Below are 72,089 nucleotides of genomic sequence, written 5' to 3'. Positions count from 1 at the left end.
GAAAATTCATTTTATACGAGCCTTAGGTGAGGGCAGAAAGGCCAGCACATGTGGCAAAGTTGTTATTCTAATTTTGAACAAAATGGGAGTGAGAGAAATTGAGACTTGTAAGTTGCATTTTGGATGATAAGATAATGGGTTGTGTGTCATTTTAGGGAGTTGAAATGGAATTGAAGAAGGCCAGAACTCGTGGAACTTGGGAGAGAGTGGAAAGAGAAGGAAGGGCAGATGGAACATTTCCATATTTGAGGCATCATGTGTGTGCATGTAAAATGTGTGTTGTTTGGTCATAAAAGGCAAGGAAGGAGGTATGGCATGCGTGTGAAAAGGCCATGTTGTAAGAAAATGATAACACAATGCACAAAACTAAAGATACTCATGATATTGGAAATTAATGATCATCCATGTTCAAGCCATCATAACTCCATGGTTTCTTGGCCAAGTGAAACAAAATTGAGCTTTTCAGAAAGAGGGAAGGGAGATGAACAAGTCTCATGTTAGAGAGAAATATTGATAAGGCCTAGAATTCCATTTAAAATGGCCACAAAAACAACAACTTGAAATTGCATGCATTCATGTAAATTATAGTTCATTTGGAAATTATGAGGACCCAACTTGGTAGCTCAATAACTTGCTCATTAAGCCACTAAATGAGAAACTTTATAAAGCTAAAATGGAGAGGGGGATGTGATCTACAACTTTCATGTTGAAGTCAAATTAAAATGAAACTTGCATCTAGGTGAAAAATTTCCATGAAGGGGGTTGCTTGAAACTGGTCAGACACTTAGGAAATTTTTACTAAGTATAAAATGAAATTACAAACTTAAAGTCATGACTTTAGAACGGTATAACTTGAGTTGTATCCAACCAAATGAGGAGTTATTGGAACCATTGGGAAGAGGAAACTTAGTACTATAATTTTCATGTTGAAATTATCTTGAAATGGAGCTTGAATCTGGGTGAAACATGGCCATGAAGTTGACTGAAATTATTTGTAAACTTGCTCAAAATAGTAACCTTCATTTGAAACCCTAATTTCCAATTTTTGTAACTTTCATAATTCTTGATTTTTGATGAATCTATTAACTTTTCTTGATCAAATTTCAACCATAGACAACATTTGACTTGTAGAACATAATTTTGACCAAAAAACCAAGAGTTGACTTTTTACACTGCTCAGTTGACTTTTCCCCCAATTGAATCAAACCATTGATCATTAGAGCAATTGAACTTCTTCTGATTAAAATTGATGGCCAATTTTCCATACATAGACACTTAGGGATACATAGAATACCATGGAATCAAGTCTTGCTTAAAAAATCAGAAATAAACTGATTTTATCACTAATCCTAATTATCAATCCAAAAAGATAGGAGATGAGTGCACAATTATATAACCTTGATTCTTCTGAGGAGAGTGAGGAAATTTTGAACAAAGATACATTGTATAATGATATGATGAAGATGATTCAAAATTTGGTTCATGGGTATGCCACACACTGAGATAATCAACACTCCTAGCTCGAGAAGTAAAAGATATGAGAGTGTGATCAACTTCCATTCTCTTGCAATTCCTAATCAACTGATGAAGTAATGGACCATTTGAGATGTCTTATGGAATAATAAAACCCTTGTAGCTTGAGTGGTCATAAAGTTGACGATATCTCTCCCTCCTTGCACTAATTGTCACCTCTCTCTCTCTCTCTCTCTCTCTCTCTCTCTCTCTCTCCTCTCTCTCTCTCTCTCTCTCTCTCTCTCTCTCTCTCTCTCTCTTCTAAACCTTGAAGAAGGTCATAAGAGAGATACCTTGATCCCATAACCATAGAACCAATGGATATGTATGAATGTATATGATGATAAAACCTAGGTCAATTAATGTTAAAAAGAAGAGGGTAAATTTTGGGTACACATATAATATTATATATATATATATATATATATATATATATATATATATATATATATATATATATATATATATATATATATATATATACATACATACATATATATATATATATATATATATATTATATATATATATATATATATATATATATATATTATATATATATATATATATATATAATATGAATGCTATGAGATGAAATGATACATGCTAAGAGTTTTTTTTAGAATGGATGCAATGTGATGGTATGTGTGTATTTGGAGGATATGGGTAATCGAGTGACAGACATCCTATATGGGGGTTCCTTATGATAAGTAAGGTTATAAGTGGTTTTTAAATAGTGAAACTCATGATGGATGGCTCTAGGGTTTTGGTAAGGTGCGCGGAGTCATAGATCCTATTTGAGACTATATCCACCAATAATGGATTACCCATTAAACAACAACATCCTTAAGAGGATATACTCTTGGTGAGGTCCTTGTGCAAACCAAGCGAGATATAGGTCTCAAAGACCAATACTATGCAATGTCTAAACTTAATAACACTTTAAGGTTGTACACAAGGTTCCAAGAGTCACTGGCCCTATTTAAGAGTATTGACATCAATAATGGATTACCCATTAGACAACAATACCCTCAAAAGGATCTAACATATGTGAGGTTTTCGTGCCAACCAAGCGAGATATACATCTCGAAGGGTAACACTATAGATCCTCACTCGGAAGTGTGCACACACGAAAACAAATAAAAATCCCAACAACATTCAATATAGATAAATACTTAATCCAAAATTTGGTTAACAAAAACAAATAACATAACAAAATCATAAAAATAAAGAAGATAAATAGAAGAAAGAATAAACTAGACTAACAAAGTTCGCATAACTAAATAAAGATGAGTTTGACTCTCTAACGCCCCTAGTGGAGTCGCCAGCTGTCACATCGTGAAAAATACCCGAGCGAGTAAACGCTCGAATGACAATGAAATTGTCACCGAAGTTTACTTTTAAAGGGAAAACGTCAATAAAACACTGAAAGAACAAAAATATGGTCATCACAATCAAATTTAGTTTTTGGAGTCGATTATGCATGGGAAAGGTATTAGCACCCTACGACATCCATTGTAAGCAACATTTACCTCTAATTAATTTTGCGAATAAAAGTATTAGCCTTAATATATTTGATTTCTCCTAACTATTATGATGTGTTTACAAGAAAGAGAAAAACTTTTTATTATTAGAGTGTTTGACAAGATGCGGATCTTACTCTTACGTATCTCCTGATGCGATGGAGAATTCAAAGCTATGTAGTTTTGAGTAGCAAAATCTCGTGTTTTGGTTGATTTTAATGAAATATGTTTTGATCGCATTCGAGCTTAAAAACTTTGTTGTTGGTCGTGCTAGGGAGGAATGAATCTACTTTGTAAATCGCGTTTAAAGTGGATAAAACATTGTTTACTGATTAAAAATAAAAAGATTTGTCCGTGCAATGGTGTAATGGAGCGTATTTTGCAAATCGCGTTTAGAGTGGATAAAACATTATTCGTTGATAAAAAATAAAAAGATTGGTTCGCACAATGGCGTAAAGAAAGTTCTTTGATTGATTATGATTGTTTTTAGAAGGAAGACGAGTATTAAAACTAACGAGCTATACAACTTGTGTCTCAATGCTCGGGATCAAAGTGGCATACAGACAACTGACCCCTTTTCAGACCCTTTTTCATCTGATTCTTGATTGCCAATTTATCCCAAAATGAGTCTTAGAATGATCGAACCATCAATGAACATATTTAATAAATTTAATGATAAAGGCTCATATTTAATTAACCAATCATTTTAAAGAAAATTATTTGTTGATTCTAATGTATTATATAAATGTCTAATCAATACTTCTAAGTCAAAGAATTAAGACTTATACCAAAAATATAATTAATCGAGTCTAAATGGATAGTACTAACAAACTCAATACAAATCCCAAAATTCAATATTAAAATTAAATAAAAACATAAAGCAACAAAATGGAAACAAAGGGGATTAGGGTCTGATCAATATGTAAAATCAGAACAAGTGATTGCAGAGATCCGTGCGGGAACATATACTTTTAATTTGAAAGAGAGGGTTCGAAAACATATTTATTCTGACTCAGGAGGGGAAATGCATTGGAGTACCGATGTGTACCATGCATCAGAATTTATGTATAGTAATGTACATATCTCACCAAAAACAAGTCATTTATGGATATTGTCAGGAATGTCGTGTCGGTCTAATACAATCCATTTTTTACTTCGCAAGGATCAAGATCAAATTACCATGGATTCACTTTCGAATGAAAAAACCAATATTTCAAATCTTTTAGAAAGGAATGATCAAGTAAAACATAAATTATTGTGTTTCAATACTTTTGGTATAGAAGAAAAGGGGATTAGCGATTATTTAATATTTAATCAAATCATATGTACGGATCATTCGTATCCTGCTATTTTTCACGATACTTTTTATTTCTTGGTGAAAAGGCGAAGAAATCGATTTCGTATTCCATTTCCATTCCAATCGATTCAAGAACGAAAGAACAAACGAATGTCCCCTTCCGGTGTCTCCATTGAAATACCTATCAATTGTATTTTTCATAGAAATAGTATTTTTGCTTATTTTGATGATCCTCAATATAGACAATATAGTTCAGGAATTACTAAATATATAACTATAGGAATTCATTCCATTTTTCAAAAAGAAGATTTCATTGAGTATCGAGGAATCAAAGAATTAAAGCCAAAATATCAAATTCAAGTAGATAGATTTTTTTTATTCCCGAAGAAGTGCATATTTTACCTAAATCTTCTTCCCTAATGGTACGGAATAATAGTCTTGTTGGAATAGAAACGCCAATCACTTTCAATATAAGAAGTCGAGTAGGCAGATTGGTCCGATTAGACAAGAAAGAAAAAACAGAATTAAAAATATTTTCTAGAAATATTCATTTTCCCTGAGAGATGGATAAGATATCCTGACACAATGTCATCTTGATACCACTTGGAACGGTAAAAAATGCAAGAAATAAAAAAAAAATGGATCTATGTCCAATGGATCGCAACTACCACAAAAAAGTATTTTGTTTTGGTTCGACCTGTCATTTTATATGAAATATCGGACAGTAACAATTTTGTAAAACTTTTTCCCCAAGATCTATTCCAGGAAAAGGATAATCTGGAACTAAAAGTTGTCAATTATATTTTTTATGGAAATGGAAAATCCATTCGGGGAATTTCAGACACAAGGATTCAATTAGTTCGGACTTGTTTAGTCTTCAATTGGGATGACGGCAAAAAAAGTTCTTCGGTTGAGGAGGCCCCGCTTCCTTTATTGAAGTACGTACAAATGGTTTGATTGAGTATTTTCTAAGAATTGACTTAGTATAATTCAATACTTCATATATCAGAAAAAGAAATGAACCATCTGGCTTAGGATTGATTGGGGATAATAAATCGGATCGAATCAATCCATTTTTTCTATTCATTCCAAGGGAAAAATTCAACAATCACTTAGCCAAAATCACATAACTATTGTATGTTGTTGAATAGAAATAAAGAATGTCGATCTTGGATAATTTTGTCATCATCTAATTATTTTTAAATGAGACCATTCAACAATATAAAATCTCACAATGGGATAAAAAAAGATCTTATAATTTCAATTAATGATAATGGCCTTTTTGGAATAGCCCTTTAAGTTACGAATTTTTATTCACTTTATCATTTAATAACTCATAATCAGATCTCAATAATTAAAAAATTTCAACTTGACAAATTAACAAAAAAAAATCAAGTAATTAAATATTATTTAATGGACGAAAATGAGAAAATTTGTAAACCCGATCTATACACTAATATCATTTTGAATCCATTCCATTTTAATTGGTTTTTTCTCCATCATTTTTATTGTGAAAAAACGTTTACAAGAATAAGTCTTGGACAATTTATTTGTGAAAATATATGTATAGCTCAAATGAAAAATATACTGCACCTAAAACTAAAATTGAGTCATGTTATAATAGTTCAAATGAATTCTGTAATAATAAGATCGACTAATCCTTATTTGGCGACTCCAGGAGAAACCATTCACGACCATCATGGGGAGATCCTTTCTCAAGGAGATATTTTAGTTACATTCATATATGAAAAAACGAGATTCAGTGATATAATGCAAGGTCTTCCAAAAAGTGGAACAGGTATTAGAAATATGTTTGATTGATTCAATATCTATGAATCTAGAAAAAACCTGATGCTTGGAACGAGTGTATAACAAAAATTCTTGGTATTCCTTGGGGATTCTTGATTGGTTCTGAGCTAACTATAGTGCAAAGTCGTATTTCTTTGGTTAATAAAATCCAAAAGGTTTATGGGGTGAATGAGTTAATGGGCATTACGTAAGGTGACAGACTGACCCACCTAAAATTGCATCTTGTTTCATATCTGATAGGAAAAATCAATGGAAAAAAACAAAATAGAAAGGGAAAAATGAACAATGAAAGTGGCGCGTGAGATTTTTGGCGGATCTCCAATCGCGTCCGCGGCGGTGGTCAGAGTTGTTTTGATTTGAACACAAGTTGTTGGTGGTGAAGCATTAGTGGCACGGAGGTGTTGAGGGGAGTCGAAACGATGCGTTTCTGGAAAAGGTGGTCCATTTCCGGTGGTTCTCGATTCTGCTTCGCGTCGATTTCGCGTGGTCGGAATCTTATGGTGGCATGGTGGAGTGTTGGTTCGTGCAGCGGTTCACGGCGACTGAAGGTGGTTGATATAGATTCGTGGTGGCTTGATGTTTTCCTCTCTTATTCTTTTTTCAGTTCTTTCTTTATTGTGTTTTTGTCATTTTGATAATTGTTGTTGTTAATAGTTGTTGATGTTATAAAAAAATATTAGTGTATTACATTATTGCTCTTTTTCTAATGTTGTTGCCTCCCCATTATAGGGTCAGTTTGTTTGAGCTTTAAAACAATGGATTTTTTCTTTGTATTTTTGAAAATGAATTTTACAAAAATATTTTTTAAAATATTGTAAGCTTTTTTAAATTTATTTTTTATAAATTAACAGACTAATTTTGATATACTATAACATAAACTTACATTATTGAAGATTATATATAATCAAAATCATAGTTTTTTCAAAAATTTATATTTCAAAAATGATTTTTATAAAAAGTTATTTGAAATAGCTTCGAAATTAAGTGATTTTTAAAATTTTTGATATCCAAAATTTTTTTCGATAAAATGATGAAATACTTAAAATAATATTTTAAAAATAATTATTCAAACCAAATTTTTATTTAAAACTTTTATGAAAAATTTATTTATAAAATATATTTACATCAAAATATATTACATTATAAAAATCATTTTGATAAAACGCCAAAACAAACTTACCCATAATTTATTCCTTACAAATATGTCTTTGTGTTACACAAAGATGGAAACAAATGAAGAGTCAATAAAGTAAAATTATGTAATGTTATCGATGACCACAAAAGTGTATGATTACTGCAGTTAATTTGTTTGATTGAACATTATTTTGTCAAAGGATGGTGATACAGTTTTTGGAAAGAACTAAAAGATGAGCGTTATTTTGACTATGCAAGGAGAGGATTATTTTCAATTTTTTCTATAGTAAATGATTTGTTTTAGATTTTTGTGATGTAAAATGAAGATCAAATTAAAACAACTTATTGTTTTAGAATTTATCTAAAGGAATAAAATGCAATAAAATTAAACATAACATTTATATTTTTTTTAAAAATAAAGATATACACAAATAAAATTTGGGTGCAACTGTGTTGTACATATTATTCAAGAAGTCGTTTGTGCCTTATATCTTGAGGTTGACTCATAACGGTTGGAAATTAAGAAATACATCTAATTTGTGAAATTGGAGGTGGTATCAGAGTTGTGATCGGATACACTAGAATAGATCCAAAGATCCGAGGAGTTTGGAGTAGATCTGTATGCAATGGAGTCTCCTCTACTTAAATAGCAACACCTTGCGGAGAAGGTGGTTGGTTGATCACTACATGAGCAGCAATGTCGGCGGCAGCGGCTTCGCGTGCTACGGTGGAACGAGTAGTCTTACACAATCATTGTTGTGAATTTTGGAGGTCAAGACCTGGAGATTCAGAAAATTGAAGTTGATACCCTAGTTGATTAAGTTGAACCCAGTGTATCCTTATGTTTGGTCTCAAGAACTCTCAATCCGATAAATTGAGAAGGTTACGACTCGATGAATCAAATAGCGAACTGAAGTTATTGGAAATATGGGAATCAAAAGTCATTTTCCACATACGGCGCCATTGTTCCATTACGGAACTAGAAATGGAGTAAGAATCGATGATTACGAAGGATTACGATGGATATGAGCTTCTAATGCGGTGGTGAAGAGGCTGATGACAAAGTTAACACTTTAACACTCAAGTCAGTATGTGAATGAGATGAGTGAATTCAAATCGAATTTGAAATTGTGTACCTGAAAGTGACGTCTTTCCTATTTATCATGGAGCAGTTTAAATAAGTTGTTATTTGTGAGGTGTGTCATACGGAGAACCGTTGGATGTATCTGAGACTTGGATCACCCTAATTCATCGGCAGGATAACTCTCATGTGTTGAGAAGGTTCTAGACAAATTGTCTCTCCTTCTGTGTGGTCAGTCGAGAACCTTTATGATCGGTGTGAAACCAAACTTTTACCAAGAGATAAGCTTTCAAAAGAACCAATTTAATCTTGTAGAATGAATTTTTTACTTTACGATTATTTTAATTTTTGAAATATGCATTAAAACTTTTAGTGATGAAGAGAAAAAAATATATTTCGAGAATGCAAAAATCAAAAAGCTGTAAAAAGGAGCTAGAACCACAGTTTAGGCGGTTAGGCAGAGGTAGCTGACGACAGTGGGAGAAGATCGTTGAAAATTAGAAATCGATGGTGTTAGGCGGCCAAGCGGTTTGGGTTTTCGATCGTCTTGTTCGGTTTTCTCAGTTTGTGTGTTGTAGACTTCTTCGTTACGGTCTGTGGATTCGTTCGTTGATGGATTGTGTTTTTGCCTTGTTATGAATATGTTGAGTTTCAATCGTTAAAAATATGTATACATTGTATTCTTGTAATTACAACCTTCAGAACTTTAGAGCTTTAGAGCTGAAGACATGAGAATGGTTTAAGAATCCTAATGGTAATCTTAGAGAGGAAAGGATAAAATTTTAAGAGTGTGTTTTTGAAATTTGTGAAACCCTTGAAGATATTAAAGGGGTTGAGAAATACTTCTAAACACCTTGGACATATGTGATTAATATTTAGAGAATTTGAGAGATTGAAATACACTTGGATATAACATAAAATTTGTTCTTCAGAACTTTAATGACTTTCCTTATAATTCATTTATATTATTTTGTAACAATTCTCGAAAATATAATGAATCTGAGAATTTTTCTGTCAAAAATTTGATTGAACTAGATAAATAAATTACTCTGTTTATTGTCTTTATTTTATCTTCTTCTACAAAATTGAATTGATGTCTTATTGGATAGAATGTTATTTTTGCTGAAACTATTTAATTTAGTTGTTATTGTTCTTTCTCCTCAGGCATAAATTCTTTTTTTAGTATAACTAAACCTTTCAATTTTAAAATATATATCATTTCTTGAGGATAGGCATTAAAGATGTTTTCTTTTCACGCCAAACATGTCATAGCAGAACCATCATGAGAGTTATAAAGGTAGAGAATAATTAGATAAAAGAAACGATTTTCTCAACATACTTCCAAAATATAAAACTTCACCCTCCAAATATATTATAGATAAAGTCATGTACACAACAACGGTTTGATCACTATCTATGTCTAAAGATGTTTTGATTTTAATCTTGACATGCTTGTATCAATTAAGTTAAACAAGTTTCCCTTCTATCCAGTTAACCAACATCTGAAGTGCAGCTTTTGGCTGATCCATAGGAACCAAATGTCCAGCACCATTCACCTATTACACAACACATAAATATAACTAACCAAAAATGACATCAACAATGTCAAAACCAAGTAAAAATACAAACTATAAACTAACCTTTAGAAAAGAGAGAGGTCCATAGCTATTCAATAATCCTGCTTGTCTACCATCAACCAAAAACTGAACTGTTTTGGATGCCACAAACTGTTTTTGACCTGACCACTTCATGCTATGAACCCATTGTGAATTCCCTGTCATATCATAGCAAATTAGCATAACAATGTGTGGCATAAAATGTCCTATAATTCTATGATATATCACTCACCAAGCCAATTGCAAATAAAATCGAATTCTCCGGCATATATAAGAACCTTGATTCCATCTTCAAGAAGTGAAGGAATATCCACTTCAAGGTTTCTCATCCAATCTTGCAGCATAGCATTGTATACTACTTTGCTGCATGAAACAAACTCTATATTTCCAACACCTAAAGCATCCCTAACTGTCTTCTTGTTTAAAAGAGTCTCTAGATTTGAAAAGTCGTAACACAATGGTCCGTCGCATGTCTTTCTGATGTCATAGTACTGCGATTTACAAGATTTTAATTAAATTAACATAGAAAAAAATATTTAAAACAATAAGTTTTGTTTACTTACATTAATGTTGCCAGCAATGGTCAAGATGTTACTTGTTATCTGTTCGCATTGATTTAAGGCCGTTAAGCAACTTTCTCCACCTTCACTCTCTGACAAATCAAACACATAGAAAGTTGTAATAACTTTCTTATGCAACTAAATATAAAGAAATATAAGTCAAAGAAAGATGATATAAATGTAATAAGAGTTTTGTACCACAAGTTTTGGTGGCATCCAAACACGATGGAATCAGCGAGTTTATATCAGTTTGATCTTCTTTTGTAATCAATTTGTTATCAAATGCAAACTGAGTGTATGCTGGGTACTGAATTCCAGGGTTGGTTAAGCCATTACCAATAGCAAATCCCTATTATTATACATGTATCAAAACATGAAGAAAAAATCGAGATCATGAATTCATAATATGAATAGAATATTGTAAGACCTTGAGGTTTATAATAATCCCTTTGTTGTCTTTGTTTCCTCGGTGAACCCGGGATGCGAGTGCCGGAACATAGTGCCCCGCGTAAGATTCGCCAGTAATATAAAAGTCATTCTTAACATACTCAGGGTGCTGCTTGAAAAACTCCTGCAGTAATTATATGAAAAAAATACTTATATTATAGATATTCTGAATTTCTATAATTGTGAAAATGATATTGTATATACCTGCAAGAAATCATACAAATCATTACTAACTCCAGTTTCATCATGAGGAATATCATTATCATTAGAACTGTAGCTGAAACCTGTCCCAATGGGTTGGTCAACAAAAATAATATTTGATCCCTACAATATGAAAAAGAAAAACATTAGTCAAATAAGAAAACACATTTGGTGTAACAACTTGATTCTACTAGTTAACCAATGTCTTTGGTATGACTCTTATGTATAAATGTTACTATATTATTACCTTGTCCCAACCATAGTCATTCCAGGAAAGAGACAAATCATTGTTAATTTTAAAAGGTCCATTCTCATAAAACAAAGCTAGTTCACTGCTACAACCTGGTCCTCCTGTCAACCATATCACAACTGGTGCATCCTTAGTACCATTTCTTGATTCAAAGAAAAAATAGAACATCCTGAAATACAATAAACAAAAAAAAAATGAGCACATGCTTTCATGATATAATGATTATATGTGCATGACGTATTAAGAGAATGTCAATGCTTGGTTCCTTAAGATCTGTTACTGTAGTGATGCACATTGAAAATATCACTAAGAAAATAAATAGATACAACAACCTTTTGACCTGGATCTCATCAACATAAACAATGCTTTTTGTTGCAAACTTGTTTAACTCACCATCACATGACATTTCATTTTATCAACCATTTAAAATAATATTCAAACTGTTTACATCCAATGACTTCAAGATAATTCAAATTATCCTTTTATTCTTAAGATAGAACAGTATACAAACTTAATAACAACAGAATACATTAGAGAAGCAATTGTACTATGTTTGTAAATAACATTAAAAATATATGGTATCTACACAAATATGAGAAGGTTATCAGTTTAGTTACCTTGCAGATTTGGAAAGGGAATAATATCCGGCATGGTGACCGAGATCATCAACAGAAGGTTCATCAGAATCACCAAAAAACGAGAACTTCTTCTCTACGATTTTTCCGGGGACAAAATGATCAACAAAAGAATAATCACCATGTATTATATTAACTGGTTCCTTTGGGAATAAGTTAAAGCTTTTTATAAGTTTTTCAGCTCGTTGATTTGGTGAAAACTTTGTTGTTGATGGAAATCGTTGTTGATGTGTGATGCGAGAAGTTGCATAAGATGAAGAAAATAAAATGAAGAACAAGAAAAGAGACAAAGAAGTTTCGGAGAATCCCATGTTTGTTTTGGAATTGTTTGTGAGAAAAGTGAAGCAATGACAGTGTTTTTATAGCATTCAGAGTTTTGAAACGGTTAAGCTTTCGGTCTTCATATACAACTCCAATGGATTAATTTGAATTTAATAGTGGTATAAGATTCATCAATAGTTGACTCCTAATTTCAGATTATTACTCTTCTAGAATAAAATATAAATAAATAAAGTAGTAGTTGATAAGTTGATATATAAACCACATACATCAATTTCTTGACTAGAGAGTATTATCATAAATAATAGATTAGAAGGAATATTTTTTTGTTACATCCTATTTTTAGATTTTAGTTGGTGTTTGTTATCTGAAAAATCTGGTATTGATAATGAATTTTTCAGTGACGTGTAACATTAAAATTAGAAGGATATTTGGTATAGTAGCTACGCTTGAATGAAAATTAGAATATTATAGGGAGTTGTACTATAAAGCAATCCATGTTGAATTTTGTACTAAGAATATAAGTCTATAGAATTCTGATTTTTCCGAATTTGAGTACCAAATTGATGTATGTGCAGTAAAAAAAACATATCAGAAGTAACTTATGTATTCTAGGAAATGATTGAAAATATGGGTCATTCAACTTCTTTAATAAAGGGCATAAGTTAATGGTTCTAGCTACAATATTGAAAAAATCAATATTTTAATTTTATAAAAAATTACCTAACTCTTAAATAAAATATTTATGTCTCACTTTGAACATGTAATGTAGGGGTGTATTGCATTGGGATTTGAAGAGATTATTTATTTAAAAAGTTTTGAAATTTGTAAAATTATATTGTCCTTCGATAAGGTGACACTTCTACACTGTGAATATTTTAGATGAATTATAACTCCTTCTGAATAGTCGGTAATGACCATTATAGTCGTCCCGAATCATATATTAAAATTTAAACTATAATAATATATAAATAAATATAGTATATACTATTATTTTAATATTAATCTACATAATATATAAATATATATTAGTACATGATATATTCTATACTTTTTATTTATAAAAAAAAAACTATTTTTGAAAAAACTGTAAATATATACTGTTTATATAATTTCTGTTATTAATTTACACTATAATTTTAAAACATATTTTAAAGATCGTTTATAAACTAACGTAAAAGTCCATAAACTAACATTATCCTAACAATATTTTTATCTGAAAATATTTAGCATAAAATCCACATACTAACATCATTCAAAAATATTTCTTTTTAAAACTAATACTAATATGCTAATAATTCATGAAATAAACTAAAAAAAGGGAGAAAAAAATGGTACCTTAATATTAGATCCACAAACTTGAACATTTAAACTTTAAATCACATTTTTGCATCAATAACAAATATGGAAAAAAAATATATTAAAAAAGCCTACTAGAATGGAGATATGAGAAAAAAGAGAGAATGAGAAGATTTAGAAGTAAGAAAGAACCGGAAGAAAAAAAAAGGAAACATGGTTAAATTAGTGGAGCAAAGATTGAGCGTGCTTTATATAATATTTTGTTAGGGGTCACCTCTAACAAACGCTGCAGATGTCAGTCAGGGGTTTAAACCCTTCACAATGTTAATGTTGCTGAGGTTACCCTTCACAAATGCAACAAATAATATTATGTTTGGGTTCACCCCTTTGCAAACGTTGCACATGTCAGCCATGGTTTAACCCCACACAAAGATGTTGGAGGTTACCCCTCACAGACGCAACAAATAACAATTTGTTGGGTGGCCATCCGTCGCAAATGTTGTATATATCATACAAGTCACATCCTTATCTTTAAAGGGATAACTACTCCTTGTCATTTGTTTTCTCAAATAAAATTAAATTGGCGCTATTGTTTTACGCATGGGGTTGACCCCTAACAATGCACAAATTCAAACCTTTTTTTCCCTCTTCCAGTGCTGCGAGGGGTCATTGGTGTGGCCACAAGTGCGTGACTTTGTCGATTTTAGTATAAGAGATGTCGAATCCCACCAGGACTGACTAACAAGTACCGTTATCCATTATTATTTTGTTTATCTTAGGCGGCGGTGCAATTGGGTTTGTTTGCGTATTTTAAAAATAAAGTTTTTTTTAAAATAAATTTATAATAACTAGAGACCGGAACGAGATTTTCGTCGACTGTCGGTATTCCTTAAATCGTATTTCATAATTATAATGAGGAAATGTTTTCTTGTAGAAATAAGATTAAGTTAAAGATATTGTCCACTTTCGCGTGATCGACACCGGATTTTGACTTTGTAATCTAATTGTTTGCTTTTGCGTGTATATGTTATAGTTTAAAATCTCGTTTGGAAAATAATAAATTCTTACTTTAAAAATTTATTTTTAATAGAAAAGTAATTTGAAGGTACCGTCTACTTTCGCGTGACCGGTACCAGACTTTAAATGTACAAACGTCTGCTTTCGTGTGTCCACTTATAAGCTTAAAATCACCTTTTTTGAAAATCACCTTTTTTGAAAATCAAATTTTCCTAAATTAATTAGAAAAACGTTTTTGCTGTATTTTAAAATCAAATTTTGAATTTTCTACAGTTATATACAGGTTTCACTCTTTAGATATGAGATCAATGTCGCCTTATTTCTACTTTCTCATTAAACTTTTAACATTAATATCAAAAAAAAAAATCAGACTTAAAAATATTCCTAGTTAGAATTATTATTTATACGACATATTAGAGTATTGTCGGTACGGCGGTCCTCACATTCCGAACTCAACTGATTTAAGCTGACATTTTTAAAACGGTAAAAATAAAGCATGTATCTATCTTGTTCACGTTGAAAATAGTAGACATTAAATAAAGCATATAAAAAGCAGTAAAGTAATATGGAAGAAAAAATATGGAACCTAGAAGCAATTAATTTGAATAAAATAAACTACTTCAATCAAAAACTTTTATTTTGGTACAGATAGCAGTAGCAAAATTAATAGCAACAAATGAATTCAATAACAATAACAATGAAAAGTAGCAGCTACACTTCCCAGAAAATAAATCTTCAAAAACCTAAAACTATGGTTGCAAGAACACCTAAATGCAAGATATAAGTGCTTTACAAGTAATTTCTGACTATGACAAAGCTTCGATGTTTACAAGTAAAGTAATATGGAAGAAAAAATATGAAACCTAGAAGCAATTAACTTGAATAAAATAAACGACTCCAATCAAAGACTTTTATTCCGGTACAGATAGCAGTAGTAAAATTAATAGCAACAAATGAATTCAATAACAATAACAATGAAAAGTAGCAGCTACACTTCGCAGAAAATAAATCTTTAAAAACTGAAAACTATGGTTGAAAGAGCACCTCAATGCAAGATGTAAGTGCTTTACAAGTAATTTCTGGCTATGACAAAGCTTTGATGTTTACAAGTAAAGTAATATGGAAGAAAAAATATGGAAACTAGAAGCAATTAACTTGAATAAAATAAACGACTCCAATCAAAGACTTTTATTCCGGTACAGATAGCAGTAGCAAAATTAATAGCAACAAATGAATTCAATAACAATAACAATGAAAAGTAGCAGCTACACTTTGCAAAAAATAAATCTCCAAAAACCTAAAACTATGGTTGCAAGAACACCTCAATGCAAGATGTAAATGCTTTACAAGTAAATTTCTGGCTATGACAAAGCTTTGATGTTTAAAATTGAGTTCTAAGGACCTATTTATAGGCTAAATCTCGTAGGAAAACTACTTGAAAAGTGCAAAATGAGTGGCAGAAAAATTGGGAAGTGGTGGAAGAAAATGAAGAATTTGGTGCAAAATATCAAGATGACGACGTCATGACGGGTGTCAGCAAGGCTGACGGTCTGCCTGTCATGACTCTTTCCATCATGGGCCATGACGAGCGTCAGTTGGGCTGATGGTCTTCCCAACATAGTTATTTTTCTTGCCTTCCTTGATCTGTTAGCTTTACTAGCTGACGGTTAACACCTCGGTGTCCATGACGCCCGTCACGACAGTCAGAACTTCAAATTTTCCATTTGTTTTTGTTGTTTTTCATCGTTTTACCGCACAAAGGCCTCCAACTGCTATATACCGAAAATAAAGACAAAATAGCAGCATAAAACTATAAAAGTATATAAAATTGATACTGTAAGACCCTAATTTTGACCCCTAAGATCCCTTATGCCATCTCATAACTTGGCATTAGCATTGGGATCACATTTTGGTTTCCTCTTCACCCCTCATTCATTGGGTTTACATCAGGAGAGATCACCAAGCATATGTGATTGTATCGTACTTTATTTTTTCTTTTTTTACTAACCAAAATACCAAAAATATGTCTAGTGTGGCTTTGTTTTTCTTTTGTAGGTAGTGTGTATGCCCACTTGTGCCTCATCAAGCTCACAACTAGGGTTTGAGACCCTCGGTGCAAGGAATCAAGCAATCAATGGTCTACTTGAGTTCTAAGCATCATATATGGATCTCCATGTTCCTTATTTTTTATTTTGATCAAGAATTCATCAAGAGTTTGAAGCTTGTTTGTTAAGGAAGCCCTAGTTCATTTAGGTATCTTGTGTGTCTTCCTCAGCAAGTTTCTTCAACAATTGATAAAATATATCATGGGACACTTCATTAAACATCATCTTAAGCATATATGATTCTCCATGAGCCCCAAAGAGCAAAATAACTTCAAGTTTGCAAGTTGGTTCAAGGAGGTTAACCAGAAAAGTCAACTGGTCAAATTTAGGGTTCCCTAGACCCTGTCTCCTTCAATATTTGTCATATGAAAATTATTCCAAGAGAAAAGTTACTTTTATGATATTACAAACAACTTTCATGTTGGAATCAAGAGCTAATTTTGCTTGAAAAGTCACTTTTTATGGTGAAAGATTATATGTCATTTTGTCTTTGCCCTAGATGAAATGTCAACTTCCAAGAACCATAAATTGCTCAATTTTTATGATATGAAGATTATCCAAGTTTCATGATTAATTTAAAGATATCTTCTCCAACTTTTCTTATTTTGTAAAGGTCAAATTCCACTTGCAATGGCAAGTTCCATAAGGAAACATTATAGGTCCATTTTGGCCATTATCATTGAACAAGCATGTTTCCTCAACTTCTAAAATCCATAACTCCATCATGCAAGATCCAAATTGTTTCAAATTTGTGACTAAATTAAATATAATTTAAAGAGATACAACTTTATAGAAGGAACCAAAGTCATTTAAAACTCATAGAAAAAGTTATTCAATATGGAAAAAGGGTTCATTTGACTTTTAACTTAGAAAATTTTCAAGTATGTTTGATTCCTCCAACTTCAACACCAGATTCATCAAGTTCCAAGCTTCAAATGGAAAATTTTCCAACATCAAAGTTGTTCCCATTCATGCTAGATTTTCAAATAGTCCAAGATCATTGCATTTGGATCAAAATTGAGGGACTTGCGCATGGTTCCTTTGTTTGGTTTGTTTTGACAACTTTTGCACTCAAATGTTAATTCCCTTTGCATTCTTCCATATTATGACTTCAATATCAATTGTGCACAAATTGGAAGTGAATCACATCATCATTTTGGCCTAAATGCATGCTCATTCACCCATGCACACAAGTTGCTATTTTTGGCCAATTTTTCAAATTGTGCGGAAATGAATTCAAGAGCCTATAAATACATTTTCATTGCCTCGGCATTGGAGGACCTTTGCCCAAGTTTTTCCCTGCAATTCCCCTAACCTCCATTGAAAGAACAACCTTGAAGATTTCTTTGAAATCGATTTTTAGTTCACCTTTTTGTTTTTGAGCTAAAACTCCAAGGGTTCACAATCTTCTTCATCTCAAACATCTCCTGCAAGCAAAAGGAAGCAAAGATAAGAAGAATTGCATCAAGATCAAGCCAAATCACTGCAACCCGAAGGTGACTTTTCCAGATTTTCAAGTCTTCGATTCTCTCTCATTTCTCCATAATTTTGCTTGATTTATGGTTGGTTGAAGTCTTACCAATGTAGGAAACAAGATTGAGTTTCTTTGAGGTTGAATCGAAGCAACTCAGTTTGCATACCTCGTTTTTCAATTCCATATATCTTCCTATATAGTGAGAATTGGAGAAATTGGAAGTCAAATTCGAGATCCTCATGATTTTCTCTTTAAAACCATATATGATCCATCCATTTTGGTGATGCTTTGGTCCTGGCAGTCCGGCGAGGGTGACCAGAGAAGATGACTGGAGTTAGGGCTCTGGTGGTGCGTTGGTGCAATCCAGGCCATCTGATCTGGTTTCCACGTTTTAATCATGTCCCTCCTTTCTGATTACCATCCATATGCACGTGTGGACTTTGGAACACCGTGGACATGACGCGTGTGGCCATCAGATCTGCCACCTCAATTAATGAGGGAGATCTGATGGCCTTCCTTTTTTCTGATTATTTGATTTTCCATTTTAATTTTTAAAATACTATTTTCTTATTAAATTCATTATAAATCCAATTTTAATCCAAAAAATATGGGATTTTCCCAAAAAAAAATCAAATAACTTCCTCTTCTATTTTCTGAATTAAAATTATTTTTTGGATTGGATATGATATTTTTAGTGAATTTAATGATTTTTGACTTGTTTTAATTGATTTTAAATACTTTTGACTTTCAAAAAATGCCAAAAAAAAATTAGTCTATGGTCATTTGACCTTGTTTCACCTATGATAAATCTCTTGGCCATTTATTTGATGATTTGAAGGGATTTGAGGCTTTTTCATCTTTTAAAATGCATTTTTATTCATTTAAAAATTGAAATTAATTTGTTTAATTGTTTAAATATTTTTTGAGCTATTTGATTGACTTTGTGTTGACTCATCTTCTGTTTGGCCTTGATCTTGGTTGAATTGGACTTCAATTTAATCAATACTATTGGATTTAGGGGGTTGATGAAGTATGGATTTCATCCCTCAAGATGAATGGATAGTATTGGTCAAATGAAGTTCATCCCTTGATCAATTTGGGATTCTTTTCAATCTATATTTTCATCTTCATCTCCTTCTTCCCCAATCCCTCATTGGCCAATGATTTCTCTAAAATTAAATGCTAGTTGATCCATCAATGACCTTGTGTCAGATGAATCAACATAAGCCTGATTTAGATAGTTCATTCCCTTTTATTTTTGTGTGTGGTATGATTTAGGAGCTTGGTCATTATACCTTGTCTCTAGCATGCATTAACACCAATACGTTTATTGCTCGGCCTCGGATAGTTGTGACTTCTACATAAGTCCAATTACAATTGCTTAACATAGAGCTAAATTTGTCCCAAAGGCATAGCATTTTTGTAAGTGAGATTGCAAGTCTCCCATTCCTCATCGTATTGTGTGAAGATTTAACCTTTTTCCATTTGTGAGAGCTAGTGACATACTTGTTGATTTATCCAAGTTGGAGCCCTTCTCATGGATGATGTCTTGGTTCATACCTTCATGCTTGTGAGTGGATGGTTGAGTGTTCTCCAAAAAATGACGTAAACCATTATCTTCTTCCACTAACATTGACTAACATATTTTGTATTGACTTTATTTTAATGGAATTTATTTCAATGCAATTTAAATTTATGCACTTTATCATCCATTTGTCATTTACATTTCATGCAACTTGTTTATGTTTCAGTCATTTTCACTTTGCTCACTTGGGCCATATTTTGTGTTTGTATTATATTATGCTTGTGATTTTGCCTTGTTTGTGGTCTTAGGACCTTAAAATACCTAATAAAAACAAAAAAAAACCTAAAAAATACATTGGTAGACTGTTGGACCTCTGTCTAAGACTTGATCTGAACTTTTGGACTTAGAGTAGGCAACGTCCCTATGCTTTGAAGGAGACTTGGCCAATGCCATTATCTAGAACCTTTCTTGGCAAACATCATTCATCTGATACAAGCCTTGAGAGCAACTCTTTGATTTATCTTGTATACTTTGTCTATGTGCTTCAGCTATTATTTTTTATCTTATTAATATTATCTGGTGCTTGTCTCTGTGAGAATGTTTCAAGGGATATTTATCTGGTACATTTGAAGGGGACTGAAGACTGCTTGCCTTTGGAATGTTGGCTTGGATGTTTTTGTTATCTTTATTTGATACCATTGGTCTTCTTATTAATTGTTTGGATGATTATGTTTGTTGCTTGCTAAAAAGTCCAAAGGAAATAGGTTTCTATCTGACATTCTTGTCTTGTGGATGCTTCCCAATCGTTAGATCTTTTCAATCCTAAACTTTTAAATCTTATCTAGGATAGTCCCTTCATCTCCTCCTACTTCTTAAATTTCAAAATCTCTCCCTCATTTTTTTAAAAACTTTCTTTGCTTGTTATTTTCAACTTAACTTGTTTTGATGAGTAGAAACTTTTGCCTTATGCCATTGATTTTCAAAATATTTTCTTAATCAAACTTGTAAGTGAACTTAATCATATTGACTTTAATTTCAAAAAGACAAAAAGAACTAACAACCTCATCTAAACCTTTTGGCCATCTTGTGCCTTTTTATTTTAAACTTTTCAAAAGAGAGCATTTAGATTTGAGTTATCTTTGGTTGAGATATAACTCTCCCATTCCATGATATTTTGATTATAAGTCTTTCCATTTATTAGGGGTTAGTGGCATACTTGTTGATTGAATGCAAGTTGGAGCCCTCCCTCTTAAATTTTGTAAAGCCATCATTATAGGTGGATGTTTGGTTGAGTACTCTCCCTTTGATAACAAAATATCTTTAAGCTTTTGTTAAAATTAATTCACCCTCTTTGAAATTTTTACCACGAACTACGAGGTTTTGATCCCTCATTTTTATGTTGGTATATAGGCATAAGACCGAAGGTCTTGTCAAACACAAAATTATAATTAATGAATTATTTTCTCATCCCCTCATTCTTTTTTTTATCAAACATCATTTTCAACTAAAACACTTACACACAAAAAGGGCTCCCTAGGAGTACCTAGGACACTTTGGATGATAATACCTTCCCTCTGTGTAACCAACCCCCTTACCTTTAATCTCTGACATTTTATTAGTTTTGATTTGAAAAATTCTTATCTTTGGGTTTTGTTCGTACTTTTCCCTTTTCCTTTGGAAACAATAAAAGCGCGGTGGTGACTCTAGGTTTATTGACGTTGAGCTAGCCAATAGCTCAGTGGTCATGAATTTACCGCTACAGATACTAAAACATGTGCAAATCGAATGAAATAATAGTGCATTTTACATGTCATCAAACTCTCCCACACTTTAATTGTTGTTTGTCCTCAAGTAACTTTGTTTGCATGTAAAAAACAGTAAAATGCATCAACATAGCAGAAAAAGGACTTAAGAAAGATAACATCATAAATAATCGTACTTGGTCACAAAGTCGGGTCAGCTAATAGTTAGTTTGATAGGTACTAAGATCGATACTACGAATATTATGATAACACAAACCGCATTTTGCAAATAAAAATCTCCCTCTATGCTAACTAGTTCAAATCATGTCTTTGTATCATAGTCTCACTCTCCTATTTATTTCACTCTCTTTCATTCGAGATAGTCACATAAAGGCACTTAATTATCTATAATAATGTCACACACATGATAGGAAAGCCAATTAGCGATTTTATTTCATATTTTCTTTTTATTTTCTCATTTTGAACAAAGATGCATTTTTCATTTGGTTTTTCAAGGTTCAACCATCATTGGCTATGTAAGCAGATAAGGGTTATCCAAATTAGTAGATGCAATTTTCCTTTTTTTTATGTTTCATTCTTTTTTTCTTATATTCATCGACTATCCTACTTAATGTGTGACTGTAAAATGAACCTGGTCGGATAAATAAACTTCTTAAGGATTACTATAAAACAGAAATTCGAGACTCTGACGCAACTGGTATTTAAATCGACATTAATATTCATGAGGCTTTAGGTGTTGGGACAATACCCATTTTTTCAAATGTTGCCAAGTGTCTTTAACCTTATCCTCTCTTCCTTTGTAACCTATATACTTTCAAATTGCGCTGCGAATCTTTAAAAAATTGTCTATTACAAAATTTAATATTGCAAAATGAGAATGGTCTATTATAATTGAAACAAATGAAATAATATAAATAAATAGATTAAACCAAACTAATAAGTAATATTAAAAAAAATAAGTATCATTTAATAATAAACAAACACAACATATCATACTAATAAAAAATATATACATGTGATTTGGTTCGATTTTAAAATTTCAATCTGAAATCCAATTTAAACTGAGTGGATTTTACAAAATAACATTCAAACACATTCAATAACATCCAAACCTAAGTGATGTCATATAAATACTTGAGTCATATGATTTGTATAGTAAAGTATCAACGAGAAAAGTACTATAGTGGAAATGGTGCAATGTCATAGAGAGGAGCGTCCACATGGTGTTGTATCACATAGAGAAGCACATCCACATTTGAAGTTTAGTTCAATATCATAGAGAAGTACTACAAATTGTAATGTCATAGAGAGAAACATGCAAGAGATTTCCAAAATATTAATTGAAAGTTTGTGTTTCTATAATTAATTACAAACAAATTTATCATATTGTGATTATATGGCCTAGTGGTCAAGTGTGCTTGTTTTATCATAACAGTGTTGGGTTTGATTCTGGAATATGGCACTTTTTGAATAAATTTTGTTTTACTAACAATAACAGAAGTTAAATTCAAAATGATATAGTGCAAAGTTGAACTCACGACCTTCGACTATGGGATGCACACCTCTATCACTGAATCGCTGCATTGCTTATGAAATTAATTGAACGTTAAAGAATATAATGAAACATTACTCAGATGCAGAATTAAATTTAGGGTAAAATAATACTTGTGGTCCTCTTAAATATCTCAAAACTTGTTTTTAGTCTTTCAAAATATTTCCTTTAAATAATGGTTCTCCTAAAATTTTGCATCCATGTTTTTGGTCTCTTCTGTAACTTAACGACGATTTTTAGAACTTAGTGACGATTTTAGCGATGGTTTATTATTTAGCGACTGAATTAGTGACAGTTTTCGACGGTTTTAGTATTAGGGATTAAAGTTGTGGATGAAAAAATTTAGTAGGACCATTCTTTGAAGGAAATATTTTAAGGGACTAAAAACGAAATTTGAGATATTTAGGAGGACCACAAACATATTTAACCCTTAAATTTAAAACCTGATTATCTTTTACCAAGTGACATCATTTTCTCAATGAATAGAGATACTTGAAAAGTAGAAAAGAAACACTAAATTAAAAATATACATATCCGTTTTCTCTACTATTTTAATTGTTTTAAATCATCATTTACTTGTAGAAAATATTTTTCTTGAACTTATTGTTAATAGATAAGTTTAGTGTATTTGTGTAATTCTCATTAAGATATTTAAAGTTTCATGTAGGGAATCTTATTGCATCCAATATATAATAATTGGTGAGGGTGAATAAAACCTAACTTTAGCGTGAATTCACACTGCTTTGAATTTTCTAAGGGCAATCTTTATCAATACCTTGTTTATTTCAGTGTTGTTAAATATTTCTAACAACCACAAATATTCAACAAAGCACACCCATACTTGAATTGTAGATCCATAATACATTATTAATTAAACAAGTTATTCATACTATAATGATATCAAAGAAAGAGAAAGAAATTTAGAATCTAAGACTATGTATATCATTGTTTGAATTGTAATTTAACATTGATTATCGCGATTGATATCAATGTTTTATATTGATTGTTTTATATTAAGGTTGCCTTGTTATAATAATGTTTAATTTCTTTAATTTTTTTCTCATATTATTATTTTAAAATAATTCGTAAAATTTAACAAAAATATTTATAAAAAAATTAACGAACTATGTTAACTTATATTCTTTAATTTGTGTGAAAGGACCGACACTTGATATAATTTATGATGGTATGGTGTGTAAATCAATATAAGGCACATGTGTAGCATGTGTGTACCAAAGTAATTAACATATCTATCATATATGTCATCATGTATAAAACATTACAGATGTTGACTAATAAATTGAAGGGAAATGCTCATTACACAGGTGTATATTCCATACTTCAGAAAATTCGAAAATATATTTCATTTGTTTTGAGATTTATCTTCGAATGTATTTAAGATCACATCAGATTTCGTTTTTTGAGATCTACTTCATTTTGATCAAAATATGATTTGAATATGCATCTATGAATGTTATTTGGGTGTGCCCGGAGATGCACATCTGAAATGTCCGATGAAATTCTTTAAAAGGTGTTGGAAGTGTGTTAGTGGAAAGAGAGAATTATTTTGGAGATGCATCTCCGAAACCCCCTAAATTATTTTAGAGAAGCACTATTATCCAACATTGTAACTTTTTGATGTCAAGTTATATTAAAATAAAATCAAAGTAAAATCAAGTTTATATTAAAGTTAAATGAAAGTAAAAAAGTTATACATTAATTCAAAAAGTCAAGACAATACATAACATAAACTACCGGGTATGTCTAACCCTCTGCCTTCTCTTCCTCCGCATGTACTGCACGACACTATGTAACTCGACAATCATGCTCCCCACGAGGGCCAACTGGAGACTGTCATACCTCTATGTTTGCTCTACCCATCTCTGTAACACGCTAACATATCGTTGACATGTCCTCGTTGTGGTCATCCCTAGCCTCAAGTACCTCCTGATTAGCTGTCGTAGGTGATCTTCCAAGAGCGCCTGATGTCATAATAAGGTGTGACATACTATAGAACCATATCATATAGTTGTCATCATAAGACCATTATACAGGACCTGGCATCCCGGGATACTCCTGTGGTATCAGATGACTCTCAAAATCGTCAAGTATAACATCGAGATCTCTACGGCGGACTGACATCCTGGGATACTTCTTTGGTATCGTATAACTCTTGAAATCGTCAAATATGGCATTGAGATCTCTACGGCAGACGGTGGGAGGAGCGGACTCATAAGGGGGTCTCGAAATTATTGCAGATAGCCAAATTGTAATTAATTTTTTGACATAATGGTGTTTTCGGAGATGCTATCTCTAAACGTACCTTTTACACATACGTAAATGCATCTCTAGATTAAATTTTGATATAATACAATACCTCTTCAATTTATTCTAAAGATTAGCTTTAAAAAAAATGTGTCCGAAAATAAATATATGCATTGACAATTGTGACTTTTTATGGTGATTGGTTTAGGATTTCTTAAGCATGTATGTTATTTTGCTTTTGACCCAAACTCAAATGACGTGGAAACTTACATACTTAAGCCATCCTCGTGTGACTTTGATTGAATACCGAAGCCTTGTCAATTTTTTTGAATACAAGGTTTAAAAATTGATATATACATTTTTAATTTTACTTTTGTAAAAATGAAATAATAGCTATTTTTGAAATATTTTAATGGATTTTAAAATTTTAATAACATCTTTCATAAAGTCTTCTCTTCCCCTCAAAATCCCAACTCTCAAACAGTATATGTACCATTAACATATTGCAAATTTATGCATGGACTAATTTTGGTATGCTGTTTTGAAATGTTTAGAAAAATAAACTTAGTCCATCTTATAAACATGTCAAAAACTACTTCATAAAATAAACCATTTCAAACCCTCAAGACTCCTGGAGGTGGATTGTAATCTCTACCACAAATTCCGAATTTAAGTAAAATAAATCCTCAACCATGGATAAAGTTAGCATTGTCCTCAATAATATAAACTTGAAGCTTCAAATTGTTTATAATTTACATATGAACTATGTTGACATTGGTGATATATATTAGTCATATTTTCCAATACAAATGGGATGCAAAGATGTCAACATCTCTCTTAAAATATATATATCAAGGTACAATCTGGAGCATAAACTCGTTTATGACCTGACTTTAGCCAATCTGGCCCTAATTTCCTCCATTTCCTCTTCATCATCAACACCCTCAGCTATAGCCTCTTCCTGTAAATAATAACGCATTCCATAATTAGTTTAACTCAAAGACACTAAAAGAGTCTTATTACCAGCAAAATCGAATTGCACGTACCTCTGCAGCACTAACACTTTGACCAGGTTGCTTCACCTTTTGTTTCCTCGCAGCTTCAGGAAGTTGTGCGGCTGTCTCGCCAGCTATTGCGGTTAAGACTTTGTCAACTTCTTCTTCTATCTCATCTTCTATGTCCTCAGAATCTAATGCCGAGTCAACAGCATCGTTTACTATCTCTTCAATGACTCCTGCCTGAAACATAAGACATTACTAATAACTAACATGCAATTATGTTTTATAATTATAGAGGAGAGAGTTTATTGAATGCAGACCTTTGTCATTTCTTTGCTGAACTCTTGCATAGCCACAGCCATTTCAGGAGCCTTCATGAGGTTATTGACAAGCTTCATAACCTCAGCACTCTTGGATAGATGTCCCACAGTGCGAGAAATCGCTGCAAAAGCAACCCAAATCATGAAATTCCAGTGAACACAGTTCTAAACTCTAGTGATCATTTGTCATAGCAGAGTCATTGTATAAGACCAAATAAAAAATACTTCGAGATAAAACAGATGAACCAGAAAATGCCCGACTCAAACAGTAACCCCCATAAACCCTGTCACTTGACTTGCAAACATGTCAGTACAATTTTATCATGCACCACAAAGGGCATATATCAATTAAAATGAAGTTTTTTCTTTCATCATTTAACTGTGACTTTCATACAAAATTTATTTTTAGGCATTTTAATTAGTTATTTTAGGTAAGTAAAATATAAGTTGCAGATTTTATGCTTCCAAGTCTGGCACTATGGATTAAAAAAATCCTTGAAGATTGGTACAAACACCCAAAATCAAAAAAGACAAAGAAAGAAATATTCTTCTATTGGACGCAAGGAATCTTCCCATGGCGCAATGTGAGGTCCAGGAAACAAGAACACAAGCTAGAGATCCCAAGTCTCTCCCTAACTACACACTTTCAAACACTCCCATTTCCTCTCTATTCACTCCTATATACATTCTATCACTTCTTCTACCCTCATGTTAAATTTATTGCTATCTTGTTGATCTCAAATAGTTGTGTGTAACACTGGACCCCATAATTGCTACATGATGGTGTTAATATTGAGTATTTCACAGAGAGGAGAGGAAAGAACAGATGAAAGGAAACCAAAGAACGGGGGCAAAACAAACCCATAGAACGTCGCAGATGAAGTTGAACAAACCCATAGAACGTCGCAGATGAAGTTGCCATTGGCGGAAAAGCTGACACTGTCTCCAGAAACTAAGAGGAAAGATGCCTGCCTGTGCAGCGTCGTCCCATTGGTTCATCTTCTCACTTGAAACAAAGAGGAAGAACAAAGCTCGTGTATTTTGGCTTGAATGAGAGTGGGAAGAGTGGTAGTGATCAACATAACATTGCAAAATTACCAAACAACCCCTTGATAAACTTAAAACGAAACATATAAGGGGGAAAGCAAGGTATTGCGAACTGTTTAAAAAACACAGGGCATGGCAAACCCTTACACATAAGCGGTTGTGAAATGCCTTCTCTGCCACAACTTTTCCACAATTAGCAGCCACTTTCGTCGCTACTGCTGGCCGCGAGTAGCACTGTAATTGCGTCCCAGCAGACCCCAACTGCTCAGTGAAAACACTATATGCCTGATCACGGTGCTATTGACAGCATAGATTTGTCCTTTGGCTACAACTTCCCTGCCCCTTTGCTGACTTATAATCTTTAAAAAAAAGTTGTTTATTTGCTTTCTTACTTCTATGTAAACAATCCAAAAACCTCAAATAAGATCACATTAGCAGAACCTCTTTATCTTCTCTAATGGAAGAAAAAATAACTGAAAACCATCTAAAACAAAACAATTATGCCTGCGTACTAAACAATTTCTAAAGACTGCTTGCGTGTACTTAGAAATCAAAACACTGCTCAGAAGCCAAAGATCGTGTTACAACCCAGAAAGCGAATCAGAGACAATGTAAAAAACAGAAACAATCGGAGACTGTATAACTGGTGAATAATGAAGGAATTATATAGAGGAAGCTATGCTCCTATAGGAAGGTAAAGCTTCCTATTCATAACTAATTTCTCAATTCTCAGAATTAATCCCATATTCAACTCTATATATTCAGGAAATGGTTAACAGTCTCAACCTCTTACTGCCATGTCACTGTAATACTCACTTAATACTAGAAGTTCCCACTAACCCTTTCTAGAATATACCTTCCAAATCCTAGGCCCTCTATTGCCTTGATAGACCAATTGTTCATTTGGGTTTTACTCGCTCACAGACCTAACAATACGATGTACATCAACTACTTATGCTGAAAATATTTAATTAACAGAGTAACTCCCAAAAATATGATGCACAAATAGAAAGTAAAAAAAAAGAATTCCATCTATTCAGGAAAGCACCAGGGGGAACATTAGAAAAACCATGAAGGTGAGTAAGACAGAGTTTTGAAGGAGGGGAGAGTTTGAAACACAAACTAACATTTGTGGTTATGTGTTTTCAGCATCCACTGTCTCATGCTAATACTCAAATAAAGATTATGAAGAAAAACAAAAGATGGATGAGATGGAGTACACCTTACGGTACGCTAGGACAAACATGCACCTTCAAGATTTACAAACAACTTAACTTAAAAAATAAAAATGATAGACAAAAAGGGGCAAACGCGAATTGAGCACAGCTTCTGATCTGGTGTTATTTTTAGTGCATAAGCTCCATGAATGTGGTCGTGGCTGAGAGCCAAAATCCCACCATACCAGCCGCTTTACGGCGCCGTTATAGCGGATTATGGGGGGAAAATCCGCAATATCAGCCAATACTTACCATTGCGATGAGCCCAAAAACCACCATGTATAACACTGAGCTCCGTACAACTACTTGATAAGTTACTCTCTGTAGCTTATAAATAAAAATTGGCTATAAACAGCTTATTTTGTACTAGTGCATAAGCTCCATGAATGTGGTCGTGGCTGAGAGCCAAAATCCCACCATACCAGCCGCTTTACGGCGCCGTTATAGCGGATTATGGGGGGAAAATCCGCAATATCAGCCAATACTTACCATTGCGATGAGCCCAAAAACCACCATGTATAACACTGAGCTCCGTACAACTACTTGATAAGTTACTCTCTGTAGCTTATAAATAAAAATTGGCTATAAACAGCTTATGAGTCAATATAAGCTACTTTCATATCAACTCCAACCACTTGCATAAGCACCTATAGAGTAATATATAAGCGCATAAAAGATTCTGATAACCCAATCCAAACACACCCAAAATGCCTCACATGATGAAATAAAACCAGATCTCCCTTAAGCCCTTGCATGCCATATAGACATCACAGTCAGCTCTTTCCCCTAACTCAAAAAACTATAGATAGAATTGGCAGATAGTCTCAGCTGAATTTTCCCCATTGCAAAACATTTGATCATCAACAAATTCAATAATGTTGACAAATCGACTTATTCAACTTAAAACTAAAACAAATTAAGACAAATAAAACATGGCAAAACCTACCAACACTTTCACCAAGGTGCATTGATATTGAATTCAATTGCGCTTTATTTTCATGAAGCCGGTTCACTGTTTTCCTCGATCTCACAATTTCCGTAGCAAGTGCCTGTGATAAAATTGAGCAAATATCATAAATAAAAACTTACTTTTCTTCCAAAATACCAACTTTTACTTGACATCTAAAAAAAATGCTTCCTCAAATATCATAATCACAGATCTCAAAAATAAAAACAACCTTTGCAGAGCCAATGTCATTCCTCTTGGCAGCTTCTTTAATAGCCTTCTGCACAGTTTTTTCTTCTCTCTCAATATCTAAAATAAACCACGCAAACACAGAAATCAAACATAACCACAAACATAAACAATCAGAAAAAAAATCAATTAGGGTTTAAAGATAGAGAAAAAGGGGATTACCGCGAATTTGACGCTCAATGTTTCGACACTCTTGGCGAAGCCTGCGTTGCCAATCTCTCAATATTTGTTGAGGATTTGGCTTGGGTTTCAGAATGTTCATCACCTTCTCCATTTCACACTGATCCCAGAACCCAAAAATATATATACAAAGAAAAATTCGGGATCGGAAAAATTGAGAGTTACCCACAAAAACTATTGCTTGAAAATAAATTATTTAAGGTTAGATCCTAGTGAAGCAATATATTAGGAAGGATTATTCGATTTTGGTGATATGCGTACTAAAACCTTAGGAAGAACACACCCGCGGTTCAATAAGTTTCTTCGTTTTCACCTTTAGTTCCACGCGTATTCCACTGTGTGATTAGGGATTGAAAAATCCGTATCCATAACTTGGAATAATTACCGATAAAATTAATAATATTTAATCATTTGTTAATTTAAGGATATAAATATATATAGTTGAGGGACTAAATTATTTTGTTAAATTTAAAATTATTATTCATAATATTATTTTATTAAATATAAAATTATTATTATTATTATTATTATTATTTTAGAGATTTATTGTATTTTTTTATTAATTAATTTAATTTAAAGTTCTTTAGTCTCTCATATTTAATTCTTCAAAAATCATTTTGTTAGTCAATTTGATTATTTATGTTAAATTTTATTAAAAAATGTTAAATTGTGTATATGTTATAATCTACTTAACATTATATTATCTTATCTAATTTATTTATTTATTTTAATTTATTATTATTTGTCATTAAATACCTCAAACACCAGAACTCCAGTTTCATTTGATTTGGTTATCAATTTTGAAACATGAAGAATAGTTCCTTTGTCCTAAAAAATTTGTAGCTTCAAACTCAATCTTTCTTCTTCTTTTTCTTATAATAACAATAGATTTTGCTTCTCTAAAAATTGATGATAGAATAGTAAGATTATCTCTCGTCTTTGTTAAATCTCAACCAAACTTAACAACTTCACATGACACACAAAAGCTTCTCTCGTCAAGCATGCCCAAATAGAAAAATACCTTATTTGTTATGAAAGTTTTGATGTTTCAAAACCCAACATTACAAAAGAGCTTAAACTCTTTCTCATCTCTCATAAACTTCCTCTGGGTTGAGATTCAAAAACTAGAATCTCTGAAATGGTTTTATCTGTGGATAATTCATGTGAGAAATCTTTTGATTTGTGGCTATCGAATGTTTAAATGGTAAGAAATTGAATAGAGATTGCATTCACTACTTTGATTTAGTCAATGAATATGAAAATCAAGGATTTGTTAAGTCTATGAGTAAGAGTGATTTTCTTGTTTACGATGTTTTGGCGTTAGGAAATGGTGGAGTTAGAATAGATTTTGATATTGGAATTGGTTAAGGATCCTTTATGGTTGTTATGGCCGAAAGAAATGTTATTGTTGTTAGTAAGTGTTTCCATTATGGGCAACACTTTCCATTTTCAATTTTATTTATTTTTGTTGTTGCTTCAGTTACAGATTGGCTTGATGGTTATATTGCTCAGGTACTAAATTTGTTAAATAAATGAATATTCAAATGCTAGTTGGGTCGTAAAATGAGTAGATGTGAGCTTCTGTAACATGTTTGCTTACAATTGGTCCATAATTTAGGGGGTCCCATTGATGATGTTGCTCGCTACTTCAAGGATGCTCGTGACAGTGTATGATTAATACATTTCCTAAGAAGGCTGAGCGAACTAGAATAAAAATGTTGGGTGTGGTGTGGGGATAAAATCAATATATATCGAAATTAAATTTAAAATTAATTTTGTTTATGGGATTTATTGTTCATCTAACATGAGCTACATTATGTTTTTTCTTGTTACAAGGGCTTACACCTTATGAGTTTGTTGGAGGTATAAAGAAGAAGGGAATTTATGTGGCAGCATAGGACACATGTATTTTGTCTGTTCATTTTAAGTTATAATTATTCTGTTTATGTTGCTTCTTTTTGTTTATAAAGTTTATGTTACTATTGTTTCTATATCAAAAAACTAAACCTATAGTGCTTGGTTTTGCTTGCTAGACAAATGAATATCCAAGTGACTATAGATCACCCTTATGGGCAAACACGCCATTGTTATCCATACATGTAAGTCCAAGAAGATTAAATAGGGGCAGATGTCATATCCCAAAATTTACCATACCCTTCACATTGATCACCTAGGTCAATAACCCTAATCGTGTGCATATCTTCATGGTCAGTCACTTCATTTTCATAAGCATTAGTTTAATACAAGAGGACATGTATCTTAGATTCAAAGCATTGTTGCTTGTACCTGGTGGAAGTTAGGGTTTCTTAGAAACTTGAGGTTGTTCAGTCAACCAAAACCTTAATTGGTGGCACCTTTGGTCCTTGTGTGTGCTTAGTGTTGATGGTTCATATGTGGCTTCTTAGTGAATCAAAACCCTAATTGTGGCACTCTCTTCCTATAGATGCATCTAACCATAATTTCATCTAGGGCATCACCATTCATTTATGCATGGATCATTGGTTTGTTCAAACTTTATTCAAGGCCTTTTGTCATTGGTTCATCTGAGATTTCATTGGTTGGATTGGATCAATTTCAAGTCCCATCATTTCATCTGGTCATTGCCATTCTTGATGGTTCACCCATTGGTATTTGGTCAGGCAAGCATGCTTCATTACACCTTCATTGTTTTGGTTGTCTTGCTTATTGATCCATTCAAATACCTCATTTCACTCATATTTGTCCTTTTCATTACAAGTGTCCATGTACATTATAAAGATTACATTTTTTTGGCCAATTTTGCTACATTTGACTTTTGGTCAATAGTTGACTTTTTGGTCAACCAGTTAACCAAAGTCAACTGACCCTCCCTCCCCCCCCCCCCCCCCCCCCCCCCCCTCTAACCTATTTTTATCATTCTACCATGTTTCATCACTAAAATCATTGTTTTATTAGTTTTTGCATGATTATGGGGCTTGGTCCATTTCTAGGTTGGACCACATTTCGGATCGAGAAATCAGGTTCATTTCCTGGTCAGACCAACTTTTGGACCTCCATTTGGACCTACCTGATTTTTGCCATCTTTTTAGCTTTTTTCATTTCATTATTTATCCTTAAACCATTTTAAGCCAAATTCAATTCAACCAAGTGCGTTGATTCAATTACATACATTAATACCATTACATTCATCGTCAATTTTCCAAACACAAATTCATTCAATTTCCAAAAAACCTTTACAACCATTTCATACAAATTCATTCAATATCACAATACGTTTTACATAACCATGAATGCCATACAAATTGCAACATACATTTTTACATAAACCCTACATTACAACCAATTTACAACATGATTAAAACTCGTCCATATTCCAAGCAAATCCCAAATCCATTCTTTCATAGCTAATCCAATTCCAAGTGAATCCAAATCCCACAAGCAACCCAAGTCAGCTCCATTTCACTGGCCCATATCTTCAAAAGCATGATTCTAAGCCAAAGACTTCAAATCCATTAAAGCAGCTCTACATTACATTTCAGCAGCCAATGAGAAAAACTTCAAGCATACCTGTAAAAATGCTAGAAACTCAGCCTAACAGCATAACCTTCATTTTCACTTTTGACTGCAACTTCTAACCTCTATATTAACAAACTAACTCATAATTCACTAACCTTTCACTTCCAACTAACTCCCTGTAACTAACTTTCTAACCTTTATAACTGACATAACCAACTTGTAACAGAATTTAAAAAAAGCTCTAACAGAATTCACAAAAAACTATAACAAAATTTGAGAAGCATAACAGAATTTCAGGAACTATATAAACACTACAACTCACATTTCAGAGGCTTCAACTCTCACTTTTTTAGATTCTCACAATTCAACACCTTCAATCCTCATTTCTTTCACATTTTCGATTTCCTCAAATCACCCTCCACAAACCAAATTTCAGAAACTCATCATCAATCTTAATTCATCATCATCTTCTCCACTCATTCATCACCAAGCTTCCACAAACAATCACTTCAATCCTCAAAGATCAACCACACTCATTCATCACCAAACTCTCACAACAATTCTCGATTCGCAATTTGCAACGCACAGAAGAAGCAGAATCACATCACAGAGAAGAAGAAGAAGAATAAGAGAAAGAGGATAAGAAGAAAACTTCAAGTTGTATTTGACGTCGGTGTGTGCTTCGGTGAGACTTCAATCATCTTCTTTCTTTTTGAAATTTTGAGTTACCATTGCGTAGTCCTTCACGAGGGGAATCAAATCCCCAATGTGAGGTGGCTCGATCCCCCTCTGATGCTATTTAATTTCGAATTTTCGCATTAGGGTTCTTGAAGCTCTCTCTTCGATTTGCATAGTCCATGAAAAATCAAGGAAATCCGTTGGTGGATTCAGACTCATTGTGTGATTTCGGTTTGAATTTTGGTGTTTGACTTGATTTTGGAGAGCCTCTGCCACCGAGGACAGCCTCTGCCACCGAGGAAGAAACAGAACAGGACTGAGATGAGAGAGGATAAGAGATACGCGTTAATTCATTTGTTCCGAGTTTTACTTAACTTTGTTTTACACGTGCATTTTATTCATTTAATGACTCATTTTGTTTTAATGCTTCATTTACATGCGCGTTCATGGTTGATGCTTGTCCACATCACTACTCACTTGGCCACGCCGATTTTCAACCTTATTCGTTTTTCCATTTTGTGCCATATGTTGAATCCGAGTGGGCCTTGTGCTTGGGCTTATGGCCAACTTTGCTGAAACTGTGTATATTGTTGCATACTATTGCTAGTTCACCCCCTGCTTGCATGTGTAGAATTGGCATGGGCCATCCCTTTGGGCCCAGGTGCGCCAGAACTTTAATTGCACCCTATTTTGGATTCTAACCCCCACTTTATCTTGACTTTTTATTTTTATTTTTTAATGTGATTTGTTCTTGATAATCTTATACCATTTTTTATACTATAATCTTGTTGTTTGCTACCATGAAAAAATATATAATTTCGCATTATTTGTTAATTATCACTTAGAATTTTTGTTGATTTAAATCCATTTTGATTGAATATCTTCTCATTATGATTATTATAATTGTTTATTGTGGTATTTCTACGTATTTGATCTAATTTTCATGTGCATGTGTTAATTAGGGTAAAAGTATGATTTGTTCCATAATCCATGTTGATTTCCATTTGTCAATTTGATCCATAATTCATGTTAGATTGATTTTTGACCCTAGGTTTAATTCTATTTAATTGCCGATTGATTTTTGATTATCTTGTAAATTGAAAATGTTATTTCAATTTGATGGATGTGTGCCTTGTATAGATCACTTTCTTTCACCATGATCATGTGATTCATTTATGATTAATTGTCCATATTGATCCATTTCCATATGAATTGATTAAGGTTATTGAACATGTTTACATTTGATGCATTTTTCTCATTTGCTTTAATCCATACTAACTCCATTTCTCTGTGTGATTACATGAACCATTGAGACTTCAAGTTTTATCCAAGTTACTTTCCTATTATGATCATTAATCATCATTTGCCTTGTATTATTTGAGGACACCATGCCACTTGATTGTTTTAGGCATGGTGTTTGGGTTGTAGCTTGTATGGTTTCCATTTTGAACTTTTGTATATTTTGGTACTTGAAGGTAGAGAAAAACAAGAAAGGGGGTTTGAATTGTTTCCACAGGAATTAAAAGATTTTTGCAACACCACACACACAAAATAGATACTAACAACACAAATGATTTATCCTGGTTCGCTTGAAATTCAAAGTTACTCCACTCCACCCGGCCAAGGTGATTTCGCTTTCAATAAAGACTTAATCTACTAATCTCAACAGATTACAAAGCTCGTCTAAGAGTTTAACAACCTCTTATCCCTCTCAAGTCTACAGACATAAACAAGTCATTTGAGGAATCAAAAGTAATTACAAGAATTACAGAGTGTTTCACTAGATGCTTCTAGATAAGCAGTAGACACGATTTAAACAGTGAAGGACAACCATACAATATTGAGCAACAACCCATGTATGGAAACTATTTCTTACAAAAATAATGGTTAAGAATATTCAGAGTATGAGAATGTTGTTGTATCAAAGTTGTGTTTCAGCAAGTTGTGAGGAGGCCCTTATATAGCACTTGAGATGATACCGTTGGGGGGGAAATCAATAAAGATTTCGTGCCAGATATGGGAGATAAATGTAGTAAATTTCCTGTCCTTTCCATAGCAGTCTTGGAGCACAATCAATTATTTCCTTGAAAGGATTGTACTACAATTTGAATGCTTCCAGCTTAAGTTTCTGACCAGGTGACATCTGATGGCGTGTTTCTGAGCATGTGTCAGAGTGAGGTGAGCATGATCAGAGTCTTAGAGTTAGAGTCTTCAGATGTCTCTTGCAGAGTCTTTAGATAGAGTTCTTAGAATCAGATCATCAGAGCTTGAACTTCATAGTCAGATTCTTCAGGTAATTGTTCCTCAGATGCATTCTATTCAGAGTCAGATGTGATTTCTCTTTGTGTTGGGTCAACGCTTCTAGACTGATTCAGATGTCAAATATTCGTTTCTTAATCGTCAGAGGGTGACTTATCAGAGTCATTTTAACTTAGAATCCTACACACTTAAGGAAATTGTTAGGGTACCAAATTGTTTCATTCTTTGTTATCATCAAAACTTAGAGATATATTGCAGAATCAAAATCTTGTTCTAACAATCTCCCCCTTTTTTATGATGACAAAACTTAGGATTTTGATGAAACAGTAAGCACTTTCAGAGATACTAATTTGAAAAAGATCAGAGTCAGATAGAAAAGTGACTCCCCTTGAGATTAGCAATCTCCCCCTAAGTCTGATATTTAAAAAGTTTTAGAGATGTTTAGTATCAGATATGGGTTTCTGGGGTAGAGAATTTCTTAACAGATCTTCTTAGGTTTCTTGACTTGATTTAGTAGTTTCTCAGATGAAATTGTAATTTCCTTTGATTCAGATAGGTCCTAAGAATTGACTTAGAACTATGCAATAAATTAATGTCAGAATGTAAGCAGTGCATTTCAGAGATTTAGATAAAATAATTCATCAAAAGACTTTTATCTAATTCTCCCCCTTTTTGTAAGACTCAAAAATTAAATAATTCAGAAATTCATTGATGAGAAGAAAAACTTCAGAGATTACAACGAGAAAGGAGAAGAAACTAATCCTTGGAGTTAAAAACACTTAAAAAAAATTACAGATAAATCCTAAAGTGTTTAAGGTTGAGGTGGAGGAGGAATCCTCTGAAGTAGCTCAGCTAGCAGGCTCTGAATGCTGGTGTTGACCTGATCTTGTTTGTCGAGTATGGCTCTGACAAGTTGTTGCTCCTTCTGCAACTCTTCTAGAGTTTTGATGACCAGATGGGCAAGATCAGCTGTTGATAACTCTCCTTGAGTTAGAGAAACCTCAGTAGCTTTATTAGATGCAGCCTTCTGAGAAACTTTTACAGCCTCTTGCTCAGACTTCTCTTTGGCAACAGCTTCTGCAGTTGCTCTCTCAGTAGCCTCCTTGGCAGCTTTCTCTGTTGCTTCCCTTTCAGCCTTCTCAGCCGTTTCCTTCGCCAACCGTGCCTCTAGCTTTTCCTCAACACCTCTAATGAAGTCATTCCTGACTTATTCATAGAGTCCCTTCAGCTTGAAGATCTCAGAAGTTATCCATCAGATGAATCTGTTCCAGTTAGTCCTTATATCATAAGGACTATCACTGGTGTTGGATTCGTCAAAGAGCTTTATGAACCTGGAAGTTGAACTCTCTAAGAATTTGGCTAATGCCTCGTCAAAGGTGGGTAGTATGAGTTCAGGTTTAGAGGGTCCCGGAATCGGTTCAGAGGGCTCAGGTACAAAAGGAGTCTTTTCAGAATCAGTTGTGGCCTGAAGGTCTTCAAAGTTTAGGGAGGTTGGGTCAGGGTAATCTGAACCAGAATGTTTAGTGTTGGAGGTGAGGTCATAGTACGAAAGGGAGTTATGGGTGGTGGAAAAGGTTGGTGATAAGGGTTCGTTGAACATGAGGGCTTCAAAGTGTGAGATGGATGTTGTTTGGAGGTTGAAGAGGGGTAAAGGAGGAAAATGTGTGATGGTTTTGAGAGGGATAAGGTCAGAGGTTGTGGGTTCTGATAGAAAGGTTTGGTTAGATGGGTTTAGTTCAAAAAGAGTTGGTATGGATGATGTAAGTTCATATGAGGTAGGGAGTGAGGTTGTTGGTTGTTGAGATTTAGATTTTTCTGTGGGAGCGATAATATGTGTGGTAGGTGGAGTGAAGGAGGTTGTAATTGTGGTTGAGAGTGTAGGGGGTGGTAGAGGTAGTGATGAGGCAAGTTGCCTAGAGCCGGAGGAAGTCAGATATTCTAAGATAACGATCTTACCAGAAGATGCTGAAGAAGAGGTTAGAGGCATTGGCTTCTCCTTGGTTGCTGAAGACTCTCCCAGTTTGAGAATCTTCTTTTTCTAAACAATCGTCTTTTGAGAAGGTTCCCTCTTTCTCTTCAAGAAGTTAAGAGGATGATCAGGGATCCAATCCAAGCTGAAGCCAAAGATGTCGTAGCCTTGAGCTTCCAGATCTTGCAGATAACATGCTATAACTTATAGAGGATCAATCTTGGTGAAGAGATACATCTCATTCACTTTCTCTCTTTGGTCTTTCAGTACTTCCCATGAGGTGTTTCTGGTGGGTTTGACAAGGACCTTGTTAATCAATCCCATACTCTTCAGATTCCTCCCATTGAGAAGCTTCCCAACGTCCACTGTGATGTCTTCCATCAGATTCAACTGGATGAGATGATCCACCAGACCATTCTCAATCAGAACATCTGAAATCAACTTGCCCAGAGGGATGTAGTTCCTTGGCTTCATGTTATTTCTGGTATCTCTGACAGAGTCTCTTAAGTACTTCAAGAGAAGAGAAAGTAGGTCAAGCTTCATACCCTTGTGCAAACAGTAGAGGATGCACTTCTGATCTATGTTGACGTTGTCAGAAGAGCTGGATGATGGACGGTGGTGGATGCATCCCAGAATTATTTTGAGCCACACCCTCAGATTCTTGTGGAGCTCTTGATTCTTCGAGGAGGTTTGTCCTTCAGGGTTCTGAGAGAGGATGGTGGGGATGATTTCCTGGGACATGTACTTGTTGGTGTAAGCCCTAAAGGCCAATACTTTTGGTACTTGTATCAAATTGTTTATTAATAATAAAAGGCTTTTTCTTTATTATGTTTGTTTAATAAAGTCCCTATAATAGATAGTCCATTTAATGTATCAAGTGTGACTTAATAATGAGATCACATTAAACATAAGGACGCTATTCTTAAAGTATTCGTAGTCGATCTTTATTGTGAAGTGGGATAACATTAAAGCATTAAGACTATTATGTATATAGACTGATGATCACATCTCATGGATCATGGATAATGAGTTATAAAGTCTTAAACATAGGTATGAATATTAAGAGTAACATTTATACTGGATTGACCCGCTATGAGAATACTATATAGAATGTTATGCAAAGTGTCATAAGTTATTCTCATGGTGATAATGGTGTATACCAATCCTTCGACCTGAAACCACTATGGATCCTAGATGTAGAGTCGAGTGCCTTATTGCTGATCAAACGTTGTCCGTAATTGGATGACCATAAAGACAGTTGATGGGTACTCCAGGAAGCATGCTAAGGGACATGAGTGACCTAGATGGAATTTGCCCATCCTGCGTAACAGGATAAATGTCTATGGGCCCAATATTGAACTGGACAAGGATGACACGGTCTATGCCTTGTGTTCAATATAGACATAAGGGCAAAAGGGTAATTGTACACATAAGTATTATCACATAAGGATTTGTCGGATCACATGACATTTTCGTGTCTTGGGTAGCAGTGATGTGTTTCTAGATACCGCTCACTATTTATTATGTTAAATACGTGATTTAATATAATTACCAATGTCGCGAAAACCTATAGGGTCACACACAAAAGGACGGATTGATGAGAGATAGGGTAACTAAGGATTATCGTAACATACGGTGTCCTTAAGTGAATTGTAGAACATCGTAAGGTACAGTGTACTTAAACAGAATACGAAATATGGTAAGGTACCACGCGCTTAAGTGATTTTGGCATATCATAAGATATGGGCCACATACACTTGAGTGGGCTTTTTAGCTTGCAACCCACACAAGTGGTTCTATAAATAGAACCCTTGTGTAGAATCATTTGTGCAGTTGACATTTCGTTTCTCTCTCTCTCTCTCTCTCACTCAAAGCCTTCATTCGTACCAGCTAGTATTGAGATTGAAGGAATCCGTTCGTGTGGACTGAGTAGAGGCGTTGTCATTGTTCAATGTTCGTGATCGCTCCGTAGATCTGCATCAAAGGTTACAATCACCACAAGAGGTAACGATTCTATCACTAATCATGCCCATTCGTAAGGATCACTAAAGGAGAAATTTTAAATTCCGCTGCATTTTGGATCGCCCTTCTCCCTTCAGTGGTATCAGAGCCACTTACGAAACCATGCATCTGATAGCTGTTTATTTTCTGTATTTTCTGTATTAATACGATTAAAAGACAAAATAAATCAAAGAATAAACGAGTAATTAAATTGAGATCGATCAAGCTATATATATGATATAAGTAATCCTGATGCAAAATACGGTATATATGATATACTGTTTCTGTTTCATTCATTCAAACACTTAATGGTTGTTTTCCTTTGAGCGATCAATGGTCGTTTGCTTCTTGATCCGACATTAGTATGGTGAAGCAATGACGTGTTGATCAATCATACTGAATCAACAATCGAGGTGTGTTTGACGGTCTGGAATTGGTGCATTAGGGTTAATGACGACACAAGGGTTGTGTTGTCAAAGAGTTATACGATTAGGGTTGTGACTGCGCAAGAGTTGTGCCTTAAAGTATCAAGTGTTAATGCGAAAAACGATGTCGATTTCAAATGAATTATTTTAATTAATTAAAAGAATTAAAATCAATAATAATAATGTGTTTATTATTATTGTCTTGTGGTAATCGGTTATGGTCTTAGTTTTCCTTTATTTTGTTTTGGGTTTTTAAAATATGACCTGCGTGTCGTGCCTCTCTTTTAATCTCTTAATGTAACTTCTTTTCTCATCTCACTCCCTCGTATGTAAAATGAGTTTCTTTTATGTAATGTAATGTTATGAAGAAAGAGAAGAATTCAATATCAAAGGATGACAACCTTGAAGATCTTGCTTGGAGAAGCTTAGATCGTTATTAGGTTAACTTAGGTTCTCTCATTGGCTTGGGAGAACAATTGCGCTAGGGGCCATAACTATTTCATTATGTATGTTGATGCATGTGAGAGACGATTTATATGTTAAATAAGCCGATGAGATCAGAATAATTGCAAATTCCCTCAAATTAAATATTAAGTTTATGTTTTCCAAGCTTTAGCACTCATCAAGACTAGTATCGGATAATGTAGGTTTCGCCTACGCGAGGTGCATGTTCTATATTAGTAAGGTGCGATGGGATAATTATAATATCCAATTGCTTAAACAATGGGTCAAACTTAACTAAACAAATTATAATAAGATTATATATGTTTAGAAGCAAGAGTTGGAAATGATTCATGTGATGGATTGGAATAAGGAGTTATTCACCCAACTAAAATATTCGAGAGTTGTATTAGATACAATTGGAAGGAGTTTCTACCTAAATAACCTAGTTTTGTGTAATCCGCCTACGCGGACTTAAAACAAAGTGAAATATGGATCTCGACCCACTAGAAAATCTTCCAACGGGATTTTCCGAATCAAATGGTGAGGGTCATTTGTTTTGAGTAAAATAGTGGGAGCATATTTAATTAAAGGCCTAATTAAATATGTTATTGATACTTATATTTTCATTATTTTCATGTAGATTACCATGACAACAAACACCTCTAACAACATTTTGCGATTAATCCTTGACAAGGAAAAATTATCTGGATTGACACCGAAATTTGAGGATTGTCCTCAAACATGATAGAAAGCTGTATGTCTTGGAGAAACCTGTTCCTGAAGAGGAACCTCCTAGTTCTGCACCTAAGGCAGAAAGAGATGCTTATAAGAAACATGTCGATGATGCCAATGAAACTGCTTGTCTCATGCTAGCTACCATGAACTCAGAGTTACAAAAGCAACATGAGAACATGGCAGCGTTCGATATGATCGAACACCTGAAGATGCTCTATCAAGATCAAGCCAGGCGTGAAAGGTTTGAAGTTTCAAAATCCCTTTTTCAAGGCAAGTTAGCTAAGGGAGCCCCTGTAGGTCCCCATGTGCTCAAGATGATTGGGTATGTGGAGAACCTTGAGAGGTTGGATTTTCCCCTCGGAAAGGATTCAGTCAATTTATCCTAAATTTCAATATGAATTATATGGACAAATCTCTTCCTGAACTGCTAGCCATGTTAAGAACTGCTGAGCAAAATCTGAAGTCAAAAGGGAAGTCCATTCTGATGATCGGAAATGGAAAGAGACAGAACAAAAGACCCACCAAGCAGGGTGATAAAGGGAAAGGCAAGGAAGTTGCCAAACCCAAACCCATTGTTGTTGCTTTGAAGCCTAGTGGAGGCATAGCAAAAGAAGGCACCTGCTTCCATTGCGGTAAGACCGCACACTGGAAGAGAAACTGCCTAAAGTACCTGGAAGATAAGAAGAATGGAGTAGAGACTTCAACTTCAGGTATTTTTGTTATTGAAATTAATTTATCTACTTCTGCATCATGGGTATTAGATACTGGATGCGGTTCTCACATTGGTACCAATGTGCAGGGGCTAAAAAGGAGTAGAGATTTGGCAAAAGGTGAAGTTGACCTACGAGTTGGCAATGGAGCAAAGGTTGCTGCTTTAGCCGTAGGAACTTATGTATTGACTTTACCTAGTGGTTTAATAATTCAGTTAGAGAACTGTTATTATGTACCTGCAATTATCAGGAATATTATTTCCGTTTCTTGTTTGGACAAGTTTGGTTTTTCATTTATAATAAAGAACCATTGTTGCTCAATTTATTTGAATGATATATTCTATGCTACTACACAAATGAACAATGGACTATATATCCTTGATCTTGAAATGCCTATTTATAACATTAATACTAAAAGGATGAAACCTAATGAGTTAAATCCAACTTACCTTTGGCATTGTCGATTAGGCCACATAAATGAGAAACACATTTCCAAACTCCATAAAGATGGACTCTTGGACTCTTTTGATTATGAATCATATGAGACATGCAAATCTTGTTTAATTGGAAAGATGACAAAGTCTCCATTCACAGGAAAAGGTGAAAGAGCTAATGATCTTTTGGCCCTCATACATACTGATGTATGTGGACCACTGAACATACCAGCCAGAGGAGGTTTTCAGTACTTCATCACATTTACTGATGATTTCAGTAGATATGATTATGTGTATTTAATGAAACACAAATCAGTGTCCTTTGAAAAGTTCAAGGAATTCAAGAATGAAGTACAAAACCAACTAGGTAAGAATATTAAAACTCTTCGATCAGATCGAGGTGGTGAGTATTTAAGCCTAAAGTTTGATGACCATTTGAAAGAGTGTGGGATCTTATCCCAACTTACTCCTCCTAGAACACCCTAATGGAATAGTATATCTGAGAGAAGAAATCGAACCCTGTTAGACATGGTCCGATCCATGATGAGTCACGCTGATCTTCCAAACTCCTTTTGGGGAATGCACTATTGACAGCAACTTACACACTTAACCGTGTTCCATCCAAAAAGGTTGAGAAGACACCATATGAGATATGGAGTGGTAAGAAACCACATATGTCTTACATGAAGATTTGGGGTTGCGAAGTTTATGTGTGTCGCATCCGCGAAAAACAACCGGCGGGCTAAAACAAAACAACACAGAGCCGCCACCGTGCGTTATTTATCCCAAAAGAGGGAAAGGAAACGCTCGAAGTAAACCTGGGAAAAGCATGGTCTCGCGACCAAAGAGAATGGGATCGGGAGTCGGTTATGCGAAGGGAAGGTATTAGCACCCCTACGCATCCGTCGTACTCGACGGGATCCACGCTCTAACAGATAGGTTAAGGTTGCTAAAACAAACATCACACACGCACACACACACTGAAGACAACACAGGTGGAGGAAAAGGGGAGAGGGCTCGCTAGGACATCGCATCCTATGCCTATGTATCTCGCCTGGAACGAGAATCAGAGCTGCCGTAGTTCGGCTCACGCACGCCGAAACAAAACACACGCAAAACAGGCAAACATGGAACCCGAATGCCAATCGCTGGACTTACATCGGCTTCCGAACCAAACAAACCCACACTGGAAACCAGATGCCACTTGATGGACTTATACCGGACTCCAAGCACACAACAAAAGGATATGGAATGCCAATGGCTAGGCTTACATCCATCTCCTGACACACTCAAGAAGAAACAAGTAACAAGCTACTAAGGAGTCGGGAACTCGAGCCTAGCAACTGTCAAGCAAACACACACAAAAGAAAAAGGGTGCCCGGAGAGATCTCGCACGGTCTCCTGCCTACGTACCTCATCTGGTATGAGGATCAGGGCGACGTAGTTCCCCTGAACGGGAAAGAAATTCTAACCAGATACAAAGGGAGACACACTACTAGGGAGCTGTACTCGAGCCTAGATGTTATCATGCATCATTGCCCTATGTCATGGTTTCTATCTACTTGCACAACAACAAGCTAATCCTAACCAGGAAAAAGCAAAGCATGCAAGCATAAACAAAACAAATCAAACATTCACAGTTAGCACACACTATATACAGACAGATGTGGGCTCAATCAAGGGTTAAGTTGCAAAAACAACACAACTGTGTCAGGGTGGTGTTAGCTCTTAACCCTGACATTGAGAGTCAGGGTGAAGCCAGATGAAAGGTGAGTGAGGGGTGTGCCTCACAGCTCTTATCCCTGGCCAGGGAGAGCTTCAGACAAAGGAGTGTGGGTTCAGAAAGTGGGAACCCTTCTACACTCATGACTCTGACTCAACTGTACAACTGTACAAGATCTTGGGTTAATATCCCAATGCATCAACACAGTGGTGTGAGCAGAGGGACGACTCAACAAGAATAGCAGGAGGTGGACTACACACCTCTTGTGTCTGCCAATTGCCTTAATCAAGGTCTTTTCCTGCTTGGGGACAAAAATAAACAAGCACAAGCATCGCCTCTTAAGGAGGACTTCAGACAGGTGCCTGGCCAAGTAACAGGCCAGGTCTTCCAGACTACATGGAGAAAAGAAATTCTACCTCAATTGGTTTATACAACCAAGCAGCAGCACAAAGCAAGTTCAAAGATGAACTATTAGCAACTAATGTACCTGAAATCAATCAAATACAGTCAGTATACCAATCACAAAGTCAAAACAGACAGCATAAGAGCCAACAGTCAACACAATCAATCACATGTGCAAAGCATAAGTCCAAAGCAAGTGAGCTAAGCATCCTACAAAATAGAACAAGTTAGTTCATAACAATCAACCAAACTCAATCAACTTGCATTAATCTCCTTAAAGCATTTGCTTCCTAACCTGAAAAGCAAACTCAAATATGAGAAACAAGACCACTAGGACAAGCCTAGGGTCCAAAGGAGATGAAAAATTCAAAACAGCAAGTGAAAATTAACCAAAACCAAGATTAATCAATCAGGAATAAGGTCCAATTGGTCTCACATCAAAACTATGCACCAAATTCATTTCATACACAAAACATGTCAAACTATGCACTTTGGAATCACATTGGAGCAAACAGAATGATCACAATCAAACCAATACCAAAATAGCTCAATAAATTCCCAGAAAATTCAAGCTTAAACAGAACACATTCAATGAGCAACACATCAAATTTCATGCTATTTGGACCAGAGGAAGTATGGAAATTAAATTCACTAAGTCATGGTATGCAAATACAAGCTCAACCAATGCCACAAATTATGTATCAACTTCACATAAATGCAAAACAGAATTAGCACCAGATAAATGAACCACACCAAAGCCAAAGTGAAGTTAAACATGTTAAGAACCAATCCACAAAATTTCAGCTTCATGTGATAAGGCATGGGAATTTCACAAGTCATGTAAGTTGAACACTCCACAAAAATTCGCAAATGACTAAACAGCAAAGAAAATCCCAATCAAATAGGAAATGAATCAAAAAAATCTACAAAAAATCATGCTCAAACTAAACATACAGAAGTAATCACATGCAAAAAATTAGAGTAATTGGCATAGCACAAGTATGGAAATTAAAATCAAGAACATGAACAAAGCATAGTGTGACATACATTGTCACACTCATGAAGATCACATCATATCTCCTAATCCAGAAATGCAAAATTAGCAAACCATAGACCAAAATCACCAGGAATGGGTCTATATCAAGCACATAAAATTTCATGAATTTCTAATGAAGCATCATCATTTTATGAGCAAAAGAGTGAGCATGGTGCACAAAGGACACATTCAAACAATCCCTAGCCAAATAATTTTTGCACACGTGCACAATATGATTAAAAATAACCAAAAAATCCAGCACATCACAAGGAGAATGGCACAAAAAATTTCATCAAATTTGGATCAAAATTGAAGGAGTTATCATTTTTTGAAGATGGATGATCAAAATGAAATAAACATTTGAAAAGGAAATGAAATAAAATGAATTTAATATACTGCAGTGGCAATTTCGTAATTATGTGGCAGCGAGAGTGAAACGCTGTGTTTCATTTTATGGAGTGTCAGCATGCAATTGGACAGAAGCCGCGGGAAACAGGAATTCAAAAACCAGGCCAGGAGAAATGGATCACACACGTTTCTGAACGCGTTCTTCATCATGTTCATCAACATCATTACAGAAAATCATTCAAGAACAAACATTCATGGAATTGGACAAATCGTATATCATTGGAAGCGTCTCATCATGCAGATCACTAATCTAACAAGCAAATAACCTAAATCTAATCATGCTTCACGGATCGATCAAATTAAGTTTCACATTCAAGTGTTCAAATCAAGATATCTCATTCGACACTCAACGAAAATCAATTCTACAAGTTGCAGCATGCTCAGCAAGGAACGAACTATCAAAGCCATATCTTAATTACAACAATTATTGAGATCGAGTTCTAACCTCTTGGAGATGGCAGTGTTGATTCGTGCGTTTCAAGGTCCAAAAGCTGAAAACAGATGATGCTTGATGATGTAGAAGATGAATGGAGTAGGTCTTTCAGCTCCAGCGTGCTCCAGTTCCGAGAATTGTCAAACTGCCATGAATGCTCTTGGATGCAACAGTTCCAATTCTTCAATGCTTTGGCCAAGGTTTTGTGAAACAGATGATCAACACTACCTGTAGATGATGGATCACACAAAAACCAGCAAGAAGAGTGAAGAATTTCAATGAAAATGATGAAAAAGTGTGAAAAAGTTTGAAGAAAATTGAGAGAATTTGATGAGTTTTCTGTTAGATCTGAGATTGTGATTTGTGATTATGTGAATTCTGTTACAATTAAGCATATATACCACTTCCTAATCCAATTGTTAATCAAGATTAGCAAAATCAAGTGAATTAGTGAAATGAAGTTTTAAGTGTTTTGGCCAAAATGCCCTTTTCACAATGCATCCAATGTAACAGTAAAAGAGCAATTCAAGCAAGTCCAAAAAAATGATGTTTATGATGTGTTGGAATTGGTTTGAAGTGCAAATGCCATGTATTTTTCAAAAACACTATTTTTCCCACCAAAATGCAAATTAGTCCACTTGAAAAATGCCATTTTGCTATGATGATTTTTGATGAAATGTGATGATGCATCATTAAAGTTCATGTCAAATGTGGTTTGCTCAAAAAAGAATCACCCAATTTGGCCTTTCCATTCAAAAGTTATGCCACTTTGAAAATCAACTTTTTCTGAAAATGATTTGATCATAACTTGCCAACCACACATGAGAAATGAGTGTTCTTGGACTTTTTGGAAAGGCGAGAGCAAGATCTACAACTTTCATGTTGAACAAAATTTCATTTGAAGCATTTTTGGACACGTAATTTTGAGGAGAAAAACTTTCCATTTTTGGCAGTTTTCAATTACAAGTCACTTTCTATTTTTGGAAAGTTTCCATCTGACTTTATTTTCTTCATTCTTGATGTTTGAAATGTCCAATGAAACTTGTTTAGACATGAATGAAGTGTCTCTAACCCTCCCCCTCCTCCAAATCCATCAATTCAGGCACAGTTGACCACAATTGACTTTTCTGACTGATAGATGAATCTGGCTATGCACTGATCAAGTTGAGCTTCAATCTCCTGATGAAATGGCTCAATTATGAAACCCTAGCTTCCATAAGCTCAATATAATCATATGATGATCCCCATATCCATTGAAAACCTCATCTCCTTGACAAGCCCTGAGTGGCCCAATGCAGATGATTAGGGTTGACCAGTGGTCAAAACCCTAATCCCAAGGTATCTGATCAATCTCTTGGATGATATCAAGACCATGATGATGATGATGTATCATTGCAACCAAGATGAAGCTCAACCCCCTTGAGAATAAAAAAACCCTAATTTGGACCCCACATCCTCAGATGATTAGTAATCCATTCAATGAAACCCTAGCTTGCATCTTAACCTCTTTATCTCCTGATCAAGACTTAGGAGGATGACTTGCTCAATGTAGCCACATGATATGCAACATGCTAATGACTAATGACCTAAGAAATGCAATGCAATATGCTAAGCTAGTCCCAAGAGAGGAGGGCAAATTTTGAGGTGTTACAGCTGCCCCTATTCAATCCACTGTGAACCTGTCGATATGAATAGCCTCGGCTTTCAGATGATCAGGATGAAGAGTGATTGAATACCAAGAACAGACGAACAATTTGCACTCCGATGGGAAAATAATTAACAATGCCGGTCAGAATCGGCAAAGAAACAATGTTGAAGAAAAATCCGTCTGGTACGGAGACAGTCGGCCTGATCACCGAAACAGGAACGTCGACCCGGATACCAAAATAAATGGTAACGCAGGGATAACCATGGCCTGAACACCACATCCGCTGGGGATTATCATCTATTTTTTAATGCTTTTCTTGAACCCCGAAATCTTCTCCTTTTTTCCGTTTTCTTGAACCCCGAAATTTTCTTTCGCGCAAATGATCCCGGATCACTGCATTTGAACCCCGACATCTTGTTTGCCAAAATAATGAACCCCATTCTCCATTTTCTTGTGATAATTCCGCTGGCAATGTTGGAAATAACACCAGACACCACTCTGATGGCGACATATCAGAGGGTATACCTTCACAAAAGGAAGGTAACATGTGCATCTCTTCCTCAGAAGACACCCATAACGACCTCCATTGACCTCAGCCAAAGTCTAAGGTGACACATGAACAGAAGATAATCCTGCGGACCTCATCCCGGATATAATCTTCAACTCCAATCTCCATTTGGACCCCGCTCTCCAAAAAATGTCTCATCATTTCCTTTTCTCCATTTGAACCCCGATCTCCAGAAAATGTCTAAACATTTCCCTTTCTCCATCTGAACCCCGATCGTCGCGCTGATCGCGTAATGTCCTTTGATTTCATTTCCATCTCCGCCCGACGGAAAGATTTCCTCCAGTATCGCACTATTGGGGAATATTGCTGATCTGACATCATGATGCTAAACTCCTCAGAGTAACACCTTCAACCAGACACTGACTAATGATTGGGAAGAAACTCGACGTTTACTGGACATCGAACAATGATGTTTACTTGACACCAAAGAATACTCGACCAGACACTTACTGATGACTGGGAGAGAACTCGACGTTTACTGGACATCGAACAATGATGTTTACTTGACACCAAAGAAAACTCGACCAGACATTAACCAATGACCGGGAGGAAACTCGACGTTTACTGGACATCGAACAATGATGTTTACTTGACACCAAAGAAAACTCGACCAGACATTAACCAATGAATGGGAGGAAACTCGACGTTTACTGGACATCGAACAATGATGTTTACTTGACACCAAAGAATACTCGACCAGACACTTACTGATGACTGGGAGGAAACTCGACGTTTACTGGACATCGAACAATGATGTTTACTTGACACCAAAGAAAACTCGACCAGACATTAACCAATGACTGGGAGGAAACTCGACGTTTACTGGACATCGAACAATGATGTTTACTTGACACCAAAGAAAACTCGACCAGACAGGGATCGACACGACACTTACTGGTATCGCCAGGATGACATCCACACTTGTCCAAAACCAGGCAGACGCTTGCCGGGGATTAACTGGGAAATACTGTCGCTCCAAAATCACGATGCTGAACTCCTCAGAGTGACACCTTCACCATCTGGCGAAACCAAATCTCAAGCGGTAACCACGGCCCGAGTCGCGCTGATCGCGTAACATTTCTATCTCTGTCCGACGGAAAAATTTCCTCCAGTATCGCACTACTGGGGAACATTGCTGACCTGTCGTCATGATGCTAAACTCCTCATAGTAACATCTTCACCATCTGGCAAAACCCATTCTCAAACGATGACCACGACTTGAGACTAGCTTATGCTTGCAATATGATGCATGATTGATTTTTCTGTGTAATGCTCCATAATTATGGAAATGCTACGCGATTCATTATACAATATGCTATGCTTATCTACATGATGAATGTATAAAAAGTATCCCCCTCAAGGGACTCTTCTGGGGAGCTCGAGACACTCTGCTGAGGAACTCGCCACCACTCCAATTTCCGCCCTGCTGGGGAATAGCACTGCTGCTGGGAAATAGGCAACCCTTGCTGAATAATATCTCCTTTGCACTCGATCCGCTTGGGGAATTGCTGGGGATAGAACCACCAATGCACTCTGTGGGGAAACAACAGTCTTTGACTTGCTGGGGATATACATCCTGACTCTGCTTGGGAAACCCTCACAGATACCTCCGCTGGGGAATAACAACCTCCAGACCTGGCGACTGGGGAAGCATCAATCTGCAATCTGCTGGGGATAACCATCCTGACCCTGCTAGGGAAGCCACAAACCTTGGATCTGCTGGGGAATTTAGTCATTCCGACTCTGCTTGGGAAGGAGGACAGTCTGGTACTGAACACCCGACGACTCGTCGAACCATGGTATTCATATCCAACTCCAATGTCAGCTTTCCAATTTTGAGAACTCCCAGACTCGTCTGGACTTTTCTGATTCATCACCATGTATTCCCAACTGCTCCGCACTCGACGGAGAGCGAACTCCTGGGATTTATACAGGCTTTTCAATCTTCAGACTTTGAAGAGTCTTCTTGATTAATTCTCAAAGGTCATCGTACGCCTCGTCGTACGTCTCGTCGTACGTCTCATCGTCTTTTCATCTTTCGTCCATTCACTCGTCCCTGATTGGACTCCGTGGGGATTGTTTCGTCAAAGGCTTCCACATCACAACCTGCAAGTGAGTGAAAATATCTAACAGTTCCTGCAAAAGAGATCGTTAGATAAGAACGTGCCCCAGGCGTGTCAAGATTTCAACACTTGGGTCACTCAACCTTCCGAATAAGATTTCAAGCTTTCAATCTTATAAACATGCATTGGAAGGGACCTGTATGTCTTAAAATGTAAGATTCTTTATCACAATAATTGAATGTTTTTGCAATCAAAGCGGTAATGAAAAACAAAAACAAAATTATTTGACTGAATATGCATTTTATTGATTGAAAAAGTGTGGCTCAAATTGAGCAATACAAAGGAAGCAATTCCTGAAAAGAGGTAATTGCACACAAAAGGAAAAATCTATCGTAATGGCAATGTGAAACCGCGATCTCATCGAGTTCCAACTCGGTTACACCCCATATGTCCTCAGACTCTCCGTGCTTTCTGCCTTCTGAACAAGACGATTCTGATTGATCCCTACCGGGTATTATCCATGATGCTTTAACCAAAGCGCACGGTCATGCCAGACGCAGTTGTTCGTTTCAATCCCTCTTTTTCCTGGACCGCCCTTTCAGGTTTTTAGTCCACCGGGATACCCTTTTTTGCCCAAGTCGCCTTTCCAGGTTTTCGACTTGCCGGGTGTACATTTTTTTCTCTTTTATCCCTAATTTTTGCCCGAACCTTTTCTTTCTGTTTCTTGATTCGCCGGGATGCCCATTTTTGCCTGGACTATTTTATTCTTTTCGTCCAGCGGGTCTCTTTATACGAAGTATTTTTTAACTGCGTCCGCATTCACAGGGGATGGAAAGTCTTCGCCATCCATGGTCGTCAGCAACAAGGCTCCGCCAGAGAAAACCTTCTTAACCACGAATGGACCTTCATAATTGGGTGTCCATTTGCCCCTTCGATCGTTTTGAGGAGGAAGGATCCTTTTCAGCACCATATCACCTACGTGATATACCCGAGGTCGTACCTTTCTGTCAAAAGCACGCTTCATCCGCTGTTGGTACAACTGCCCATGACAGATGGCTGCCAGCCTCTTTTCCTCAATCAGGCTCAGCTCCTCATACCGGGTCCTTACCCATTCAGCCTCTTGCAATTTCACGTCCATCAGGACTCTCAAAGAGGGAATCTGAACCTCAACCGGTAACACAGCTTCCATTCCATATACCAAGGAGAAAGGAGTTGCCCCAGTAGATGCACCGAGGTACAATACCCAGGATACAAGCTTCGTACTTGCCGCATTGTCGGCGCCTTCAAATGTTAGCCTAGCAGCACAAGGAATGTGGGGTCCTTTCGGCGCAATCAAAATGGTACTAACTCATCCACATCAACCTTCCCCCATCAGACATCAGAATCCGTTCGAATTCAGGGTCAGGCCCCTCCTCCAGGATCGGTTCCTCACAATCTTTTGATTTGAGCACCTCGAGATGTCCTCATCAGGGAACTCAAACTTCCTTGGTTGATAATCCTCAATGGGTTGCTGGGCGAGGTAATCAGACAATACACTCCCCTTGATTGCTTTCTGAGTGGTGTACTGAATATCGCATTCAATCAAAATCATTTGCCCTCTAGCAACCCGTCCGATCACTGCTGGCTTCTCAGATATGTACTTGATCAGATCCATCTTGAAATCCACAAAGTGGTATGAACCAACATACACTGTCTCAGTCGACGAGTAGCCTATGCCAAAGTACAACAAGTTTTCTCGAGCAGTGAATGTATTGTTTCACAGTCGGTAAACTTTTTGCTAAGGTAAATTGCATGCTCTTTTCGACAAGACTCGTCATGCTGACCCAATACACCTCGTAGACCCCTCGAAGGCTGTCAAGTACAGAATTGATGATCGTCCCTCTACAGGGAGCATCAGAATCAGAGGTTCCTGCAACTTATTCTTTTATTTTTCAATGCCCCTTGGCAATCATTATTTCACCTGACCGTTTGATTTTTTTTTCAACAGCTTGAATGGGTTCACACATGGCTGTTAGGTGAGATGTGAACCATGACATGTAGTTCAATCTACCTAATAGACCACGAACCTCTTTTTCCGTTCTCGGTTCAGGCACTTCTTGTTTTTCTTTTCTTTTTTTTTCTTTTTTTTTTCTAGCAGGATCAACCTCGATTCCTCTTTTACTTATAATGAACCCCAGCAGCTTACCAGACCGCACTCTGATAGTGCACTTATTTGAATTCAACCTCAGTTTGAATTGCCTCAACCGGTCCACTCACCTTGGCCAGATTTGCCAGATGCCCCTCTTCTGTTTGGGACTTTGCTATCATGTCATCAACATAGCATTCAATTTCATGATGAATCATATCATGAAACAAAGTCACCATGGCTCTCTGATAAGTAGCACCGGCGTTCTGCTTCGCTAGAGGACAGTCTCCTCTCCATGGTAGCTTGTGCATAATGACATCGGTATCCGACCCTGGCATATCCTGACACGACCAGGCGGAGGTATCCACATGCTCTTTCAACAAGGCTACCATTTTGCTCTTGACTTGCCTCTGAAACGGCCCTAATTTTCTTTACTTCCTTTCTGACCTCAGCGGTGCTTGGAGTAACAATCTCAACCCGCTCCACGTGCGGCTGAATCACCTTCTCCTCTTGTTTCAACAACCTGGCTAATTCCAGCAGATCACAATCTTCTTCGCCTTATTCTTCGGCATGATAAATCGGATCGTCAAAGTCATATGAGGTGTAACCAAATCGTTATCAACGAGATCCGGAGAATTATTTTTTTTGAAGTCGGAATGAGACAGATCAAAAAGGGGAAAAATGAAAACAAACATTGCCATTTTTATTTGTTTTTAAACTGCAAAAATAAATGAAAAACAGGGAACACCGCTTTTAATTTAAAAACATCCCTTTATTTATGATGCAAAATGTTGCAAAATGAAACATGAGGTGGCCCTTACAATGAACCATTACGTGTCGGGCAACACGTATGGCTTTCATGCATATAAAATCAAAAACAGAAATTATTACTCTTCCGGATGAGTGACAGTGATGATCTTTTTAGGCCTTCCAGTTTTGGACTTCCATCCCTGGTGCGCACGGCTTTATCCAACCATCAAACTCGCAGTTACTGTCAGTCTCTTCACCTACCGCAAAGGCGTGATCCGAATCTTCAACAATTGCACCCACCATCGCCTGACCATGTGCCGGCATGGGATTGGCATTGACATTCGGAGATGGTGCAAAATTGATGGCCTTAGAGTCTACCAGATCCTGGACAACATGCTTAAAAGCCCTACAGCCCTCAATGTTATGCCCTGGTGTACCAGAATGGAATTCACACTGGGCATTCTCATCATAGTTATGAGGCCTCTGATCTGATCTTAACGGAACCATCGTCCTTGGCTGAACCAACCCAAGATCCATCAACTTTTTAAACAGCACAACATATGTCACGGGCGGCTTGTCGAATTGACGATCAATCCCTTTTCCTCTCACTTGATACCCGACTCTCTGTTGAGGTGGCTGATGTTGCTGTCGTACTGACTGATTACCAGCAGGGGTGGTTACCGCAGCAGTGTGCTGGTAGTAACGATCCCTACCGTGTCCCCTTTGGGCATACACAGCACTTGATTCTCCCTCATTCTTCCTTTGGCCATTTCCGAAGGGCTTCTTCGATCCTGATGACGAAGCATTTCCCTGTATTTTTCCCATTCTCAGCCAACTTTCAATTCTCTCCCCAGCCACCACAATATCTGCAAAGTTGGTCACCGGGCATCCAACCATCCTCTCAGCGAATGCCCCCTGCATAGTCTCCATAAAGAGATCAGACATCTCCCTGTCCACAAGTGGAGGTTGAACTCTGGCCGCCAATTCCCTTCACCTCTGAGCGTATTCTTTAAACCCCTCGTTTGGCTTCTGAGACATACCCTGCAGCTGGGTACGACTAGGAGCCATGTCAGCGTTGAACTGATACTGTTTAAAGAACGCGTCACCAAGATCTTGCCAGCTCTTGACATCAGATGACTTAAGCTTGGTGTACCATTCCAAGGAGCCTCCGGACAGACTGTCCTGGAAGAAGTACATCCACAGCTTCTGGTCCATGGTGTAAGCTGAGATCTTACGGACGAATGCTTGCAAATGAGTCTCCGGGCAAGAACTCCCATTATATTTATCAAATGCGGGCGCTTTAAATTTCTGTGGGATCACAATCCCCTCGACTAGCCCCATGTTTGACATGTTCACGACCCCAGGAGTGGCATAACTCTCCAAAGCCCTGATTTTTTCTGCCAGCAGTTGAATCTCCTTGTTCTGTGGTCGGGCACCGTATTGCCCAAACGGTTCGTTATGCATGGAGAACTGATCAGCTTCTCTATCTTCCTCCCTATCATCATCAACCCCGAAGAATGGAGGGGATAGGCTATCTTTCATGTTGTTGCCCATCTGAACGGGTTGACCACCAGTGGCAGCACCAAAACCACCAGCATTATTCACTACGCCCACAGTCGTTCTCTTGCCACCCTCTCTAGAACCATCGAGCCCCTGGTTGGAGACACCATCCAGGTTGACACCACTATTTGCCGCTGAAGCCCGCTCGAGCTTCTCGACTTTATCAGCTAGAGCTTTCTGACCAACTGCAAAACCCTGCATGATGTTGATCAGTTCGTTCATCTTATCCTTCAGCTCGAGAATATCCGTGTTTGGGAGATCCATCAGTCTGGGAGTGTTGCGTCGAGTAAAGTATCTGTGAGGGCGTGTTGAGTGCAAAGGTACAACTCTACGAGCACGAGCAATGATTCCTGCAGTAATCAAGCACGTTAGAACTGGTCCCTGCAAAACAGCAAACAGGTTAATATGCATGAATGCAACGTCTATCCATACGAGGAAGCTTCTATCTTTCGATCCTGGTTTCATCGAGACAGATAAAATTTCGACAATGACATTCTGACATCAGGATGTCTCTCAACCAGAATCTCAATCAACAATGGACCCTGAGTATGGATAGACATGAGTTAGATGCCGATGAATGCAAAATGTGGATGATGATGATGCGTGAATGCAATGCACTGTGCCATCCTCCAAGTCATCTGATCATTTGTTGTACTGAGCCCCGATCTCTAAATCGATCACAACCATCTGCGGTACTGAGCAATCACAAATCCGACTTGGGAGTTCCGAAATAAACGGAACTGAAAGATACATCACCATCATCACCAGACAATCTCTGAGTAGATAACCACAATAATCTCTGAATCGGCCCGGGGAATCCCGAAATAAACGGATCCCCACTGATAAATAACACGGACAACACTTCGGCGTCTCGGAAATAAATGTCCATAAATCCGACTTATAAATAGGACTCTGATCAACAGAACCAATAGTCACCATCAAAGTCACCATCTGAACATGCATCTGAAAGAATCACCCTCCCCTCACAGGTAAATTCTAATCAGGTCATCCTAAGGCGGATAATAGTCTCGACAATCGGGCAAAGATACTCAACGGGTTTGCCCTTTCGGGTCTGCCGCTGCAGCTCTCTTAAGATTGTCTAAACCAAAGATCCGGGAAATGATCGGTCACCGAAGTCAATAGTTCAGATGAAGTGACTCAACCAGAGTGGAGTACCCCACAAAGGAAGAGCACTATCAAATGAACCTTGTCCGGCTTGTGGTACATCACATTGCCAAGCACATGTTGACCTAACATGAATGAGGCAACATGAGACCACACTAATCCTAGGTGTATACTCGGGCCTGGGTTTTAGCCCCACTCAGAACACCCACCCCAAACAGTGGAACCACCTGCACAGAGGACGACAACATGACAGTATGATGCATGCAAATATTTATGCAAATATATACACAGTCAAAATAATAAATGCAATAAATAGCGGCACAAGCAACCTAAACTATCCTAGAACGCTAGGAGAGACTCGCTTAGGGAAGATGGACCAACAATAGGTCAACTTCTGAGTCCCCAACAGAGTCGCCAGCTGTCGCATCCGCGAAAAACAACCGGCGGGCTAAAACAAAACAACACAGAGCCGCCACCGTGCGTTATTTATCCCAAAAGAGGGAAAGGAAACGCTCGAAGTAAACCTGGGAAAAGCATGGTCTCGCGACCAAAGAGAATGGGATCGGGAGTCGGTTATGCGAAGGGAAGGTATTAGCACCCCTACGCATCCGTCGTACTCGACGGGATCCACGCTCTAACAGATAGGTTAAGGTTGCTAAAACAAACATCACACACACACACACTGAAGACAACACAGGTGGAGGAAAAGGGGAGAGGGCTCGCTAGGACATCACATCCTATGCCTACGTATCTCGCCTGGAACGAGAATCAGAGCTGCCGTAGTTCGGCTCACGCACGCCGAAACAAAACACACGCAAAACAGGCAAACATGGAACCCGAATGCCAATCGCTGGACTTACATCGGCTTCCGAACCAAACAAACCCACACTGGAAACCAGATGCCACTTGATGGACTTATACCGGACTCCAAGCACACAACAAAAGGATATGGAATGCCAATGGCTGGGCTTACATCCATCTCCTGACACACTCAAGAAGAAACAAGTAACAAGCTACTAAGGAGTCGGGAACTCGAGCCTAGCAACTGTCAAGCAAACACACACAAAAGAAAAAGGGTGCCCGGAGAGATCTCGCACGGTCTCCTGCCTACGTACCTCATCTGGTATGAGGATCAGGGCGACGTAGTTCCCCTGAACGGGAAAGAAATTCTAACCAGATACAAAGGGAGACACACTACTAGGGAGCTGTACTCGAGCCTAGATGTTATCATGCATCATTGCCCTATGTCATGGTTTCTATCTACTTGCACAATAACAAGCTAATCCTAACCAGGAAAAAGCAAAGCATGCAAGCATAAACAAAACAAATCAAACATTCACAGTTAGCACACACTATATACAGACAGATGTGGGCTCAATCAAGGGTTAAGTTGCAAAAAAAACACAACTGTGTCAGGGTGGTGTTAGCTCTTAACCCTGACATTGAGAGTCAGGGTGAAGCCAGATGAAAGGTGAGTGAGGGGTGTGCCTCACAGCTCTTATCCCTGGCCAGGGAGAGCTTCAGACAAAGGAGTGTGGGTTCAGAAAGTGGGAACCCTTCTACACTCATGACTCTGACTCAACTGTACAACTGTACAAGATCTTGGGTTAATATCCCAATGCATCAACACAGTGGTGTGAGCAGAGGGACGACTCAACAAGAATAGCAGGAGGTGGACTACACACCTCTTGTGTCTGCCAATTGCCTTAATCAAGGTCTTTTCCTGCTTGGGGACAAAAATAAACAAGCACAAGCATCGCCTCTCAAGGAGGACTTCAGACAGGTGCCTGGCCAAGTAACAGGCCAGGTCTTCCAGACTACATGGAGAAAAGAAATTCTACCTCAATTGGTTTATGCAACCAAGCATCAGCACAAAGCAAGTTCAAAGATGAACTATTAGCAACTAATGTACCTGAAATCAATCAAATACAGTCAGTATACCAATCACAAAGTCAAAACAGACAGCATAAGAGCCAACAGTCAACACAATCAATCACATGTGCAAAGCATAAGTCCAAAGCAAGTGAGCTAAGCATCCTACAAAATAGAACAAGTTAGTTCATAACAATCAACCAAACTCAATCAACTTGCATTAATCTCCTTAAAGCATTTGCTTCCTAACCTGAAAAGCAAACTCAAATATGAGAAACAAGACCACTAGGACAAGCCTAGGGTCCAAAGGAGATGAAAAATTCAAAACAGCAAGTGAAAATTAACCAAAACCAAGATTAATCAATCAGGAATAAGGTCCAATTGGTCTCACATCAAAACTATGCACCAAATTCATTTCATACACAAAACATGTCAAACTATGCACTTTGGAATCACATTGGAGCAAACAGAATGATCACAATCAAACCAATACCAAAATAGCTCAATAAATTCCCAGAAAATTCAAGCTTAAACATAACACATTCAATGAGCAACACATCAAATTTCATGCTATTTGGACCAGAGGAAGTATGGAAATTAAATTCACTAAGTCATGGTATGCAAATACAAGCTCAACCAATGCCACAAATTATGTATCAACTTCAAATAAATGCAAAACAGAATCAGCACCAGATAAATGAACCACACCAAAGCCAAAGTTAAGTTAAACATGTTAAGAACCAATCCACAAAATTTCAGCTTCATGTGATAAGGCATGGGAATTTCACAAGTCATGTAAGTTGAATACTCCACAAAACTTCGCAAATGACTAAAGAGCAAAGAAAATCCCAATCAAATAGGAAATGAATGAAAAAAATCTACAAAAAATCATGCTCAAACTAGACATACATAAGTAATCACATGCAAAACATTAGAGCATCCGGCATAGCACAAGTATGGAAATTAAAATCAAGAACATGAACAAAGCATAGTGTGACATACATTGTCACACTCATGAAGATCACATCATATCTCCTAATCCATAAATGCAAAATTAGCAAACCATAGACCAAAATCACCAGGAATGGGTCTAGATCAAGCACAAAAAATTTCATGAATTTCTAATGAAGCATCATCATTTTATGAGCAAAAGAGTGAGCATGGTGCACAAAGGAAACATTCAAACAATCCCTAGCCAAATAATTTTTGCACACGTGCACAATATGATTAAAAATAACCAAAAAATCCAGCACATCACAAGGAGAATGGCACAAAAAATTTCATCAAATTTGGATCAAAATTGAAGGAGTTATCATTTTTTGAAGATGGATGATCAAAATGAAATAAACATTTGAAAAGGAAATGAAATAAAATGAATTTAATATACTGCAGTGGCAATTTCGTAATTATGTGGCAGCGAGAGTGAAACGCTGCGTTTCATTTTATGGAGTGTCAGCATGCAATTGGACAGAAGCCGCGGGAAATAGGAATTCAAAAACCAGGCCAGGAGAAATGGATCAAACACGTTTCTGAACGCGTTCTTCATCATGTTCATCAACATCATTCCAGAAAATCACTCAAGAACAAACATTCATGGAATTGGACAAATCGTATATCATTGGAAGCGTCTCATCATTGTCGCATTACGCGAAAAACCGGCGGGAAAACAAAGAACAACAGAGCCGCCACCGTGCGTTATTTATCCCAAAAAGAGGGAAAGGAAACGCTTAGAGTAAACCTGGGAAAAGACGTGGTCTCGCGACCAAAGAGAATGGGATCGGGAGTCGGTTATGCGAAGGGAAGGTATTAGCACCCCTACGCATCCGTCGTACTCGACGGGATCCACGCACAATAGGAAGGAAAATGGTTGCTAAAACACTGCTCAAATAAACATCTACACAGGCTGAAAGAGACACAAGAAAACAGACAAGACTGACTCGGCAGGATATCGCATCCTGGGCCTACTTAGTCTATCAAGCATAGACATCAGAGTCTAAGTAGTTCGGACTGGGGAAACGACACATGCTCGCTAGGATATCGCATCCTATGCATACGTATCTCCTTTGGACGAAGGAGAATCAGAGCATTCGTAGCTCGGCTAACACGCACACAAACAAACACAGGCAAAGGCAAACGTGGAGCCTGAATGCCAATCACTGGGCTTACATCAGCATCCGAACCAAAACACACACAAAGAGGCAAACGTGGAGCCTGAATGCCAATCACTGGGCTTACATCAGCATCCGAACCAAAACACACGCACACTGGAACCCGAATGCCACTCGATGGACTTACATCAGCTTCCAAGCACACAACAAGACACAGGAAGAAGAAGGGTCTCGATTGCAACTAGGGCAAGAGAAAGGGGAGGTCTCAATCGCAACGAGGGCGAGAGAAAAGCATTAGTGTTAGTCGTTAGTCAAACTCGGCAAGACATCGCGTCTCGTGCCTACGTATCTCATCTGAACATGAGAATCAGAGTTGCCGTAGTTCGGCTAAACTATTCTTGTTGGTTTGTGTTTTTTAGGTGGACAACGTCACTACGCAATCTACCGGATGCTCGACCTTTGGAGACTTACTCACCTGTAGTAGAAGGAGTGGACATATCCTTAAGAGGGGATAATGTTTGTTTGTGTTTTAGGAAAGCTCAAGCAAGAAAGGAAGTCCTATACGAAGGAACCATGCTACCTTAATTGTCATGCAAACGAGACTACGCGGAGTCTAGCAAACCTAGGGGATACAATCACACCACACAAACATATACAGCATGAAATAAACACACCAACAAGGGGCTCAAACATCAGGGTTAGGCTTTAGTCGAGGGGTCATATCAACCTCAACAAACAAGCCTCTGTATCGGGGTCAGGTTAGCTCTTAACCTTGCCATTGAGGGGCTAAGGTGAAGCTAGATGAAAGGTGATGAGGGGTGTGCCTCATTGCTTCTATCTCAGGTCCGAGAGAGCATGTAAATATAAGAATGTGGGGGAGTTCAGAAAGATGGAACTCTTTCCCCAATTGGACTCGATAGATCTTGGGTTTGGATCTCAATGCTACAACCATGTAATGGGAGCAAGGAGAAGACTCACAGAATAGTGGGGGATAGATTGCTTAACCCTACCTTCCACCAATTGCCTCAAATGAGGACTTTTCCTGCTTGGGACAAATATAAACATACACAAGCATTGCCTCTTAAGGAGGACTTCAGACAGTTTGCCCGGCCAAATAACAGCCGGGTCTCCAGACTACATGAAGAAGAAGGTTCTATACCTCAATGCCAATTGCTTATAAGCAAAGCAATGCAAGTTCTTAAGAGAACTGAGCAACTAAGTGTACCTGTACAAAAGTCAAACAGAATCAGCATCCCATTCATAATCAGACAACAATATAATGACCAATTAACAATCCCAATGATGTGCATAGCACAAGTCCATGTGGACCAACATCCTACAAAACAGCCACATTAGTTTACAAGTATCAAGCAAAACATCCCAAATGTGAAACAATATCCTTAAGCCTTAACTTCTTAACCTGAAAAGCCAAAGACAAGTTCAAATGTAAGTGACAAGACCACTAGGACTAGCCTAGGGTCCAAAAGAAGGAAAAATCCTAAAACAGCAACCAATTCATGATCAAAGTCAAGCTATTTCAACAACAAAGGGATCCCAATTGGTCCCATATCCAAACTATGTACACATTTTATTCTATGCAACATGTAAGGCAAAGTGAACAAACGGGGATCATATAAGAGCAACCAGCAAGATCAAACTCAAGTAAATGCCAAAACAGCATGGAAAATTCCACAAAAATTATATCCTAAACAGAGGACCTTCAACAAGCTACATGTCAATTTTCAAGCAATTTGGGCTAGTGGAACAATGGGAATTAATTCAACATGTCTAAGCATGCAAAAACACAATCAAATGAAGCTACAAAATGTACATTAACTTCAATTCAATGGTAAACAGTGACATTACATGGGAAATTAGTAGGACCAAAGCCAAATGAAAGCTACACATGTCAGGAACTATTCTACCAAATTTCATGGTCATATCATTCATCATGCTCATTCTATGCACAAAATAAGGCAAACTAGTTCAAAGGAAGCACCAAGCCTACAAACAGAACTATTGCATTCAAATCCACATCAACACAATCCCAAAAATTCTCAAATAATTTACACCTAAACAGGGGATATTCAAGGTCTACCATGTCAAATTTGAGCTCAATTGGGCAAATGGAACCACATCAATGAAAATCAACAAAAACAGACACAATTATAGGCTCCAAATCACAACATCAACACATGCTTCCACTTTCAAAAATTCATAACTCAATGAAAACAAAAAAGAAATGGATGAGACCAAAACAGGGAGGTCCTAACATGTGTCTATTACAAGCATATCAAATTTCATGATTATACAGTACCATATGAGCATTTCTCAATCAATCTACCAACATGTATCATATGAGCTTGCAAATTCAATCATCAGAAATGAAAAATCATGATCAATTAGAAAACACAATGAACAATTCCACAAAAATTCACAAAGGATCCTAACATGTTAATGAGCATCTATACCAAATTTCAATCGATTCTAACAAGTATAGGTCATGCAAAAAATTCCAACAAATTGGCATCATGAGGTGTGACACAAATTGTCACACCTATGTTCAAAAAATTGTAACTCAAAGACCAGGTATCAAAAAATCATGAAATTTACATGGAAATAAGCATCAATCAGTCAAGGATCATCACAAAAATTTTCAGCCATTTATCTTACAATATGAGAATTTCATGATCAAATTAGTCTAAGGTATCAAAATATACACATGCGGAAGAAACCCTAGGTCAAATGAAAAATATTCCATGCACAACTTTGACCAATAGGTCAAAAAAATTCTACACTCAACCACAAAGTCAACAAAACAATTTTCACAATTTTCTGATTTTTCTATATTTTTCTATGATTTATTGAACATGTTATGTATCTTTTTGGATTTTTTAGAATTTATTGAATTAAATAAATTAAGTCACAGTGGCATTTTGGTAAATAAAGAGGCGGGGGCGGTAAACACGTTTTTTGAATATTCAAACCAGAAATTTGGATCAAACGAAACAAATCTCATCATCTTCATTCAAACATTTCCAGAAATCTCAAAAAGCCTCAAGAACACGCATCATTCAAATCCTAACCAAAATGCTCGAATGGATATCCGTTGGAACCGCTGCAACACGTAGATCACGAATATACATTCCAATCAACCTAACAATTCCTAAATCTCAAGAATCGTGCAAGTTAGGGTTCTAGATCTAAACTTCGAGTCGCGATTTCTCACGCTACAGTTGATCATTTGCAATTCTAACCATATCATGATGCTCTACGCTTCAGGCTCTACACCACGCACACAATCATTCAACAAAAGCTTGAGATCGAAATTCGCACCTACCTGCTATGGCAGTAGTGAAACGGGACGAGTTGGCGCGCGATTTGGTGAAACAGCTACAGCATGAGCATGAGGAAGTATGATGCGAAGCTTCAATCCACTCGATTCTGCTCCTATTGCTCGAAATCACCATTCACCATGGAAGAAGCTTGAAGATGCAGTCAAGAACGGCACGGTTTTGGATGCCGAAAGGTACCAACAGATCGAGCATAAGCTAGTACAAGATCACTGCAAAAAGAATCTTCCAAAATGATCAAAGATTTACGGAGTTATTTGGATTTTGGTTTTTTGAGTTCTTGAATGAATTGAGAGAATGTTGATGATTTTGATCTGGTTTTTTGTTGAAATGAAATTCTGTTATGTTTATGGAATGATTAAGCTTTTATATGCTGCTCTTAATCCATGATTAATCAAGGTAATTAACCAAATTGGGATGTTAAGCAAATTGTGCATTTTCACTCAAAATGGCCAAAACACCCTTCCTCTAAATCAGTCCATATATCAGCTCAACTTTGATTCAAGCAAGTCCAAAATATCACATGTGATGTGTAGAAACAAGTCCCATTTCCATTGGTCATGTATTTTTGAATTTCACCATATGGTAGAAAAATGTCCAATTTTGCATTTTCATTCTTCGAGCCAAATCTCAAATTATGAAGCCTAGCCATGAAATGATGATTCAAACACATTCCAAATGCCATTCCTGAGGTGTTGCAAAAAGTCCCATCTCAAAATTCCAAATATTTTGACATTTGGACAATTTTGCCCCTGATCTAATTTAACAGTCCAGTTGAAAAGTGACTTTTTGCCTTGGCCACTTTTGGAAAAATCCAATGATGCACCCTTGAAGTACATGTCAAATGGAGTTTGTGCATATAAAGAACTTGCAATTTGGACCAACCATGTGGTAGTTATGCCCTCCTGATTACGGGTTTTTTTTTGAAATTCATCTGACCATATCTTGCAAACCACACATGGGATTTTTGAGTTCTTGGACTTTTTGGAATTGTGAGAACAAGATCTTCAACTTTCATGTTGGACAAAATTCCATTTGAAGCTTGTATGATGAAGTTATTTTGAGGGGAAAAACTTTCCATTTTGGGCAACTGGAATTACAGGTCACCTGCCATTTTTGGAAACTTTCTGTCTGGCCTCCAAATCTTCAACCTTGGTCTTTGGCATGTCAAATGAGACTTATATGGACATGAATGAGGCCTTTCAAACCATTTCCCACCTTCCAATCCATAAAATCAGGCACAGTTGACCACAGTTGACCATAGTTGACTTTCTAGGGTTTCTGGTTGACTGAACAATGACTGGTGACTTCTGAGCATCCAATCTTTGGCCAAACCACTTCAAAATGATCCTTGGACCATATGAGCTTGAAAAACCAACCCTAGGGCTTTGTCTCAATGAAAATGGCACTTGCTTGCTTGATTGACTGATTCTCCTGATCAGTTAGACCTGATTCATCAACTGAGCTTGCACTTGGGCAAAGGACAATGCAATGTTATGCAATGGACTATGTTATGTTAATGACCTAATATGAAATGAATGTACAAAATGGTAGGGTGCAAATTTGAGGTGCTACAGCTGCCCCTATTCAATCAACTGGGAACCCGAATGGATGAGAGCAACGGCTGTCAGACTTTCAGGGTAAACAGGGATTGAATACCAAGTACCGTAGAAATTTGCACACTGCTGGGAATTTTTTGTTTTTGTTGTTTTTTTTTTTCAGAGGTACAAGCACATCCAATCATCGAAACACGATGAATGGGAACAGAAATCATCTCAACTAGATGCCAACGGACAACTAGGAAAAACTCAACGTTTACCAAGACCAACGGAGAGGTAAATCAACTCTACTGGGACGACCAGGACAGGTGCAACTAGACGTCATAGGACGAATAGGGAAAAACTCAACGTTCACCAAGACCAACGGAGAGGTAAATCAACTCTACTGGGACGACCAAGAAAGGATACAACCATACGTCAGCGGACGTAATGGGGAAAAACTCAACGTTTACCAAGACCAACGGAGAGGTAACCAGACATCATAGGATGAATGGGAAGACTCAACCAGACGTCATCGGACGAAAGGGAGACTTAACCAGACGTCATCGGACGAAAGGGAGAAGGAGAAAACTCAGCCAGACGTCATAGGACGAAAGGGAGACACAACCAGACGTCATCGGACGAAAGGGAGAAGGAGAAAACTCAGCCAGACGTCATAGGACGAAAGGGAGAAGGAGAAAACTCAGCCAGACGTCATAGGACGAAAGGGAGACTCAACCAGACGTCATCGGACGAAAGGGAGAAGGAGAAAACTCAGCCAGACGTCATAGGACGAAAGGGAGAAGGAGAAAGCCACTTCACGAGGGAAAGGCACCACAACCGGAAACCGAATAGGACGTCTACTGGGGATTCTGGCTGGGAAATCAACCAGACATTAATGAATGAATGGGAATAGGGTACACAATCAAACGTTCGCGGACGAATGAGAAAAACATAACGTTTATCGAAACCAACGGGGAGGTAGATCCACTTGGGGAAGGGTACAACTAGACGTCATAGGACGAATAGGAAAAACTCGACGTTTATCGACACCAACGGAGAGGAGGAAACTCTGAGGGGAATCATATGGTATTACCAAATGATCTGCGGGGAACAATCAACTATACATCATAGGACGCACAGGAAAAACTCGACGTTTATCGACACCAACGGAGAGGAGGAAAATCACTGGGGAAGGTGAACACAACCAAATTATCAGCGGATAATTGGGAAAAACTCGACGTTTATCGACACCAACGAAGAGGAGGAAATTCACTAGGGAAGGGACGACGTTACGAACATCGAAAGATGATGTTTACAGACATCAAAAGCAGACCAGACACTACGCATGACTGGGAAAGCACCGAAAGATGGTGTTTACCGACACCAAAGAATACCAGACACTACACATGACTGGAAATCACCGAAAGATGGTGTTTACCGACACCAAAGAAGCAACACGCGCGGGTGCTGACGGGATACTGACATCTACAAGATGACAGGGCAAGGTTAAACACTTGCAGGAGATCTCACTGGGGAACAAGGTCACGACAGCGAGCAAACGGGAAGGAACACCAAGGATACCGGGTTGTAGGTATGAAACGGGTGACCGACCAAAGCGTGAATTGGTTTGTGTTCCAAAACACTCAACATCCTGAAGAGGGCTAGAAAAGCAGTCTTGTTAGAGGATGGACATTCGATTCCACAAGGAGTACGAATCTTACTCGACTGGGGAGGACGACTTCGACCTAAGAGCGCACGAGACATATTATCTATAGCCGTCAAAACGTAGATAATACACTCGCATGGAAGATTATCCATAACCGGGTTGCAGGTTGTTAAATGGATAAATCAACCGACATCATCCTGAAGAGAGCGAAGGCAAACTTGTTAAAGGATGGAAATTCGACTCCACAAGGAATACGAATCTTACTCTGCTGGAGAAAACAATCAAAAGACTGACCAAAGAGCGCATGAGGTATATTATCTATAGCCGTCAAAACGTAGATAATACCCTCGCATGGAAGATTATCCTAACCGGTTCGCAGGTTGTTAAAGGATAAATCAACCGAAAAGAAAGGCATCGGGGTACCAGACTAGGTATGCAAAGATGACCAATCAAAAGAGGATGAAGTTGCTTACTCAGAGCAAATATCCAAAAGGAAGTGAGAAACCCACTGGGGACAATACTGCTTGATCAAGGCAAGTATCCAGAGGGGACAAGACTATCAATACCGCAAACTGGGTACTGATAACTGCAAAGAGGGGATTACATCTACCGGTTTGTAGGCAGAAAACCACGGAAAAGGTAACCGTCCTCAATCAGGATGAGCACAAAGGTTCAACTCCACCAAGGGGAGAACGTGGGATTTTACAACTACCAGCTAGTAGGTAGAAAACCACAAAGATAGGACTTACAACTACCGGGTTGTAGGTAGAAGCCAACCGACAGAATGAACCACAAAGGTTACCTCTGCTAGGGGACGAAAGTGGGATTTTACAACTACCGGTTTGTAGGTAGAAAACCACGACGATAGGACTTACAACTACCGGTTTGTAGGTAGAGGCCAACAAATTCCGCTGAGGATAATATGAATGAGTGCCGGTTAGTGAGCAACTATTCATTTATGCCCCAGGGAAAAACAGGAGACAACCCAAAGGAAGCCAATTCAGGATCGATCCAAAAAGGCAAACTGAACCAAGACATCCTAATGAGGAAAGAACTCACTAGGGAAAACCCATCCCAAGGGGAGGGAACGGAAACAACCGTCATCCACGAGGACACAACTCGTGGGGAGCGCAGAAGGAAATGACAAACATTTTCTGCTTAAAGGGTCAACTCTACATGGAGAGATCAGACACCCCCACATCTGCTAAGGAAAAAGATCCAAGCTGGCAAGATGCTACCAATTGGGGAGTAACAATGATGGGGATACCCCCTCACTTGCGGGGTCACTTGTTGGGAAAACACCTCTCTCAACCCTGCTGGGGAACCCAATTCTGAAATCGATCCAAGCGATGCTAAACTCTTTCCAACAACCCATTCTTGGTCAATTCACCACGGCCTCGGGCTAATGGATATGCTTGCAATGCAGATGCATGAGTTTTTTTTTAGCGTAATGCCCCATGATCATGGAAATGCTACGCACTAATGATGCAATATGTTATGCTTATCTACATGATGAATGCATAAACACGCGTCTCCTCCAGAGACAACACCGGGGAGCTCCAGGAACTGTGCTGAGGATCTCATCACCATGTCAATTTCCACCCTGCTGGAGAAAGACGAACCTTGCTGGGGATGATCTCCATCGAACCCGGACTCGCTTGGCGGTTACCCTGCTAGGGGAGGTAACCCATGCTTGTCTCTACTGGGGATGATTTCACCGGACTCGATCCGCTTGAGGACCTCTATGAGGGAAAACCATCGACACAAACTCTGCTGGGAAGACAACTTCAGACTTGGGAAACAATCACAACTCCGCTGGGGACACGGTAACCTTCAGGCTTGCTGAGGAGCGACAGATCTCAAATCTGTTAGGGAGATGACACTCTCAAACCCATTGGGGAAATACGGCCTATTGGGCATGGAACCCCTGTCGAGTTGTCGAACAGCGGCTTTCATTGTCCACCCACAGTGTTGACTTTCCACTTTTGAGAACTTCCAGAATCGTCTAGACTTTTCTGATCCATCCCATGAAGATCAAATTCCTGGGATCCATACAAACTTTCCAGTCTTTAGACTTTGAAGAGTCTTCTTGATTAACCCTCCAGGATCGTCGTCGTAATCCTTCACCGTCCTTTCATTGTTCGTCTATCCCTTGCCCCTGGTTGGACTCTGTGGGGATCTTTTGTCAAAAGGCTCCATATCACTACTTGCCAGCGAATGAAGATATCTAACAGCACCTGCACAAGAGATTGTTAGATAAAAGCGTGCCCCAGGCGTGCCAACACTTCAACATCTTGGTCACTCAAACTTCCGAATAAGATTTCCAGATTTCAATCTTATAAGCATGCATCGGAAGGGACCTCTATGTTTCAAAATGCAAATATTCTTATCACAACGAACGGATGTTTTCGTAATCAAAGCGGTAATGAAAACAAAAACAAAACTATTTGACTGAATACGCATTTTATTGACTGAAAAAAGATAGCTCAAAACCGAGCAACACACAGGAAGCAATCCCTGAAAAGAGGTGATTGCGCACAAAGAAAAAAAACTATCCTATTGGCAATGCGGAACCGTGACCTCATCGGGTTCCAACTCGGTTACACCTCATATGTCCTCAAGACTTTCCTCACTTTCGGCCTTCTGAACCAGACGCTTCTGATCGATCTCTGTCGGAGACTAGCCGAGATGTCTTAACCAAAGCACAAACGATCATGCTAGACGCAGTTGTTCGTTTCAATCCCTCTTTTGCCTGGACCGCCCTTTCGGGTTTCAGTCCACCGGGATACCCTTTTTTGCCCAAGCCGCCCTTGTGGGGTTTTCGACTTGCCGGGTATACAGTTCTTTTCTTTTATTATCCCTAACTTTTTCCCGAACCTTTTCTCTTTTTTCTTGGTTCGCCGGGATGCCCTTTTTTGCCTGGACTCTCTTATTCTTTTTGTCCAGCGGGTCAATTTTTCCACGAAGTATCTTTTAACTACGTCCGCATTCACAGGGAATGGAAAATCTTCATCATTCGTGGTCATCGATCACAAAGCTCTGTCAGAGGAGACTTTTTTTGACCACGAACGGACTTTCATAACTGTTTATCCACTTGCCCCACGATCGTCGAGGAGGAAGGATCCTTTTCAACACCACATCTCTTCCATGCTACCCACGAGGTCGCACGTCTCGGTCAACAACCCGCTTCATTCACTGGGTACGACTGCCCCACGGCAAATAACTGTCAGCCCTCTTCCTCAGTCAGGCTCCATGCGTCGTACCGAGTCCTTATCCGCTCAGCCTTTTTCAATTCTATGTCCACCTGGACCCTCCATAATGAGATCTAGCCTCCAGCAGGCAATATCACTTCCATCCCATACTGGATGAGGAAGGTGTTGCCCCAGTAGATGCATGTATCGAAGTACGACACTCAGGATACCAACTTCGTACTCAGCCACCATCGTTGGTGCTTTCAACTGTTATCGGGGAAGCACTAGCTCACTCACTTTAAACTCTCCCCATCAGACATCAGAATCCGTTCGGATTCAGGGTCAGGCCCCTCCTCCGGGATCGGTCACTCTCAACCTTTCGATTTGAGTACCTCGAGATGTCCTCATCAGGGACTTCAAACTTCCTTGGTTGAGAATCATCAATGGGTTGTTGGGCAAGATAATCATATAATACCCTCCTCTTGATTGCTTTCTGGGAGGTATACCGAATATCATATTCAGTCGACACCATTCGCCCTCTCGCAACCCGTCCGGTCCATGCTGACTTCTCAAGCACATACTTGATCAGATCCATTTTGGACATCCACAAAGTGGTATGAACCAGCATACTGTCTCAGTCGGCGAGCGGCCTATGCCAAAGTACAGCAAGTTTTCTCGAGCAGTGAGTGTATTGTTTCACAGTCGATAAACTTTTTGCTTAGGTAAATTGCGTGCTCTTTTCGACAAGACTCGTCATGCTGACACCATACACCTCATAGACCCCTTGAGGGCTGTCAAGTACCAGATTAACAGAATCAGAGGTTCCTGCAACTTATTCTTTTTCCATGCCCCTTGGCAGTCATCATTCCACCTGACCATTTGATTTCTTTTCTCTCTTTTTTTTGTTTGTTTTTGGTTCAGGCGTTTCTTGCACTGTTTTTTTTCTTCTTTTTTTTTTTGTTCACAGGATCGTCCTCGATTCCTCTTATCCGCTCACAATAAGCCTCGGCAGCTTACCGGACAGCACTCCATAAGTGCACTGATTCGGACTCAACCGTATGAGTTA

General features: G+C 37.2%; 3 protein-coding genes and 1 long non-coding RNA gene across 4 annotated transcripts; all 4 read right to left on the bottom strand.

Moving 5' to 3' along the window:
* Nucleotides 1–9,703: 9,703 nt before the first annotated feature.
* On the bottom strand, nt 9,704–12,547 carry LOC127107461 (serine carboxypeptidase-like). The gene is made up of 9 exons (XM_051044748.1): nt 12,048–12,547; nt 11,428–11,599; nt 11,184–11,303; nt 10,960–11,103; nt 10,731–10,881; nt 10,536–10,624; nt 10,205–10,463; nt 9,997–10,130; nt 9,704–9,912 (listed from the first exon to the last, which is right to left on the bottom strand). The coding sequence occupies exons 1-9, from the start codon at nt 12,374–12,376 to the stop codon at nt 9,823–9,825; spliced, it is 1,488 nt and encodes a 495-aa protein (XP_050900705.1). The 5' UTR covers nt 12,377–12,547; the 3' UTR covers nt 9,704–9,822.
* Nucleotides 12,548–26,037: 13,490 nt separating this feature from the next.
* LOC127107462 (vacuolar protein sorting-associated protein 24 homolog 1) lies at nt 26,038–30,670 on the bottom strand. The gene is made up of 6 exons (XM_051044749.1): nt 30,284–30,670; nt 30,105–30,181; nt 29,873–29,975; nt 26,663–26,784; nt 26,391–26,582; nt 26,038–26,305 (listed from the first exon to the last, which is right to left on the bottom strand). Exons 1-6 carry the CDS (start codon nt 30,393–30,395, stop codon nt 26,225–26,227), a joined length of 687 nt encoding a protein of 228 aa, XP_050900706.1. The 5' UTR covers nt 30,396–30,670; the 3' UTR covers nt 26,038–26,224.
* A 2,794-nt stretch (nt 30,671–33,464) lies between these two features.
* LOC127107463 (uncharacterized) lies at nt 33,465–34,936 on the bottom strand. The gene is made up of 2 exons (XR_007795724.1): nt 34,119–34,936; nt 33,465–33,847 (listed from the first exon to the last, which is right to left on the bottom strand). It is a non-coding gene; the product is annotated as an uncharacterized LOC127107463 (long non-coding RNA).
* Nucleotides 34,937–37,544: 2,608 nt separating this feature from the next.
* On the bottom strand, nt 37,545–38,333 carry LOC127103615 (uncharacterized). Its single transcript, XM_051040864.1, has 2 exons — nt 38,065–38,333; nt 37,545–37,920 (listed from the first exon to the last, which is right to left on the bottom strand). The coding sequence occupies exons 1-2, from the start codon at nt 38,331–38,333 to the stop codon at nt 37,545–37,547; spliced, it is 645 nt and encodes a 214-aa protein (XP_050896821.1).
* Between the last annotated feature and the right edge of the window lie 33,756 nt (nt 38,334–72,089).

Source organism: Lathyrus oleraceus, chromosome 7 (assembly GCF_024323335.1).
Source record: "Lathyrus oleraceus cultivar Zhongwan6 chromosome 7, CAAS_Psat_ZW6_1.0, whole genome shotgun sequence".
In the NCBI taxonomy this organism is placed as follows: Eukaryota; Viridiplantae; Streptophyta; class Magnoliopsida; order Fabales; family Fabaceae; genus Lathyrus; species Lathyrus oleraceus.
Note: the sequence above shows the minus strand (reverse complement) of the source record. Positions and strands in the feature narration are given on the sequence as shown.

Coding starts and splice junctions, on each gene's coding strand:
- LOC127107461 (XM_051044748.1), bottom strand. CDS start 12,376: ATGGGATTCTCCGAAACTTCTTTGTCTCTTTTCTTGTTCTTCATTTTA. Junction 11,104..11,183: donor ATTTGTATGATTTCTTGCAG/GTATATACAATA, acceptor TAATTACTGCAG/GAGTTTTTCAAGCAGCACCC. Junction 10,625..10,730: donor GGATGCCACCAAAACTTGTG/GTACAAAACTCT, acceptor TTGATTTGTCAG/AGAGTGAAGGTGGAGAAAGT.
- LOC127107462 (XM_051044749.1), bottom strand. CDS start 30,395: ATGGAGAAGGTGATGAACATTCTGAAACCCAAGCCAAATCCTCAACAA. Junction 29,976..30,104: donor ATGACATTGGCTCTGCAAAG/GTTGTTTTTATT, acceptor ATTTTATCACAG/GCACTTGCTACGGAAATTGT. Junction 26,306..26,390: donor AAAGTGTTAGTGCTGCAGAG/GTACGTGCAATT, acceptor TATTATTTACAG/GAAGAGGCTATAGCTGAGGG.
- LOC127103615 (XM_051040864.1), bottom strand. CDS start 38,333: ATGTTCAACGAACCCTTATCACCAACCTTTTCCACCACCCATAACTCC. Junction 37,921..38,064: donor TTAGAGAGTTCAACTTCCAG/GTTCATAAAGCT, acceptor TGACTTCATTAG/AGGTGTTGAGGAAAAGCTAG.